This window comes from Prinia subflava, chromosome 5 (assembly GCF_021018805.1).
Source record: "Prinia subflava isolate CZ2003 ecotype Zambia chromosome 5, Cam_Psub_1.2, whole genome shotgun sequence".
Classification (NCBI taxonomy): domain Eukaryota; kingdom Metazoa; phylum Chordata; class Aves; order Passeriformes; family Cisticolidae; genus Prinia; species Prinia subflava.
The window spans coordinates 16,871,137-16,939,703 of NC_086251.1; the positions used below are offsets into that span (position 1 = coordinate 16,871,137).

Below are 68,567 nucleotides of genomic sequence, written 5' to 3' on the forward strand. Positions count from 1 at the left end.
AAGCCGACTACGCTGTAGCATCACAACCCTGCTTCCCAAGCACTCTGTGGGTCAGGAGACAGAGTCACGCTGCCAGCAAAGTACCAACTCTCATCTCCCTTCCCAGCCATGTGCTGACATCCTGGGTGACCTTACCAAAGCCCTTTCATCTCTGTTTCCCCCTCCAACACTGTCTCATGGGTAGATGGCTTCTCAGAGGAGGAACGGCAGCCTTGCTTAGAGCCACCAAGTTCTGGGACCTTGGCACTGTGTGTGCCCTGTGGTGGGTACAATTGCAGCAGTGCCCAGCTATGGTTGGCAAACAAAGGGGGAGAGCTGGACACTGATGGAGCTGCCTCTTCCCTCCTCTCCATGCCCTCACCCGTGTGCAGGTTGGACACTGAAGAGCGCCTGGCTCTGCAGGCAGACCACGGCAGTGCGCAGCCCTGCCGGGGGGAGGAGGGGGAGGCACAGATGGCAGCAGATGCTCTCATCAGTGAAAATGATTGAAGCAAAACAAAAAAACCTTAGCAACTGGTGAGCAGCCTAACAAAAAACAGCAATAGGGTACAGAGAAAGGTCTGGACCTGACAGACCCCTGCATGGAGCCTAGCTCCGTGCTGCCTTCTGGCCCAGGGTAATGTTTTTCCTATCTCCAGTTCACAGACAAAGAAGAAAGACCATGCCTTGTCCCAGAGCACTGGGCAGTGATATTTTTTTTTAAGACTTGGATAGATTAAAATGAAACCACTTGGTTTATCCCCCATTCCCTTGTTCCTGTCCTCTCTCTTGTCTTTTCCCTCTGCCTTCAGAGAAGTGAATATGACCCTGGACAGCTTCTAGGCACATCTAAGCCCCTTGCCTACCCTTACTACCCTTGGCAAGTCTTAATGTGGGCCAACACAGCACTCCATTCCAGCACTGGGGGCAAAGGAGCAGGAACGCTTCCTGCACCTGAGGGGAGCTGCTGTAAAGCCTCTGTGCAGCTTGGCTGCTGCTGCCAGCCTCACGTCCTCTGTCGTGATAGCCTCATGCCAGTGCAAAGGTCCTGCTCCTCCACCCCTCCCATCCCCTGACTTTGACCCGTAGTGCCAGCACGCAGCAGCCATGCCCCGTGTTTGGCACATCTCCATGCTCCTGCCCAGCTTTCCTCCAACATGTCCGGGGCAGAGGGAATTTATTCAGTGTATGATGGTTCACTTCTCCTTTTCCCCTTTGGCAAGAGTGCCTCACGGCACAGTCAGAGCTACAGAATGAATGCTTCTGCAGCATGTGCTGAGCTGAATGGCACAGCACGCAGCCCTCCAGCCTCCTCCTTCTGCGATTAATTGCACAGTAGCTGCTCCTGCGACGTGCACACACAGCTCAGCACGCTGCGAGGGCTGAGCCACGCTGCACACGGGCAGGTACTCCTGTCGGGAAAATGGAGACAGAGCCAGTCCTTGTGTGAGAAACACACCTGCCTGGTGATGCTGCAAGTGCCTTTTTCCTGCTCAAGCATGTCAGCTCTCTTCACTGAGTGACATCATCTTGGGCTTTGCAGGAAGAAGGTGGCGTGCACAAGGATCTGTGCATCCATCCCAGCCATGAGGTGGGAGAGATGGGGATAACGTGGGCAGGTGCCAAAGAAAGGAGCGATGCCCTTCTTAAAGCTGATACAGAGCTCACCAGTCAATACATTTCCTTACAGAACGGAACAAGGTGACACAAAACCTGACAAGGTGACACAAAGCCCCTTCCTCCAGCACCACATCATGCCCCACCCCAGGACATCGCAGCAAGGGTGACAGGCAAACACGTGGTGGAAGCAAGCAAGCCTGGAAGAGGCAGAGCCATGCCAGCCCAAGGGTTGACTCTGGCCTCAGTGATCAGCACAGTTTTGAGGTGCCAATACTCTTTGCAGTGGGAACACAGTGTTTTGTGCCACAGCCAGCCCTGCTGGGCAAGGGTGATGGGGTACTGGCTTAGCCAGCAGTGTGAGGAACTGTGTCTAAACAACTAGGATAGGTTAAAAAAACAAAGTTACTTGGCCATTTAAAGAAATTGTACGTTGACAGAAGTCTCCTTTTTGATGGATAAGAAAGTTGGTTTGGCAGCAATTCCTTTTTCCTAGTTTTCGTTTCCTTCATGTTCAGGTTCCAATTTTAATCCCTGCAGGATACATGCAGAAGGCTCTGCTGCACTCTTCTGCACTTGGCCTGCCATGGCAATTAGGGGGCCTGGAAAACGTTTTAGCAATAACTATTACATGTACAAGCGTAACGTGCATTTGAAACATATAGCTGGGAAGCAATCCATCTTTGGATGTGCCTGAAATCTGCGAAAGAGGAAAAACCAGAGCGGGGTGAATTATTTTTTAAGTGCTTTACCTGAAACAAAGTGCTTTCCTTTAGCCATAAGCAACTTGCAGTGTAATTTTTGCTTGGCTGGTGATGGCGGTGATGGAGAGGGGGGTGTGATGGCCCTGGGGCTGAGACAATAGATTCACATCTGGTAGATGGAGCTTAGAGATGAGGCTGCTTTGTTCTGCCTGCCTGACCATTACAGCATTGCCCTGGCTCTCCCAGCTTAATTTCCCCTGGGGAAAATAGGGGTAATAGGGATGATCCGAGCCCTCCAGAGCTGACCAGGTGTGCTCGCAGCGCTGCCCTCGCTCAGACTGCCTGCCCACTTCCATGCAGCCCTGGGTCCGCACCCGAACGCCAGAATATCAGGTTGAGCAGGATTGGGATCTAAATAGGGTTAGCTCCCAGCTTTGAGAGGCAGGTGAGGTGTTGCAAGGCTCAGTTAATGCCTGCTCGTGGCCCCTGTGATCCCGGGAGCAGTTTAACAGCAGTGAATCATTTGTTTTGGTTTCTCCGCACCAGGCGCTCGCTGCAGCGCCTCACGCAGAAGCCGTGGGCGTGGGAGAGACGCGGGGCTCGTGGGCTGGAGCCTCTCCCATGGCCGTGAGAACCCGTGTCCCACTGGTCCCCAGCCCTGCTGGAGCTGCTCCTCCTGTTTGCCGCCAGTGGGGCGTTTGTGTGGGTCAAATCTCCTGTGTCCTCATCATCCAGGGATGCAGCAGGGGCATCCATGGATTAGCTGAGGAGAGCTTGCCAGGGATGAAGGCTCAAGAGGGAGCTCAGCTTGGTCTCTTGCTGGAATGTACAGTTCAAGGGTGTCCCTCAGGACATTCCATCCTCTGCCTCATCCTCATCATCCCCATCCCTTGCCTGCTGCAAGCTCGACATAGTTCTCACATCTGCTTCCCACTCTCCTCCCCTGTGCCATGCCACTGGACAGACAGGCAACAATCTTCCCGACAGCTCATCTGGGATGCTCATCTGTGATGTGCCAGGTCCACTACTGGAAACATTGATTTTAATTGGAGTTTGGAAAAAAAACTGTTTAAGTCCTCTTCCTTCAGGAGGCTTTGTGAGCTCATGGCTCTCTGCCTAGATGAGGAAGCTTTGGGATTTTCAGACTCATTCCTTTCCCCCTCTTTTTTCCCGTTTTACTCCAGAAAAGGGGTGTTGGGTGGGGGAGGAAACAGTCCAAAGCTGAGGCAAGAGAAGTCTTTCTCAGGTTTTCTCCATCTGGGTGCTTTACATGGCTGCAAGGAGGGAGCTGGGCAGGAAAACCGGCAGGAAAGGCTTCATTCCAGCCATGTCGGTCATGCTGCTGCTCCAGTTCCCACCAGGACCAAGTGTTCCCATGCCACTAAAGAAGCAATTGCCCATGCTACCCCAGCATCTTGCCCCTGATTATGATAACTGGGCCAAACCCCATGAGTTTAGGCAGAATATCCCTCATTTTGTAAAAGTTTCCCCGCTGACAGCTTTGGGTGAGCTGATTTTCTGCACTAGGAGAAGGGCATGAACTCAGTATTGCTTATGCAATGGGGAGAGTGAGACTTTTTAGCATCCCAGGGTTTTATACCTCTGGTGCTTTATGAGAAATGACATTTCTGGGAAAGATTTTGCCGCCAGTTACTGTGGGAGCTCAACGTTCTTCTTGAGCAAGCTGCCGGCCGCACGTCTGGAGACACGAGAGTTAATTTTAAAACATCCGGCATCTGTATCGGCAGGGAGGAAGGTTCTCTTCACTAAGCTTCTAAACCTTAATCCCTCTCTAAGCTGGAGCTGCCAGGCCAGGGCCAAGGGCAGAGAAAAACCCCTGCCCTGTAACCAGGCCAGTTGCCCAGGTCTTTGGTGAACCCGCAGCAGGATGGGGAGCCCTAAGCTCCGGGATGGGGATGGAGCCGACCCGTGGGTCAGGCTCCTCCAGCTCTCTGAGCCAGGTTTTTGGTCACGCTTTGCCATGCCACCCTCCGAGACCGCGCTGCCCCTATGCCTGTTCTTCTGCAGCTCGGGCACCCCAGAGAGAATGAGTCCCGTGGGGCGCCCCCCAAGTCCCCGCTGCTCCAGGCTCAGCGGCAGGGCGCCGACAGGCGGCAGGGGTGGCCCCGGCTGCGGGAGAGCTCTCGGCTCAGCCTTACAACGCCGTGCAGCCCGGGGACCATCCGCGACCCAAAAATACAGGGCAGCGCGCCTTCTGCCGGAGCAGCGCTGCCCGGGGGTGCCGCAGGCTGGCGGGTCACCGCGGGAAGGGCAGGGAAGGGAAGGGCCCGGCCGTTCGGGCCGCTCTCCCCGGCCGGGGCGCAGCGCCCGCTCCCTCCGCGCCGCTCCGCGCCCGCGGGGCTGACGTCACCCTGCCCTGCGCCGCCCGCGCTGATTGGCTGCGGGTGACGTCAGCGCTGTCTTTTTTTTTCCCCTATTTTTTTTTCCCTCTCCCCCCGGCCCCCCCGCCCGCTCCCGAGGCATGACCTCATCGCCGGCGCATTCCCGGCGGCGCGGAGCGGCGCGGAGCAGCGCGGAGCAGCGCCCAGCGGCCCCCCCCGCCCGCCGCGGCATGCGGGCCCTGCGGCGCCGGCAGCGGCCGCGCCAGCGGACAGCCCGCGGAGCGGGGCGGCCGCCCGCGCCCGCCGCGCCGGGTCAGTGCGCGTCCCGCCGCGCCCGTGCGGGACGGGGCCGTGCGGGACGGGGCCGTGCGGGACGGGGCCGTGCCCCCGGGGAGGCGGGAGGGGGCGCGGGGGGCGGCGCGGGGCGCCCGCGTGTGGGAGCGGAGCCGGCATCGCGCCCTGAGGCGGCGGGAGCGCGGCAGCGTGTGCCGGTGCGTGTGCGTGTCCGTGTGCGCCCGGGCACCGCGCTCCGCGGGTGTCAGGGGGCTGAGCGGCTCCGGTGCGAGGGAGAATAATGTGCGTGAAGTGCCGGGGCTGCGGAGGGAGCAGCCCCACGGCGGGGATTGGGGAAAGAACGGGGGGGTGAGGGGGGGCTGGCGCTCCGCGGCCGCGCATGTCGGGGATGCTGCGCTTGTTTTCGGGGCGGGGGAGTGGTGGAAATCCCACCGTGCCTTGGCGGTGTGCGCTTGCCGGGCGGCCGGGGTGCAGGTGAGGAGGGGGCTTGGGAAGCTCCGGGGAATAGCCGCCGTCCTGCCGGGCCGGGGGTCGCGGGTGGAGGGGTTTTCTGGCGGGGCTGAGGGCTGGTGTTTGAGGAAGCGGTGTTAACAGCGCTGTGGTTTTGCTGATGATGAAAGAGGTTGGAGTGTCGCCCTGTGTCCTTGGCGTTTAAACGCAGCCGGCATGTGTTCAGCAGCGGGGGTTTTCATGCAACACTTCACTGCTGCGGTTCCAAAGGCGCTGCTCGCGATTAATGAGTTAAGCTGCTCGTTTAAAATAATCCTCTCCACCTTCCCTAATGTGCCTGGACCGATTGATCGCCCCCCACCCACCCTCAATCATCATATAGTGATAAATGTTGCTTTCTGTGCTGAACGTTGCTTGTTTTTAAAGATTCCTGGTTATTTCCCATATTGATAAATAAGTTCCTTCTCCTTCCTGCTCCCCCCTCCCTTTTCTCCTCCCCCAGAATTAAATTCCTGAGCAACAGCAAAAGCTGATGTCAGTGCTTCAGCTTGCATTGGGGGAGCTCTGTGCACAGGTCAGTAATTTGCGGTTTCGTTAGAAGGAAGAATGCGGTGCAGTGCTGTTCTGATAGGGATATTTGGATTTTTCTAGGCACGGATGTGTTTATCCCTCGTACTGCGGTAGCTATCGACAGGTCCCTGGTGGGAGCTGGGTGCTGCATAAGCGTATGTAGGAGACACCATCCCTGTCCTGAGCAGCTGGTGATGACAGATACGTTGGGAACGGTTGGCAGAGGTTCCATCTCGCTCTGATTTGGGGCAGTAAGGCAGACTCCTCTCCCGCAGGAAAGGCTGAAGGTATCCAAGCAGCCCGCACAGGTAGCGCTGGGGATCGCGCCTGGCGGTGCCGGGGCCATGATAACCTTGAGAGCAGCTTGCCCGTGGAGCGGTGTTTGACATTGGCTCGCATTGTCTCATCCTCCTGCGCTGAGGCGAGGGCTCGGGGCACGGCTGCCTGCGCGCCCACACGCCGCTGTGGAGAGCTTTGTTTTCGGGAGGACTCGATGCACGGGACTTGGTGCTTTGGGGTTTGGCCTTGCCTCTGTGTGCCTCTGCTCGCGCTGTCCGAGGGCGGCTGTGCCGGGAGGACTCTCTGCAGAAGAGGTTTGCTGGGGTTTGGGTCTGCATGGGGTTTCTGCACTCGCTTTGATTTTGCTTGTAACAGCTCCCAAAATGGAATAAGCTGTGGCACCAAGAAAATCCTCCTGGCCATAGTGTATTTGGGATTTTCAAACACCCTCAAGGACTCTGCAGGTGTCTTGTCCCCAGTTTTGTGTGGCACAGCCACGGTGGCAGAGCCTGGTTGTGCAGGCTTGTCTAAATGGCTGGGACAAGAGTAGAGAGGTGAGAGTGTGAGCAGTGCAGGGATGCCCAGATGCCTCTTTGCAATGGCAGTAGGCAGAAATTCCTGCCCTTGGCCTATTGGCAACACAATTGAGAGGCTCAGACCTGAGGCTGGAAGGCTTCCAAGCTGAGACGACAGCAGATCACACCAAGTCTTCTAACCCAGCAGATCGTCCTCCCATGGTTTCCAGTTGTCCCTGCTTAGACATAAGGTTAGGAAAACCTGGATCTAGCATTGCTCTTTAAAATCTAGGCTTAGCTAAGCTTGGGAGAGATGAGCGAAGTGGCCAGAGTCCTTAGGAGCATTCACTGGGGACTCTGCATGGAGATTATTCTTACAAATACTGTACTGTGTTTGTCTGCAGTGTGTTTTTGCTGGGTGCCAGGTACCTCACTGAGAAAGCCACTGAGCCTTTGGAGAGCTTATATTCACCTAAAGTTAAATGCAACGTCACTTTTACTATGAAAACACCCCTGAGGGCTGGGTAGGACTAAGCAGTAATGTCTGACCCGTGCTGCCAAATTGGATCATAAGAGATGGGAGAGAACTTGCTTCTCTCCTGTGCAACCCTCTCCTCCCCTAGGAAATCCCCAAAGGCTGGAAACTTCCCCAAAGGCTGGAAATCCATTGTGCCTCTGGATTTCTGAAGTGACTTCTCTTGGCATGAGTATGAGTGAGTCCCCATTCCATCGCTACACCTTACCTCTGCCCCAGCTGCTGTCATCTGCATGGGGGATGGAGGTTTTTCCTCTTTGGATTTGCTTCCTTGCCTTTAAACAAGGCTTTTCTTAGGGATCAGAGGTTAATTTCTCTGGTGCACAGCTCAGCTCCCAAAGCCCTGGGAACACTCAGGTGCAGAGCATGTTCATACTATCAGGAATGGAAGGAGGAAAAGGAGGTGCTCCAGTGTTTGGCAGCACTGATTTATGGTGCAGGCTCATAGGACACTGCCATCACAATGAAACAGTGCCAGCAGACTGAATCTGGAAGAGAAAGAGGTGATGAAGAGAAGGAGCTTGTGGATGCTGACCCCTCTCTCCCAGTAGGACCGCCAGGATGCTGCACTGGGAGAGTCTGTAGACCGTTTTACCCTCTGCCATGGGTTAAGGGGGAGATGGTTGCAGAAATTCCCAGGTGCCCACGGTCTCTGGGTCTCACTGCACTCTTTTCCTTGCTGCTATGCAGAGAAACTCCTGCAGCCAGAGCGGCAATGCAGTCATCCTGTGGGGAAAGCTTCGGCACTCCTCTGCATCCCCATGCCCTCTGGGTTTTAAAACCTGTTTTTCAAGCTTTATGTTTCTTCTCTGAAGATACACCTGTCCGGCCTGATGCCAGTGGGAAGGAGGCACCTGACGTAATTATGGCAGGCTCGGGGAAGGGAGGTGAGTGGCCTGGGAGCATTCATCAGATAAGGAGCTAAACAAGCTCTCTGCTCAAGATTTTCTCAAGCTTACTCAGGAGACCTGGGTGTACTTGTGTGTGCAGGATTATAACACAGCCAGGGGAGTGTGAGGGAGGGTAAAAACTGGCAACATGCTGTGCACTACTGGTGTCAGGGGTTGCTGTCAAAGCCGGGCAGAGCTTGTGGTAGTGCAGGTGCCTGCAGGGACAATGAGTGGTGTGGTGCACCCCAGCAATGGCTTTGCCTGTGATGGCTTTGCATCTGATGGAGCAGGAGACAGTGACGCGTGTCTCATGCCCATGGGACAGTTGTTTTGCCAGAAATGGGCCAGCAGCTGAGACCATGGTGGAACACACCAACCTCTGGTCATGGTCAGTGCCTTGGTCACCCTGTCTCCTCTTTAGCATGAGTTCATGGAGAAGAAAATATCTCTTTCTCTTCCAAAAGATATTTCTAGACTTTCTGCCCCAAACCTTTGGGTCCAAGCTTGTCCTTTGATTCTCAACCATCTCGACTGCAAGAAAGGAGATTAAGAGTAAAGGTGGGCCACACTGGGGGACTGTGCACAGCACAGAGCCCTGCCCGGACACTGCCATGACTCCTGTAGGATGGCTAGCTCCATTTCTCTGCTCTTTGGCTCTTACTCTGAGGTTTCCTAGACCCAGCTGGACAAGATAGTCTAGGCTGGTGTGCTGGAGGTTTCTTTCCTTGCTTTGCCCGTGGCTTCTGTGGGGTTGGTTTTGCTGCTTTGGATCTTCAGTTTCCCAAAGTGCCAGGTATTGTTTGCGTGGTGTCTTGGAAGGATCAGCATTTCAGAAGATAGGCGAAGTGCTAACCCAGGCTAGGTTCAGAGGAGAACCTGGACGTGCTCACTGAAAGATGATCCAGTACCTAGAGTCTCCTGTTGTAAACAGGGAGCAATAACAGGACAGAAATGCAGGGACTGTTGCATTGAGCTGAAACTTACTTAAGAGACTCCCAGGAACCTATCTGGGGCTGGAAATCCTTCTTTGATTTGCTTTCTTCGTGCACCTCTTATGCCTTTTTCCATGTTGTTTTGTGCGTGTAGAAAGTGTTCATGGTTCCCCGATGTTTTCATGTATGTCTTGTCTTCCTTCACTGTATTTTCTTTAAATAAAGCCTTCTCTTGGGGCAGAGACCTCGTGTTTTTCAGGAATTTCTCCAGAGTCCTTCAAGGTCCTCTAGCAATTTACAGAAGAGGCGCTCTGTGTAGGGTTTCTGCATGCTGAGTTATGGGGAGCATTGTTTCTGAGTCCACTGATGACTGGGAACCATTTGGCAACCAGAAGGGCAAGACAACCTGTTCTGGTGGTGATGCTCGTTCTCCTTTAAGGCAGAGAGGGGTTGGACCAGCTGAACTGCTGAGGTCCCTTTAAACCTAAATTATTGCATGACTAGTCCATAAACACGCACCGTCCTGCTTCTCCCAGGCTTTTGTAGGATACCTGTTATTAGGCAGTGCTGGTGAGGGGACATGAATGAGGTGGACCACTGCTTTGATGCTGTGTGGAGGTTCCAGTGACAGCATGACCCTGGCATCCTGTCCCTCACCACGTCCTCCAGCCCTGCTAATGATGCAGTGCGTCTTTCCGGTCCGTCTCTGTCAACCCACATTACTCATCCGGCACGGGGGTGCGCAGTGTGCCCGCATCCCGGCTTTTCAGCTCGCCTCTTTCCAGCTTTTTAACAGGGATTTTGTTGTCTGAGGAGCTCTGCTGTCTACAGCTAACACATGGTAATTCAGCTGATGCAGCAGAAGCTCGGGGAGAAATTTCAGTCTATTAGGGCATTGCAGATTTTTTGCGTCAAGCAAGTCAAGCCCTTCCCACACCTGTGCCTGTGTAAATCACGCGTCTCCCACTGAAATCCAGACCCTCCGGACAAAGAGGGTCCCTCCATCTCTGGGGCACGCTGCTGTGAAAAGAAGCAACCAAGAAGTGTCTACCACATGTGATTGTTTCTGCGTTGCCTCTAACAACCCTCATTTCCGAGCCTGCGATGGCAGCCTGGTCCCCCTTGAGCCGTGGCTTGAGTGCAGTTTTTCATGCCACCTTCGTCTGCCTTGGCCGGCAGCCCTGCGTGGGGAGCGCACGGGCGCAGCCGCAGCCTCGCTTGGCTTCAGGCTGTTGAGTGCAGGGCTGGTGCAGAGAGGGTGCCAGCCCTGCTGACTGGAGCTAGCCCGTGAAAAGCCACGTTAACCTCTTTGCTGCCGTCGGGGACCTCGCAGAGATGTCCCCAGCAGCTGTGCTGGCTCAGCAGGGCTGACACCCAGAAGCCAGGCAAGCCTGGAACTGTCCTTTACACCCTACCTGCTGCTCACGTGAGGTTCAGCCCTTCTGGTAGAAAGTCAGAAGGATGCAGCAGGCGAGGAAGGTGACCCAGAAGGTTGAGCCTCCAACCAAAACTGAGCCAGGGCCCTCTGAATTGCTCTGTGGGTTGGTGAAGAGACAAAATGCCTCCCACACATCAAGGGAAGTTGACTGCTGCAAAATACCCGAATGCAAATCTCTGACTGGGCAGAATCTCCCCAGACACATCCTTTTGTAAAGCACTCTCATTGTACCATTAAAAATAGATCGGTGCATTCTCCGCTTGCTTGCTGAATGCTGATGCCTGTTAATTCTGTGTCATCCTCACAATCCCTTCTGCTTTGAGCTTGGCTGCCTCTTTGTCTGGCACCTGAGCAAGGTTCATTCAGCAGTACCTGATGTGAAGATAAGAGTCAGCTCTGTTGGAGTCCAGCAGGACAGGTGGGAAGGTGAGGGTGACTGAACTGGCCTTAGCTGGGGGTCAGCCAGCCCAGAAGGAGCAAGGCTTGGTGTGATCACCCCAGCTTTCACTTGCAGGGTCAGAAGCAGGGCTGAGAGAGACCTGCTGGCCTGGAGATGAGTTGGAGGATGTTTAAGCTCTGGGTGGATGTCATGATGTATCTCTGGGGTTTTTTTTGAAGCTGGGGTTAAAGTACACATATATGTCATACTTAACACCTGCCTGGAGTTGGTGAGGGGAATGTTGCTCCCTGTTTCCTCCTGCAAATGAGTCCATGTAGTTTGCCACCCAGAGCAGCAGTGATAATATGGATTCAGTGAAAAGACCCATGTTTCAAAGTGCTGCAATACCCAACTCTCAGTCAGGAGGCCAGGCTGCAGGATTTCATACATGAAGAGCTGTGGCATCTGACCAGCAAGCCATGGCTCGACAGGGTTGTACGGATGGAGGAGGACCTGCAAATCATGTTGTTTGACCCCTGTGTCACCTCAGATTAAGAACAAAACCAGCTGGTAATGAATCATGGCCCCCAAGGGAGAAGGAGAAGAGCAGGGCAGGAGCATCAGCTTGGGCTTTGCCTGTCTTGTGTGGTTTTTTCTAGAGAAAGTAATCCTCTGAAACTCAGAGCTGGTGCCTCCTTGTTGGGGCTGTGGTAGGAAGTGAAGTCTGAGCTGACACATGCTAATTCATCTCAAACCCATGAACATCTTGGCTGTTGTGTACGTATAGAAAATTCAGCAAGCCATGAACCAGGTCAGAAAAGTCTTGTAAAATGTATTTGCTGGCCTGGGGAATGTCTCATCCCATAGAAAACCAGCATAGCCCCTTGCATTTCATTGAATTGGGTCTCTTAGGGAGATCCGCAGTTTTGTGGGCATAGGGTGGCATAACTGTGGGCATTGGCTTTTTCTGGCTGCAAACCTGTGCTGGGATCTGCACCTCAGTTTGCATTGGTACTCGCCAGAAACTGCAGACAACTTGACAGAAATGAACATCATTATCCTTCAGGGAGGCAGGGGTCCTATGTGTCATTTGAATATGGGGGCCTGATGACACTGCACTGGCCATTGCCCACTCTCATTAGTCACTGCACTGTGCAGTCACTTTAGCCTCACCTGTGACTGTCCCCAGCACTCTGCTGAGATGGACAAGTTCCTATCACTGGGGATTGAGCTTAAGAAGTGCAATGCTATATTTATCTGCAGCTTTGAAGAGCCACAGCTTAATCCTGTGCTTTCTTTCACTTGGTGTGTAGGTGTTGTGGGAAAATAGGACCCAGGTCCTGGAGACCCTTTCTCCAGGAGACTGCAAATGCACCCAGCAGGTATTTATGGTGTTTGTTGTCTCAGGATGAGAGGCAGACCCACCTGCAGACGTATCTGACTATCATACCTTTCTGGGCTGCCTCTGCTCTTGTTGCAAAAAGGCAAAGAAGCACCTTATCCCCAGGATAAACCTGCTGGGCTCATGGGGTCATGAGCAAGGATGGGGATCCCAGGCAGTGGGCAACAAGGGCCCTTGAACATCAACAGGACTGGGTTTCCCTTCTCCTTCATGACATGTCCTCTGTGATGTGTGCCAAGCTTCTCAAAGCAGAAGGTGCTTTCAGCTCTGGAATGAGAATGTGGCCAGCTCTCCGCTTGGCAGGGTGAGAATGGAAATGGGATAGCTTTGGTATTAGAAAGCAGCATGCTTGGGAGCAATATCCTCGGCATGGGCAAAGGCAGTGACTAAATGGCTGGCTGGTCATGGATAACCTTTGGTCTTGTCTTTTGTAGGCTTTGAAATGAAAGCTTGTGTTTATGCTAAAGGGGAAAACCATATAAATAATGTTAGAAGCACAAGTCTAAGAGGAGGAGATACTGCCCTTGTCATCTAGACTCCAGCTAAATTCCTTTTCCTGCTGTCCCCACTGGCTTTTCCTGACCAGATCTCCAGATTGACTACCATGACTGCAGTCAGAAATTTTTTGGGAGTGGCCAGTCTGTGAATTCTTAACTGCACTTTTTTGGTGGAAACAGTCTGGGAGGCAATTGCATTTGTAGTCATAACCCGTCCAAAGCTGCTGGCACAACATCAGGTGGTGGGAGAAGACGACAGATCCCTTTGCTTGGCTTAACTGCAGCCAGGAGAGCTGGTCTGCCTTGTGGAGTGAGGGTGCATGGCAAGGACCCCCTTGCAGCTGGATACAACTTGTCCCTTTTCCTTTCATCCCTGAGCTGTCCCATGCTGCCAGCCATGTACCCAAGGCTGAGCACCCCCACACCAGCACTGGCTCCATGCCACATCCCTTGTCCGGTGTGAATGTTCCATCTGGCACCTTGCTGAAGGACATCCTGGCCCTTCAGCCACGTCCTCTGGTGGAAAACACCTTCTGGGCCGCGGGGTGCAGGTGGAGAGGGCAGTGGGAGATGCGGGGAGGTGAGTGGGTGCTGTCTGGTTGCATGCAGCTCCTTGCAGCTCTCTGGAATGCTGCTCCCAGCCTACGGGAATTGAAAGGAGACTGCGGCATAGAAAGAGGAGAAGAAAAAAAATTAAAGAAATCATGAGATCAGCAAGCTTGAAACCCTGGCAAAAGTGCAGTGGCTGCCTCTGGGTGATGTGCTGTGGGAAAAAGAGAATGCTGCCCTTTCCCTCCTTCCTGAAGCACTCCCTGCATAGAGAGGCATGCGCAGGAGCTCTTGTCCCAGGAGGAATGTGCCTGCGTTGTGCAGGGAGCCCAGACAGGGTTGTAAGATCAGCGTGGATGAGACTATGGGCGAGTTCTCTGTCTGCCATGTGGGTGGCAGGGGTAAAGAAAGAGCAGTGGATCTTAACCTGGCTTAGCTGACACCAGGAAAGTCATTGTCATCTCCCCTACATCTTCATACTGCTGGGGCTTGGGCAATGTCGTTGCTCTCCATCCTTGAGATTCTCTAGGGAAAGGTGGACAAGCAGATTTTGTGATTTTGTGTCTGAGTTAGTGGACGTGGTTAGTGGTGTTTCCCAGCCTCCTTTTAAGGAGCAAAGGGAAAGAAAAAAAAAAAAAGCCACAAAAAACACCACCACTCCATTTTTTCATCGTCAGGCAGACAAATCTTTTGTGCTGCCTCTTAAAGGGGCCTTGAGTAACTGCTGAGAAATCGTCATCAGTTACATCACCTCCAAAACGGCTGCTGCAGGCACCTGACAGCTTTGTCCCACTGTTACTCTGGGGAATCATTATGCTCCAAATTCCTCGCCCTTGGAGAAAGCCTGCATGGCTCGCTGGGAGGGAGGAGCTGCTGCGCAGTTTGTGCTGCTGTGAGTGGCACAACAGGATCGGGAGGAAGGGCTGAGATTCCCAGCAGATGGGATCGAGCAGGGGACATCTCCTGGAGTTTCCTAACCTCATCCCAGTGTCGAGGCTGGGTCCATCCGCCCGTGCAGGACCCGAGCATCTTTCTGGGAATGAGCTGAAGGCGCTGCAGTAGCATCGCCTCGGGCCGGAGAGCTGCCGTTGCCTGGCAGCTGCGGGTTTCCAGGGAAACCAGAGGTGCTAACTTGTTAATGAGCCCCGCGTCCCTGATTGCTGCTGCAAAATAATAATAATAATTAGTAATGGTCCTGTGATTTAGGAATCCCTCAAACAGCATGAGCCAGCCGAAGGGAGTTTGCTCAGTGCTGAAGCACTTGAAAGAAATGAGGGAGGAAAAAGGGTGTGGGGTTTGGAAAAACTGCTGCAGTTTGCATCTTAAGAAGTGTCTGGAGAGCTGGGGTCCACTGGGGTCCTGCCAGCATCCCAGCAGTGAGCCTGGGGCTGGTTGCAGGGCTGACCTGGATGGATGGAGGAGCCCTGGCCAGGCAGCATCTCAGTGCAGGGCTCGCAAGGCACAGATATTTCCCCCAGCCCCCAGGGCTGGAAGGGGAAAAGCCAAATCCCTTAGGCCAGTGCCACTGGGGCCCTGGTGGAGATGGCAGTTCTTCAGGAGTGGCGGCTTTCAGATTACTGGGGACAAATAAACAAATGTTTGCCTGTGGTGCTCTTGTCCCTTGGTAAACTCAGGGTGGAGGTGCCACCAGAAGAGTGTGCTCCTGGGATGGGCATCACATGGAGTGTGCTGTAGCTCCAGTCTCCCAGGCACGACAAAATGTGTTCCTGCAGCAAGGCTGGCTTTCCTGTGGCAGTGGGGGAGCATCTCCTCGACAGGGCTACCTGTGGAGTGTAGAGCTCTGCAGGACACAACACTAGCTTGGTGCAAGGAGTGGACATGCTGGTTAGTGAGGTTTGGAGTTGCTGTAGAGACCTGCTGCCCTTCCAGCTGATGTCTCCAGTACAAGGGAAACCAGATCTGTGCCCCTCCCAAATCACACGTCCCAGCTGGAGCCTTGTGCAAGATGAGCAGTTGAGGGAAGTGGCCTCCATCGGGGTGATCCGTGTTGGGCCAGCACAGGGATGAGTTCCTGTGGTCTCTCATGCCACACGGACAGACTCAGCCTGAGGTGTCTTCTGGATTTTCTCTCTCTCTTGCCTGGGCTGCGCACAGGAAGGTCACAGCCAGCTGAACACTTGCCCTTAGCCTGGTGTGCTGTGTGCATCTCTGCCATGCATGTGACTGGTGTGGCCATCTCCCCTCACCTACACACACATTTGTGGAGGTGACACCAGGGACAGAGTCCCATTGAGTTGGCCCAGCCCTCTGCTAATCTCTCAGCCCACCTTTCTGTCCCTCTGATGTGTGGCCTCTCCTGCTGGCTGTCCCCATTCAGCTAAACCATGTGCCCATCTCCTCATTACAGGCACTCCAGGGAGAGGTGGGATTAAAGGATTATGATAATGTTCTTCAGGAACACTCAAGAAGATTAAGATGGCTTTAATAAACTGATAAGAGAGGAACACAGCTATGTTTCTGAAACCCTAATTTAGGTTCCAGGTTAACCTTTTCCCCTGGTCTCCTCTCACCGGGGTAAGAAGATCTCTTGCTTTAGCACTGCTCCATGGCTAAGCCTCTTCCTTCAGTTTTCCTTCTGAGCCATCTGAGGAGAAGCAGAAAGACATCCTCCCTCCTCTGGTCTTTCCAGGTATGGGGACATTACAGCTTGTTCTTCTCGGAGACCATCTCATACACAGCCTGCAAGGTACTGTGAAGGTCTGAAAGCCTCTTGCTGGTATCTGGGGATGAACTAACCACCCCTCAGTCTGGCTTCAAAATGTCCTGTGGTTGCTGTCGAGAAGTTGCTTCTCTGCCTTTGACCTGGCTGAACCTATGCAGAGAAGTCCCCATGTCTTGGTTCTAATGCCAAAGTTACAGCTCCCTGTGACCCCACTGAGCTGGCCAACTCCACCCCCTGTAAAGGAAAGAGGGGCAGAACGGGCTAGCCTTGCCCTGCCTTCCCCCACATCTTTTGGGTGGAGCTGGGAGTGGGACCTGTTTGATGTGTCACATGTGTCTGCAGAGGCTTATCTGGTTGTTCCGAAGGAGGAGGGGGTTATTAGCTGACTTGGGAAACCTCCTCTGTCTTCTCCAATCTCTTCCACCCGAGCTTCCGCTGATCTGCAGAACTCTGTGAAGGCCTCTTGTGCCTTGCTTTCTCTTAGAGTGATAAGGTCATCAGGATCTGTTATCTTTCCTAGACCCCTCTGCGTCTGACACCTCGAAAGTTTCTTGCTCGCTATCTGGAGATTGGATACTGTGTTATATCTGGAGGAACTCTACAATGTTGGATTACTCCTTCCTCACACTTCACTCATCCCTCTGCCAAAGTATTATTCTAGGGTTTTTGTCTGTCAATTCCTTCTACTCCCTTTTTCTTTCTCCGATGTAATTGGAAGAGCCAAAAAACATTCACGGCCTGGTGTCCTGATGGGTAAGGGAGGCAGAAAGTGATTTGGGGAGTGGGGTGTGAAAGGAAGACAAAGGGGAAAAGCTGGCTAATTTGCATCCTTTCTGAGTGCCCTGGCTCTATAGCCAAGGGACAGCAGGGGGGCTTCTGGCAAGGCGGTAGCGACGTAATGAGGTGTGTCATATCCCAGCAGGAGCCGGCCTCGCTCCCCCTCAGACCCCCTAATTAGAACTGTTTCAATTTTTAAGCCCCCCTGAGGAGAGCTGGGGGGAGCGGGGTTCCTGCGGCGGGAGCACCGCCCGCCGAGGGGCTGCTCTAATTGGAATTGCGGCGAGGAGCTGCGGAGCGCTCGGCGGGGCCGGGCACAGCCGTGCCAGAGTGCCACGGGGCTGCCAAAACGCTTTGTGCCAGGAGGGGCTGTCGCTAGCGCAGCTTTTAGGGGATTTTTCCCCCTCCCGTAATTTCTATTAACACATTGGCAGAGGCAGCAGGGGTGTGATACAAGGGCAGAGAAGTACTGCACATCCTAATGTGGCCTCCTGTTGGGAGTTTGGATCCTGAGGCTGAAGCCTGGGACATCTACTCCTGCTTCAGGAGGCAGGTCTGCTAGCACAGGGAAGTTTGGGTTGTTAGTGCTGGAGTCACGAGCCACAGCAAATGGTGGAACCCTGTCCTCATGTTCTGTGGCTTTCCATTCTTTTCCTGCAAGCTGGCAGTGTCCTCCGGGTTTGGTAGCTGGTGGCTGGGGTCCGTGTTGTGTCACGCAGTAGCGTGTCTGACTCAAGCATCATCTTTGTATCTTGCAGTAGGTGCCTGCAGGTGTACGAGCTTATGGGAGCTGCTGGCTTACTGGCATCAGTGTGACTCGTAAGGCTCTGGTCCTTACAAAATCCTGATCCTGCAGAGGTCAATGAAAATCTTGACGCTGGCCTTTTCAGGCACGTTATTCATAGTCCTAATTCAGATGCATTAAAGCTTCCATGAAGCTGCTTGTGGCTTCTCTCTAAAACACCGTCTGGCAGGAACAAGAGGAGCCTGGTAGTAGCCCAGGCTTATTTTCTGAATGACTGCAGTGGCATTAAAACCTAATGCCATTAAAACATACTTGCAGTGACGTGTTCCATTAAAACTTAAGAGGATACCCTGAGCTGAATGCTCCCTAGCCTGCCTGCTGCTCTTGCAGACCTCATGGGCTGGACATGGAGGAATCTTGTTCTCCACCTCAGAGAGCACCAGGCTCGACCTCCCTCAGCTCCTAGGATGGAAACACAGGGTGTTTGTACACCAGGTGCTGCTGTTTATGAAGCCCCTGTCTAATTCTGTGCAAGTTAGATGCTGAAAAGCAGAAGGCTCTCTGGGGCCATCTCAGTCCAAGTACAGCTTCCCAGCACCTCTGCCTTGATGCCTGGCCTGTTTCTTGAAGACAGGACTAAAAGTCAGCTTTACTTCTTGTCTACTCTTGACTTGCCAGGAGGCAAGCTGGCAAAGATACGCGTGAGCAGGCTCTGATAAGCAGACAGGTGAAGTCCAGTGTGAAGCGATGAACATGAGTGAGTGAACCTGATTTAGTGGTGTGTGTGATGGGCCCTGAACTAGCTTTTACCATGCAGCAGCAGAACCTTAGAGCTGAGATAAGCTGCTTCTGTGAAACCATTAGCTCTGGGCTTGGCAGAGATCAGAAAAAGCAAATTGAGTGCAAGGAACTGTTGGGCTGGGAACAGGGAAAGGAGGTGACATCTTGCCCCATGCAGGTCCCTGATGTGCCTGGCTCTCTAACATGGCACATTGGGGCTGGCCAGCATGGCAAAAGGTGCCTATCTCTGTAACTGGCAGCTCTGTAGATACTTTGACCTGAAAAGCTTCTTAAATTAGGTCTAAATGTGGTAAGAACTGTGGAGAAGATTAGGGAACAGGCTCATGTGTTTTTTTCTGGTGCAAGTAGTAAGGATCACCTAGAGGAGCCATCAGTTAGCAGATTTGGAGCAAACCAGGGGAAGGACTTCTTCAATGTAACTGAGAAGCCATTCTACTCCCTGCCACTGGCCACTGTGCCTGTTAAATTAAAAGCTGACATGGCTTCAAAAAGCAATTAGACAAATTCACGGAAGAAAGTTCTGCTGAGGGCTATTAAATACTAAGAGAAAACCTCTGGCTTGGACAGCTCTGGAGCCACACATGCCAGCAGGCTGGGAGAACACACCTTGAAAGTGTGGCTTGTTATACTCTTAGGTTCTTCTGAAGACATCCAGATGTCATCCTGCCTAGCTGATGGGTTGTCGTCTCCTTTCTTCTCTTTCCAGGTTCAGCACAATGACTTGGCACTCTGGGCATTAGCAGCGTGAGGAGAGAGAATAGGACGGGTGCTGCCCTGCTCACCGCTCAGCCCTCGCTCATTCCCCTTGGGGAGACGGGTGCTGGGTCCCTGCCCTGCCCTCCCACCCCTTGCTCCCCACCCGCCATAGAGGGGACTGGCCCGGTATGGCAGGGGACAGGCTCCCACGCAAGGTGATGGACCCCAAGAAGCTGGCCAGCCTCCTGAGGAACGGAGCCGAGGGCACCCTGGTCATCGACAGCCGCTCCTTCGTGGAGTACAACTCCTGGCACGTCCTCAGCTCTGTCAACATCTGCTGCTCCAAGCTCGTCAAGAGAAGGCTCCAGCAGGACAAGGTCTCCATCACGGAGCTCATCCAGCCTGCCTCCAAGATGAAGGTAAGGGATCTGACCTTCATCTTTCCTGGTGGGTGCTCACACTCTCTTGTTTTGTGGGATGCAGACTGGCTAAAGGGATGGGAATACATGGATCCTTCCCCTCCATCCCTTGACCTCGGTATCTGCCAGCATCTCTTTGACACCCTTTGGAGAGCTAAAGTGTGAGCTCATTTGGCCTCAGGGTTGTCCTCGGGGACCTGTTCATTGCCCCCACCCCACTGACGTGGCTCCCTGCTTCAGGAGCCCTCCCCAAGCAAGTCTAACAGGTATATCAGCCTTAGGACTTGTGTTACCACAGCAAACAACCCCCCAAAGCCTTCCTGGAGCTGTAAACTTAATCCCCTGCTAAAAACTCTTCCCCTCCCCTCTGTCATCTCTAACTCCATTCAGGGACATGTAATCCTCCTCCCCTGTGACGCCAGAAGCTCTTATCCGGTGTCATGGCATATTATCTCTCCCAGGCTTCTCTCTATCGCTCCTGGTTAAATAATAGAGGTGGCTCTGAGCCACGGAGCTGGGCTGGAGCCCCGGCCGGAGCAGTGCCGGGTGTCCCTGCAGAGCTCTGGGATGGGTCGTGCCCTCCGCTGGGCTGCTGCCCCAGGGCTGTGCCGGTGGGTGCCGGGCTGCTGCCCGAGGGCCGGTGGGTGCCGCAGTGGCCGCGGGACGAGCCCGAGGGTGGTTCACCGTCCGAAGGGTGGCTTGCCATCACAGCCCACCCTCCCGCCAGTTCGCTCCCACCGTTCCCCCTCTCCCGCCTTGTAATTTTATGGCAAAGCGAGGGTAATTCAGGCGATTAATCAAATGCTGGGCCCAGCTGGAGCCATCTGCGTCGTGTCCCCCCCGCCGCCACCCGGAGAAGCCACCGCTGTCCGCATTGGCTGCCGGTGACATCACCCCGCGGGATCAAGGGGACTGGCAGTGCGGGGGGGCCGCCTCTCGCCAATCTGCTTCGGTGATGCTCTGGGCTGGGCGATTTGGAGGGGATTGCAGAGACCGATTCCTGAACGGCTTTAGCTGCTCTTAAATCCCCTGGAGAATAAAGCAGAATAATCAGTTTTTCGCAAGCTCCGAGGAGAGCGGAGCGGGCGCCCTCCTCCCGGCGAGGGTCACCTCTGCAGTGGCCGCTGTCACGTGGAGCGGCAGCAGCAGCAGAACAAGCGATGCGCAAGGGGGAGGAAGAAGAGGAGGATGACAGGGAAGGGGGAAGCGCGGAAGAGTTAACATCAGCTGATGCCATCCGCCTGCAAACCTGCGGCTCGCCAGCTGCAGTGGAGCAGTGGGCTCCCAAAGGGGCCGGCTGGTCCTTCCTGGCATTCCCTGCTCTGTCCCCGTAGAAGGAGCTTAGAAGGATCGTTTTCTCCCGGCTCCTGGATCATTGCATAATAGTCCACGTACTGGCTGGGGATGTGATTGTAACCAGGGATGCTAGGGGGAGAGGAGAGAGGCGTTGCCATCGTCTTTAATTCCTTTTTCCTTTTCTTTTTGATACGGCTGAAATCCCTCCTGGCACATCCATGGGAGGAGGCTGCCTGTCCCTGCCGCTGCTGCTCTGCACAGCGCCTGCCATGCCCACCGCTTGCTGGCTGCCCTACACATGCAGCCCAGGAATTAATTAAGCTTCAGGACACCCTTGAGAGGTTAAGCCACTTGTCCTGGGAAGCTGGAGAGGAGGACTGGGAGGGGATCATTGCCATATTCTCATCTGGCATAAAGCAGGGGTGGCGGCTGTGGCTTGGGGTGTCCAAGCCTTTCTGTGCATGCACATGTGTGCTTGCATTTTGGGTTGATAAACTCTTCTCGCCCCTTCTCCCTACCTCCCATTTCAGTCAAACTATATTTTGGGACCCCCAGAAATCAATATGATCTGCTGCCTCAGATCCCCAGAAGGGGATGCTGAAAGCTGATTTAGACCTTTGGTACCCTGTGTCATTTCCATGCCTCCTCTGCCTCCACTGGTCAACACCCCCAGCCCTGCTCTGCCCCTGGCTCCCCGCACCGGGGCTGGGGGCGGGGGGCACGGCTGGCTGGGGAGCAGATGGCAGGAAGGGTGACATCAGTAGCGCGATTGTCCGGCCCCATTATTCCTCCTGACGGGCCTCCCGCCCTCCTCCTGTTTCCTGCTCCCGGCCGGCCGGGGCTGCCGAGACAAAGGCGGATGGCAGCGCCGCAGGGCTGCCCGGGCAGCCGGGGCAGTCCCAAGCCCTCACTCGTCCCACTCCTCCTCGTCTCAGCAAAGAGAGCTGAACCTGCTCATCCCAGCGATTCCAAGGGTGGGGTTCGCCTATTTGGGAAGGAGATACAGGGCAAAGCACGGGGGCAAACCTCACCTGGCCGCCAACTCCGCTCCTCCTGCCTGAGCGCTGGCAGGGGGGATGGGAGAATTTCTCTAGTTTGCTTTTCCCAGTGCTTACTTTCTTTTCCATGTTGTTGTAGAGGAAGGGTACCATTAGCAACGCTTCTGTGGGCTGCCGTTTGGAGTGATGCTGTGGGATAACAGCAGCTCCTGGCTTTTTTTGGAGCAAGGAGAGGAAAGGACTATTTGGGAGGAAAGACGAAATGGAGACATTTAAAATCCCTTTCTTTTTTTCAATGAATTGAATATGAAAATAATCTATTTTCAATGAATATAATCCTATGATTGTGGCAGCTGCCATAGCCACTGCTCCTCAAGCCCTGGTGTGGACCATCTTCCCATGGTGCCCAATCTGGGAACCTGTAGCAGCAATTCCTCTCACAGTCATTTCCCTCCACACAAAAATGGTGCCAACATAACTGCTTCTGGTTGGTTTTGAACCCCTCTTCCAGTGCTGACAATAATAAACTCTCAAAATAATAAATTCCAACAACAACTGGAATAATTCAGCTCCTCAGTGCAGTTTCGAGAGCAGAGGTTATGGGAAATTCCTTCTTGGGTTTTTCACTAGCATTTCTTTAGGGAAATGTTGAAAATTTTACTTCTTTGAGATCCCCCTGGAAAGTCCACCTCTCAACCACTTCTCGCTTCCTGAAATGGAGCAATCACCAGAGCAACTACAGCCATGCTTTGAGGCAAGACAAGGGTCTCTTCAGGTGATGGGAATATTTATTTATTTGCATTAGGAGCTTGGCTCTGCAAGCAGCTGTTTTGCTTGAGGGAAAGCCGGGGCTTATTTTTGAGTCATGTGCCTGGCTGCTCTTTATGTTGATGGAAGCCCTGTTATTTCAGTGGGGTGATTCACTGTGTTTTGAAACAATACGTGACTGAGATGTCAGTAGTAATTGGGATAATAATAATAGCTGGCTCTTATCTTAGCCTGGATCACCTGTAGAGCATCATTATCCCTGCTTGGCAGCTGGGGAGAGACAGAGCTGGGACCCAGGCTGGTTGAACCACGCAGTGCTGGGGACTGATGTCCATATAGGAGTTACCTCCAGCCAGAGCTGGGGATGGTGATGGGGGGCACAGGGCCTGGCACAAAGGCAATAAATCCATGGTCTCAGCTGGAGTTTGGTTGGAGCTGTTGGCAAGGTGGTCCTGGCTCCAGGCTGGTCATAGCCCTCCAGCCAGGATTTTAGCAGGGAGGAGGTTTGTTCTTGAGGAGTTGCTCTGAGGTGTCTCCAGCACTGGAGAGGGCCAGCAGCTTTTCAGAGGCATGCATGGGTTTGCAAGCCACACTCAACATCCACCTGGAGCTGAAAGGCTTGCTGCATCTTGGCCCTGCTGTGCCTTGCTGGATGTGGGACCCTGTATGGAGGGTAATGCCTGGGGTTACTTCAGCAGTCTTGGGGTGGCAGCAACCCCCGTGGAAGTGTTGCTTCTCAGAAGGATACCTCTGTTGTCAGCTGTGTCCCTGTCCTATGCCAGCACCTGGAAGAAGCAGGAATCTAGTATGGAGCACCTCTTCAGCTTTACCCTCCTCCTCTGCCCCAGTTAGCTTTTAGCCTCCCTAGGTTTAAGGCCAGAGATGGGGCATTTCAGGAGGGCATGAGATTAATGGGAGACACATGTGCTTGATTAAATGTCTCTGTCTTATTTCCCTTTGTGGTGAGGAGCTGGGGTGCCAGTGCAGGCTCCTTGTATGCGCCATGAGGGCTCCTCAGGACCCTCCTGCAGATATCCTCACCCCAGCAAGCCAGGTATTTATTTTCTGCAGCCAGGCCACGCGAGGCCAGCACTTATTTGGCATTTGCATCGAGTGAAACCTTATAACTTTAATAAGATGTAAACCGTGTTGCACATCTCTGCCGTCGCTCAGCAACCCTGCAGTAATGGCCCAAACAAAGCCTTCCCATGTGGAGGGAACACTAAATCCTATTGTGGGATAATGCTGCTCAGACAGAGCTGAGGTTTCTCTCCTGCAGCCTCCTCAGCCTGGACTGTGCAGCTGGAATGAGCCCCTGCCTCACCGCAGAGTGGTTCCTGCCTCACTGTGCCTTTGGGGGAAGATGTTTTTGCTGGCAGGGGGCTTCAGGGTGAGAACTGGGTCTTTGGGATGTGCTGGGAGCCTTGAAGGGCTAGGCAGCTGCTGAGGACTGGTAGGTTCCCTTTTCTTCACCGGCTTGTCAGCCACTGTGTTTCCCTCCAGCTGTGCTCAAATCACCTCCCACAAAAGTCCTGCGTCAGGATTGGCGGAGGAAAAGACGCTGGGGTAGATCCTCATCTGGCTCATCTCAGGTGGCTTCAGTCATTTCTCAGTGTCTTATTTGAGAATTCCCATGTCCTTTTCCCTCTTATCCTGGCCTTTCATGCCTCCTGTCACCCTGTTGAGCCGGGGGGCCAGTTTTGCCTCCAGTCCCTGGTGCCAGGCGGGGGCAGTGGGTGCTGTGAGCCCCTTCTCGTGCTCAGCTGCACGGGGCGCCCCGACGGGGATTTCTGTTGGTGCGGGGCCGTCCTTGCGCTGCTGTGCAGAGATGTGATGAGCTCAGCTAAATCCGTGCTCCCTGCAGTTTTATTTGGATGGTGCTCACGTTGCTGAGCAGGGAAGCACCTGCAGCAGGGTGTGAAGGCAGCATTAATAATGACGGCAACCCTGAGCGAATCTGCTCTGGTGGTGAGATAGGGCTTGGCAGTGAGACAGCAAAATGAGGCGGGTGTCCGTGAGTGGTACCTTGTTCAAGGGGTCTCCTAAAGACGTTTTGGAGAGGGCTTGGCACGGCGTGGCCAATGGGCATCTCCAGCACTAGCTGAGAAGAGAGCAGCTTGCACACATTTCCTCCTTCCCTGCGTGCTGCCCCTCCTGCCATGATGTGATGGATGTGCCTTACCCCGCCGGCTAGAAGGGCAGGTGTGTGCCATGCACCCAGCCCTTCAGCACATGAACTGAGCTATGCCTCTGTGAGGATCTTTATCTTCTTTTAGTGCATGGACCTTCAGGTAGGTGTGGGAGAGTCTGGCTGTGCCTTGAGTACTCTCATTGCAATCCAGTCATCACTGGGCGTGGGGGGACTCCTGCCTGCAGATTATCCCACCATGTCACCTGCCCCAGTTTATCCCTGCAGTGGTGGGCAGCTAGGTGCAGTTTGTGATATGTAAAATCACATGAGATCAGCCCAAGAGCTCCTTCCTCTCTTCCCAGTATATCCCTGCAGTGTGCAGGCCCCAGCACATATTACAAAAAGAAGAAAGAGCATCATGCTGTACATCCACTAAGCAAAGGAAGAGATTTTCCCTCTCCTTCAGCCCTTAGGAGTGATCTGCAGGTTTGGGGTGAGGGGTAGTGCCTACAGAGGTGTTACTGTGCTACACTTGGTGTCCCCAGGCTGAGCCCTGAAGAGCTGTTGATCCAGCCCCACTGACTCCAGCTGCAGCACAAGGGCTGTGCTAGGAGCACCCCTGCCTGCAGAACCACTCCCAAACCCCTGTGTTCTTGTCCCTGTGACACCAGCCAGGCTGAGGAAGAGTATCTGAGGGCAAAAGTTGGCTGGGGAGGAAGCGGTGGAAGAAGTCGTGGTGATTTCTGGGATGCAGTTAAATAACAGCAAGCTGAGGGTGGGCAGTGGGGAGGAGTGACCCTCTTTTGGGTAGGATGCTCAAAAGCACTTGTAATTGGTGAGAGTGTGCCAGTGGGCACCTCGACTGACACACTCACTTGTAGCTGTGGAGCAGAGTCCCAACCTGGATGGACACTCCATTTGGTGGTCAAAACCAGCTTGTGGAAATGCTGTGGAGCTGGAATTTCCTGCTTGTGTGACCACTAAATTCAGCTTTGCTTCCCATGGTGGTGTGGACAGCAGCATCCTCGGTGCTCAGCCCATTTCTCTGATGCCTGTTTTTGCCACTCCCCTGCAGGTGGAGGCGGAGGACCACCAGGACGTGGTGGTCTATGACCAGAGCACGCGGGACGTGACCGGCCTGGCTGCTGACAGCTTCCTCTCCATCCTCCTGGGCAAGCTGGACAGCTGTTTCCACAGCGTCTCCATCCTCACAGGTAGGAGCCCCGGGTTACCACTTCATCTCATGCTCCAGCCTAGGGGGCACTCATGGCCTTAGCCTGCAGTGACGGGGCTGTGGCTGTGTCCATGTCCACCCGCTTCCCCGGCCACCAGCAGCTGTGGTGGAGGAAGGCAGCCCTGCCTGCAGGCTGAGGAGGCTCAGCCCACACTGGCATCACTGGGTCCTCCCCGTGCCTTCGTTCCTTGCACTGTCTGTCTCCCCACCAGCCGGGGTGAATGAAAGAGGAGGGTACTGAGGAGTTGTGGTGGCATGGATCCAGCCATCCAAAAGCTGCCCTTTGTTCTCCTGTCCCTGCGTTGCTTCATCCCTGGTGAATGTGCCAAGGGCCAGACCTGGTTCAGGCACTCTGCTCCCTCTTGCTGCTGTTAAAGGGAGGGCAGGAGAAGAAATCCATGGATGTACTGGAAAGGAGAAGGATGGCAGGGGCAAAGGGTCACTCACTGAGTGAGTCAGGGTCTGATGGAGATGATGCTCTCCAGGCACAAATGTGCAGGCAGGAGGAGGCATGTGCTGCCCTCATTACAGCCCTTCTGCAGTGAGGCAAGTGACTGATGAATGAAGAGCTCTGACCCAGCAGAGGGGAGAAGAGAGAGGCAGGGAACTGCCTGAGGGAGAGCTGAAGATGCCTTTGATTCCCCTTGGCTGGGACAGGTGGGCATCTGCCCTGATGGCTGCCTCCCTCTGAGCTCTCTGCCCGTGTGGGTGGGCAGGCGCTGCCCCATGCAGCCCCTCGGTCCCACTGAGCTCAGCCACGCTCCTAAACACAGAGATGGGAATCACCTCTGTCCCTCAAGCCTGTCCTCATCCTGTTGTCCTCATCCTGTGGCAATGGGATACTGCTTTGGGGCAGAGGCAGAGGGTACCAACCTCTGTGCCCTGCGACACCACAGGGATGGAGGGAACTGCCACACTCGCACAGTGACAGAGCCTGGGAAAGGATAATTGTTGAGGGGGAGGGTAGCACGGGCAAGTGGCATTCAGGGAGCCCTGTCCATGCAAGGCAGGGGTAAGTGCTGTTGAATTAGAGCAGCTGCATTGTGATGAGGAGAACAGAGCAGAGAAACAGCAGGATTAAACCCCCCAGCCCCAGGTTCTAGCAACAAAAACAAGCAGGGACTACATGAAATCACATTAAAGCTAATTATTGTGGCCTGGGTTGCAGGAGCTCTGCTGGGGCCAGTGCTGGAGGATGCCTCCCTGAGCTGGCTATGGCAGGCCCTGGCCTGCCTCAGTAGCTGTGCCTGCAGTTCCAAGGTCACTGTGGCATAAACTAGGGCACAGCTTGGCATATGATGCAGGAGAAGGAAAAGGTGGATTGGGTTGCATCTGGGAAGGAACCTTCATAGTCATGGGGATGGGTCAGGAAATAGCCTTGGTGGTGTAACCCTGGCACCCCTAAGCCACTGCCGCTTTCCCAGGGCTGGGTGGAGAGCAGTGCTGTGCTCTGGCTGCAAACCCCTGCCCCCTGCACCGAGTCCTCCTGGGGAACAGAGCTGCGTGAGGTGGCCCTGAAAACCCCAGAGCCTCTTCCTCCCTGAAGGCAAGTGGAGGCCTGGGGGAGCCTCGTAGTCCCAGTGCCCCCCAGCTGCATGCACAGCACACACCAGCAGCGTGCCACCCCCTCAGCCATCAGCACGCCGCCACCAAACCCCTGCCAGCAAACCTGCTGTCCCCCACTTGGGCACACACACTCCTGCATCATCAGGACAGCCATTTCCATCCTCCTGGGCTGCAGGAGCCCAGGGCCCCAGGCAGGAGTGTGGGTGTGCTGGGCACCAAGCACAGCTCAAGCCTCCCAAATTAAAAGTGCAGCAGGGCCTCAGCCTGATGTGGAACACGGGCCACCAGCAGGTGGAAAAAACTGGAGCTGCAATGTAGAACACTGGGTCATGGTGGCGGCGTTTCACATGGAAATCATGACTGGAATGGCTGTGCAGAGCATCCAGGGGAGGCTGGGCACGCTTGCTGACAGGCACAGCTTCCTCCTGCCTGTGGGGTGGGCAGCAACGGGCTGGTGTAGAGACAACTCTGGAGTGCTTGGGAGGTCTGGGGCAGGATGTGTGAGTGGGCCTGATTCTGAACCCTTGTCCTTGTGGGCTTTAACCCCTCGGTCTGTCCCCTCCAGCCTCAAGCACTTGGTCCTGCCCCAACCCATTTGGTGTCTCAGAAGAGGTGCCTCAGTCCTCCTTGGAGGCGCCTTGTGACCCCAGTGGGTTGGCAAGGGCTGCTGAAATCTCAGCCTGTCCCTCAGGGGATGCCATTACCCCAGGGAAGCTGTCCCGAGGGTCCCCAGCTCAGTGTGGCAGCCCTACACTACCCCTCTGTGCCACCCAGCTCTCTCAGCCCCAGCAGATGCCGGGTCTGTGCCTCCGTGTCCCATCTCGTGCAAGCACCAGCCTTGGCTGTTCTTGCTCACCCCCAGGCCAGCCACCTTCTGACCCTTGAAGCAGCTGGTGGAGGCTGATGGGTGAGGACAGAGGAGCTGGGGGTGGCAGGACCGGTGCCAGGGACTCCTCAAGGGTTAACAGCCCAGAAGCAGCAAATCCAGTGGCTGGCAGGGAAGAATCTGAGTCAATTATTCCCAGTCTTGGAAATCATCAGCTTCTCTTTTTTTTTTTCAATTTTTTTTTAATTGTGTAAGTATAAATAGTGCTGCTTGCTGCCCTCCATCCGTGGGAGCAGAAAGACTGTTGATTTATATGGTTTTCCTGACATCACATGAAGTGGTGGAAAACTGAATGGAGCCAACATTTTTCCTGCATTACGTAATGCCCCCTCCCTCCCAGCTCAGCTCTGCTATTCCTGCAGGAGCCTGACTGTTCTTTAACCTTTGTTTACTTCAGCACAAACCTTTGCTTTTTGCTCTTTTTTTTTCTGCTTTTTCTTTGCCTTTTTTAAAAAAATTGCTATATTTTTCCTCCCTTATTCTTCCCCTTTGCAATCACCCACTTGGTTTTTATTGAGAGGCATTATCTGCTTACGAAGCAGCAGCAGCAGCAGTCTGGCTCCATTGCTCCCTGACAGCTCCCGTGTGCCAGCTCTGGTTTTGGAGCCTGTCCAGAGCTGTGTGTGGTGCTGAGCTGCTGGGTGCTGAGCTCCACCAGCTCCTCTCCATTTGTCCAGCTGCAGCAGGCCGTGTGGAGATTTTCCTTTACTCCTATTCAGGGGCTAAAAGCGACAGCTGAGGGCTTGGGATGCTGGTGCAGATGATGCTCAGTCGCCCATCGTGTCCCTGCCCCTGGTCCTTAGGCTCCTCTCTCCCGCGCTCGGAGCCATGTGCCAGGGAGATGAGCCCGGCATGGCAGCGCGGCCGGCAGCGGTGGCCGCAGAGCCTGGGCTGGGGGGCTTGGCACCCTTTCAAGGCTCCTTTCGCTGCGGGTCGTGCGCTGGGGGAGCCTCAGCGCTCCGACCTGCAACAGGCCCCTCCATCGCGCTCTGAGCTCCAGTCATGAGCTTTTCATCTGGCTCGGAGCGCGTGTGAGATCATCCTCAGCGCCCCCTCCCCCCACTTCTGTACCAATTCTTCAAGGAATGTTTAAATTTTCCAGTCCTGTTCTTTCTAAATTTGGAGCGTCTGTTTACTCCCAGGATTCGGAAAGAATGTAACAATATCATCAGCGACAGCTCCCTCCCAGCCCTTCACTCGCCATCCTCGGTGAGCAGGCTGGCCACAGCCCAGCTCCGCTGCAGCCCGGCCAGGCCGTGGCCGTCCGGCACGGCTGCAGAGCTGTAATTGCACTGCTGCAGTCATCTAGGGCTGAGGTTCTGGGGATTTTGGAGGCATGTACCAAAGACAGGTGACTTTGCTGCAGGCAAAAAGAAGTAGCGAAAAAGGAAAGGGGATTTCCATTGCAGGGGTTGACTTGGGCTGCCCAGGCATGAGTGGGTTTGACACTGAAGCACTGGCTGGAATTATTTTAGACACAAGAACTCAGAGATAGATAATTTTAATTAAAAAAAAAAAAAGGGAAAAAAAGAACAAAAGAAAGAAAAAATACTTTTTCTTTCCTTTTTCTCTCCTTTTTCTCTCTCTTCTTTTTTTTTTTTTTTTTTCTTTTTCCTGTATAGGGACAGTCCTAAAAAGAGGTTAAACATCAGGGCAACTGAACATGACTTTTCTCATCCTTGGCTGAAAATTCTGTAATGCTTTCTCGTGCTGTGTTGGTGAGAAGCCGCATGCCAGCCTCACATCTCCCTTGCTGCCTGCTCCTCTTGAAACATATTGGGCTGGAGCTGTTCTGGAAGAAAAGAGAAGATGAATGAAAAAAGCCAGGCTAGGCAGGTGTGAAAGCAGGGCAGAGGCAGGGCAGAGCAGAGGGGGCTTGCCTTCTGTCCGAGTCTCAGAGGCTGGGGTGATAGTATGTATGTCCAGAGCTTGTCATGGTATATGCTGAAGATAAAAGCTTAGCATGATCCAAAACCAGGATTGAGGTGTCTTTACAAACTCAATGTAAGAAAAAAACAAACAAAAAAAACCCCTAAAGCCTAAAAAAGAAAATACCCCAAATACCCACACTTGGATCACAGAATCACAGAATATTTTGAGTTGGAAGGGACCCACAAGGATCATCAAGTCCAACTCTTAAGTGAATGACCCACATGGGAATGAAACCCTCAAACCCACATCCTTGGTGTCATTAGCACAGTGCTCTAACCATGTGAGTGAATCCCAGGGTTCATCAGTCACAAGCTGTCTGATGGGAGTGGGGAGGCAGGACCTGAGTGCAGCTGGAGATTTGATGGTCACGTTCCTCATCACCCGCTCTGCACAGCATCACGATTTCACCTGTTGAGTCTGGGCTGTGAGTGTCTGCTGGAGACACAGCATGTGCAGAATGCACCAGCTGGTGGTACTGAGACTCTGCTCAGTACACGGGCCTGAAGGTGCCCTTGTAGGTCAAGCATCAGGGCTGTAATGTAACTTGGGGACTTACTGGCATGAATCCATCAGATGTACCTACAAGATCTTCCTTTAAGTCTGATTACTGTCTCTGAACCTGCTGCAAGTGCCTCTGCCCACCCGTGGCCATCTCCATCCCACAGCATAATGTGATGAACCCAAAGAAGCAGAGGCTTGGCTGGCAGGAGTATGGGGATGAATAAGGAGGGTATGAGAGTGGGACGAGAGAGGAAGAAGAGCTCCCGTAGGACTCTCAGTTTCTTGCTTTTCCTAGTTTTGGGAGTTTTGAAGAACCAGCTTTGTAAATAATGTGAATGGAGATTCTGGTTGTCCTTCATCTAAAATTGCCCACATGATGGTCAGGAATGGAAGGAGGATAAGAGGGTCTGTGCAGGGGCTTACATCCAGCTTTTCTTCAGACTGTAGGTGGTGAGGTGCATGGGGATTACCTGTGATGATGTTTTTCTTTGGACTGTCCAGAGGACTGGAGGTAGTATGCTGATACCAGCCTAGAGGGAAAGGCATTTTTTAAAAAATCTAATGGGAATACCAGAGTTTGTGATTTTTACAATCCTGGAGGTTTAGGTAACTCTCTGAAGCTCCCTTCCTTTCATGCAAAACATCTCTTGAGGAATTGCTTCCTTTCCTCCAGCAAAGCCATCTGGGACCACTTTAGCCAGGGCAGGGCTGTGTTTTCTTGCCCTCTAGCCCCTTTAGTGGGTACTGGCATCCAACTTCAGACACCCAGCCTGGCAGGTGCCCTAGGGAGTGCTCCCAGTCTCCTCAGTCCAAGGCACGGAGGTGGAGTAAGGTGCCCCCTTCTCATCCCAAACCACAACCAGGAGATGCCTGGGAGGCTTTCAGCCCTGGCAGGGCCAGTAACTGCATCCCTGGGAGGGGTTAAGCCAGGTCATGTATGTGCAAGGCTGATTGTATTCCAGACCTATGCTCTAAACCTCCCTGTTTAGCAACGCTGTCGTCAGACAACTTGTTTTCCCGATTCTATAATTACCCTCAGGAGCTTCCCCTCCCCCTCTGGCCGTGTTTTTAACCATTGGACCCAGAAAAGGCAAGCAAAAGGGTCAAAGGCAGAGTGGGACAGAGGAGAAGGGGCTTAGGGAAGAGCAGCCCTGTGGTTGCTGTGCCTTAGAAAACTGCTGTGTAATTTCATTTCTCATTTCTAGAAGGTCAACGGGAGGAAGGCAACTTCCCCAGTAAGAGATCCTGAGGGGCAGGAGCCACTGCCCAGTTACAGTTTCCTTCCTTTTGAGAAATCTGCCTCCCCTCATCCGCCTCCCCCTTTTCCCTGGGCCTGTGTGCATGCAAAAGGTCGTCACTGGCAATTATTACCAGGTCCCAGTGCTGGGTGGAGAGAGGAACTGCTGGCCCTGCCCCGCTGGGCTTGTGCCAGGCTATAGGCACTGTCCTGACAGGGTGTGTAGGTGCTGGGCAGGGCCTCATCCTGCTCCCTGCTCCTGCAGGAGGATGACATGAGTCGCTCCAGCCCATGGCAGCAGATGTTTTTCCAGTGAGTGCTGTGGTGATGAGAGTGAAATGAGGCTGACAAGGCTGGGCACCTCTCCCTGGGTGATGCACCTCTTGTCAGCTAAACAGGGGCTTGGAGACAGGATGGGTGACATCCTGGCCAGGAGGAGAACCTTGGAAAAAGGGACAAGGGGCAGCAGTTGATATGTGGAATGCATTTCTGCACTATGGATGTTGCCTTTTAAAATCTCTCTGCTTGCCAGCTGCCCCTGCCCCAGGTGCCAACGCCTATACTGGTTTTGGCAAAAGGGTGAAGAAAATGGGGAGAGAGCAGAGAGGAGGATGCTGCCTGGGGAATGGTGGCTGCAGTGGCATCTCTATTTGGCTGGACTTCACACTGGTAGAGGAAGGGGGCTGCTGGCTATCCGTGCTTGCTTGTCTTTTGCTGAGGATCAGAGGGGTGTGGGACACGGGTAAGCCTCCTGCATTGAGGTCTACTTGGTGGTGTCATGCTCAGCTTCCCACCTGGTGCTCCTAGGAGCCCTGAACTGAAATCTCAGTCCAAACACATCCTGAAGGATCCTGGCATTACCAAAATAACTTGTGCCCAGGGCTCTTGGAAGCCTGAGGGAGAAGGACAACCAGAGGGCAGTGAGGAAAGGCAAATTTTGTTTGTGCATCTCTGTGTCAGGGGCAGGTTGAGTGTTGCATCCCCTAATTCACCACATGCTTCTTGCAGCATCCCCCTTGCCCACTGCCCCTGCATGGCCCAGTGACCCCAGCAGAGTGACTAGGGCCCCCCCACGTAGAGCCACAGCCACCAGAGCAGGTCACAGCTGCATCACCCACCAGCATGGGTAGAGCACTGCTGGTGCAGTGGGACAGGGGGATCTCCATCCCTGGCAGGCGTTGGCACTGGCCACCAGCATCACGCGCCCTCCCTTGTAGCGACAGTGGTGGCAAATGTGGGGGACCACAGATCGCCCTGGGGAACTGCTGTGGTAGTGACTTCCCAAGCATGGCTTGTGGGGGAAGGCTGCTTCTCTCTTCCAGCCTAGCTGGAGCACGCTTTGAATTTTATCCAACCTCTGACCCACATCTGATAATAATCAAACCATATTTGTTACAACAACAAGGCTCGTTAGGAGGCTGGCTCCGCTCGGGGTGGGGGGGAGGAGACAGCACTTAGTTAATGCCAATGACCTCATCTCATGTGATGTCATTCAAAGGAAAAACACTGAAGTCACTCACATATGGCTCAGCCTGGGGTTTTTCAGCCCATAAAGCTTCAGATTTTCAAAGGCACAATGCATGCCCCCCCTTCTCTCCCCCGCTTACTATAATCCTGAATGATTTTCTGGAGGCCTGGGCTCAGACCAATAAACTCGTAAGGAGCTGTGTGGAGATGTATTAAGGAGTCCTGCGGGTGGGAAGCAAGGGACAAGTAATTTTCTCCCCCAGAACAAATGCAAAGAAGAAAATACATCACTCCCCAGCTGCTTCAGAGGCCGCTAGAGATGGATAGACCCCCAGTGAGACCAGGAAAGGCCATTCCTACGTGTCCCCTCTTGCTGGAGTTTTGCACGTGAGAAGGTTTTGGCAGATGTCTCCTCCAGACCATGGTCCTGCTTTGCTGGGACCAGGCAGATAACTCCATCTGACATGGCCACGCACAGGTGTGAGCAGCCCAGTGCCAGCAGCCCCTTTTCCTGCCAGCTGTTGGGACCCACTCATCTCCAGCTGTTTGGGACCACTCCAGGATGAGCATCCTCCTGTGTGGTGCTCTCAGTGGAGATATTAAGGGACAAGATGAGCTGGTCATTAGGGACCTGCTGTCCCCTGCAGAAGCCCGGGAGAAGTTATTTAATCGTTTGTAGCTCTCGGGAAACTGAGATCACGGCATTGCCTTTCCTGGTGCTGGGGTTCAGAGTTAAACATCGCCCAGGGGATGCACGTTGGTCCTGCCAGGAGCCGCTGCGGGGAGGGGGTGCAGCCGTGCGGTGCCTTCACGGTACGAGCAGCAGCAGGGAGCCGGGATGGAGGGTGGTGCTGCATCCCCGCTTCGTTGTGGGGGTTTGATCGCACACCGCCCTGGCAGGTGCTACAATGAGGTGTGGGCATGAGCTTCCTCCCACCGCCTTCCCGTGCCTGTATTAACTGCGCGGGGCCGAAGCCGGCGTGGTGCAGCCATCCATCTCCCGCCGCGGCCGCTCGCTGCGGGGGTCTTTGGTAGGCGAGAAAATCGCGGTTGCGCCTTTAAGCAGGGAGCGAAGCATATGTCAGCCCGGCGTTGTGCTGCGTGTCTGTGTGCTGAGTAAGGAATGCGGCCGCATGCCTGACCCGTTAGCTATGAGCGCGCTACGGGCGCGCAGCGAGCGCGGCGGCGGATGGGGCGGCTGCTCCCGGGCTGAGCTCACTCGGGCTGGAGCGGGCGGCCAAGAGGGGGGCGGCCGGGGAAAGGGGGCCACGCCGAGCCCCCTACCCCGCTCGGCTTTTTTTTAATGGTTTTTATTTTTTCAGCCTGAAGGCTGGAGCCGGGGGGAGGCTGGCGCTGCTCTGCCGCAGGGGCGCTTTTTTGGTTTTTTCAGTATTTTGTTTGCCCGCCAGCTGTTGTTTGGCGGCGGTGAGAGGTGCCCCCGCGAGCCGCAGCGCAGCTGCCTGGATGCCCGTGGATGTAATGATTGCTCCCTCCGAGGACCAGTTCTGGACAGACATGCGCGAAGGGCAGATGAAGCTGAAAATAAGGGTGCGGAGGATGAAGGAGAGCAGGGACAAGAGAGGTTTGTCAGCCGGCCCGGCGCCTTTCCTTCCGATGGGGACGGAGCGGGAAGAGGGGGCTGCGCCGCGGGAGCCCTGCTTTGCCCGGGGGCCGGAGATCGCCTTTGCCGAGCGGCCGGCGGGGAGCGGAGCGCGGTGCTGGCGGTACAAAGAGCGCACACGGGCAGCTGGCGAGCGGGGAGCTGGAAGCGAGCGGGGAGCGTGCGGAGGGGAGCGGAGCGGAGCGATGGCCGGTGCCCAGCTAGGGGCGATGTGCGCGGCGCTGGCGGAGGCGGCCGGGCTGGGACAGGAGCTGCACGGAAGGGCAGCTCCTTCAGGCAGGTGAGCGGCTGCCTGCAGCGGGCAGAGGCATCTGCAGCGGCCCCGGCGCTAGGCAGCCCTCCCACCCGATGCGGGATCCGGTGAGACTGGCTGGCCGCGGGGACCGCTCCGGGCTCCCCTGAACCCTTCGCCATCTAGGCAAGCTTGGCGAGGGCACGGACGGAGCCGAGGAGGAAAAGAGGAAAGCTGCGGGAGCCAGGAGGATCTGCCGCCAGCATCTCGGCGCTCTCGGACGCCGGGCTGCGGAGCCGGAGGCGGGGGGGCACCGGGCAGAGGAGAGTGCGCGGGGCAAGGACGGGCGGGGACGGCGGGGAGAACAAGGGGCCATCGGCTGAGAGCGCTGCGCTGCTGCCCGCACCCCGGCAGCTGCCCGCCGGAGCCATTTCGCTTCACCAGCGCTGCCCTGCCTGCCCATTTTGGGTGGTTTCTTTCAGAAAGGGGTTTTGCAGTGTTTCCACCCCCCAGTGTCAGGGCGAAGGGCACGCGGAGGAAGGGGATATTAAGTGGAGCAGCTTAAAAATATGCCGAGCCTGGGATGACCTAGATTACCGAAGGATTGAATCAAGCAACTTCCCCTCCATCACCACTTAAAATGGGAGGCTGCTAAAAGTGCTTGACAGGTTTTTGTGGCATGAAGCACATAACCCAGTGATGGTGTCATTAGTAATAAGTCACTCCTGGAAATGACACATTTTTCTTTACTTAGAACGAGTAAGGCTGGTCCAAAGCAGGCACAGTCACCAGAGGAAAATCAAGCTCAACAGCTCAAGGAGTGTGTCCGTGGTTGTGTAGGTGGAGGGCTTCCTTTCTTGTGCTTTTCCTTTTTTAAAAGATGTTTTCAGTTTCTTTGGGAGAATGGGAGCAGGGTCTGGGACCAGCCTGCAAGGCATGGGGGGCTGGCACAGGTTGGGAGGCAGCAGGGCACTGTAGCAGCAGATGGACAGAGGCTGTTCGGGGTGACCGTAGGGGAAACAGGGAATGCACATGCATCCAGAATAGGGCTGATTCATTGGCTTTCTCATCCCCACTGCCTGGAAAAAAAAATGAGCCAACAGTGGGGTGATGAAATTTTGTTCCAAATGAGGGGATGGTGAAACCTGGGCAGGGGAGTGGAAAAAGAGAGTGGTTGAAAACTGGACATCTCTCTCCAATGCTCTGATGTGGAAGGACATAAAAGAGCATCAGCCAGGAGAGGGCAAGCTGGGCAGGCTGCAGAGCACCAGAATTTCACCAGGCTTGTGGGAAGGATGTGCAAACAAATGGGCTGTGTCCACATCAGCCATTGCTGGGAGGGATGGGGAAAATCAAAGGGGACTACAGTACCAGGGAAACAGTGAGGGTGGAAGCAGGGGGAAATTCAGGCACATCCCAGGCAGCAGGAAATGCTGACAAAGCCCCAGAGCTCCCCGGAGCTGTGAGTAAGGATGGCAGTAAGCAGTGTTTCATCATGCTGCCCAGCTTAGCTGCCGGCACCGACAGGCTCCCACCCAGCACCAGAGTCAGGGAGATGGCGTTTTGCAAAGAGGGATTTTCCCAGCGGCTCAGGGGATTGATTTGCAGCTTGCCGGGCCCCTCCATTTTCTGTTCTTCAATTCAGCCTGCAGCAGAGAGGCTCGGCCGAGCACTCGGGCTCATTGTCATAAGAAGTCTGAGCATGATTTAGGTGAGAGCTGGGGTTTTGTAGGTACCCCCCAGCTCTTGTCATCTCCTGCTGTACCTCAGTTCAGCAAGGTGCTTTAACACTTGGGGATGATGGGTCAGGGTGCTGGGAGCAGCATGCCCCCAAGGGGCTGGGCTGATGAAGAGGGGGCATCCAAGCACCATCCTGGCCACCAAGACAAGGCAGCAGTGAGGGAGCCGTGCCGGCGTGGCGGCTGCTCCAGCAGCAAGCCGAGGCGCGTGCTCGCTTGCATGCCCCGCTGCTCCTTGCCACGTGCCGCCCTGGCAGCAGCTCTCAGCCACCACAGGCATTTTAATGAGAGCCGGGCAGAGCCCGGCCTCTCTCAGCCCCCTCAGCTTCCAGGAGCTTTAGCGGGCAGAGGGTCTCCAGCACAAGCACAGGCACAAAACTCATTGGTGGGGCTGCGGGCTGCCGCAAAACCTCTGGCAGCTGCTTGGGGAGCCTGTCTCTGAACAGCTCCGGCTGCTGCTCTCTAACTCTCATTATTGCAGCGATCAGGGTGGGCTGTAAAACACATTTTTAATACTCCTGAAGGTCTCCTTTTAGCTTCCGGTGTGAGAGCTGGGGGTGAGGAGTGGGGTGTGGCAGCTGCTGGCCCAGGGAGGATTTCCAGCTCTGGATCCCCTCGTCCTTGCTGCCACAAACTGATGGCACAGCAGTGTGACATGTTGCCTCTTCCCTGTTTCCTGGTGGGGACCTTTGAGCCTGCAATGTACAAGGGAGGTTGCTGAACAGGACATGCTGCTCAGTGTGTCTTTAGGGGAACTTCTGTGAGACTTGTGGGGCTGGGGATGTTCAAGATGCATGTGGCTCTCTTGAAGAGCAATTTTGGGGTGAGGCAGGTGCACTGGGCAGCCCTTTCGCAGCTTCTTGCAATCAGCAGGGCACAGGATCAAGGCCAGAGCTGTTGGGTTGTTTCAGAGGTCTGAAGGAAGTGGTGAGTCCATGGGGCTGGAGATGAATGTGCAGAGTGCAGCCATCAGAGCAAGGTGTGAGAGGCTTTTCAAGCCCCAGCTCCACTTTACACCTCCAGCCTAGATAGATGGCCTCAGTGCAGGGAGGGACACAGGGAACAACAGGGAGCTAGGATATCCATCCTTTGTGTATTCCACACCTTCCTTTTATCCTCAGCAGTGCCTCTGTTAACATCTCATGCAGCTTAACGGATTGTAAATCTCTAAAGCGGAGTCTTACCACCGGAAGGAAAATAATGCCAGGAAAATAATGCCGCACTACGTCCTTGTCACTAGCCAGGACTTTGTCACCTTCCATGTCACCTTCTCTGCACCACCACTGCTGCCCAGCCTTGGCGGAGAAGGGCACAGTGCAACTCTCAGGTGACACATTTTGCCTGCGATGTTGTCAGTGACCCAGCTATGACTAGGATGTCCCTAGAGACCATCTGAAGGTGACAGCCAGGGCAGTGGAGGGTTCCCCAGTTATGTCAGGGTCCCAGCTCAGCAGTGCAGTAATCTCCTTCCATGCCTGTGTTTTTGTTCATTTTGGTCTTGGCCGTAGGCAGACACTGGTGCAGGGACTGGCAAAGGGCCTCCTCACAGTGCAGTTGCTGCTGGAGGGGAGGAGTCACCCGGCTCCCAACTGCTGCAGCAGTGCAGGTACCACAGGAGCCTGCTCAAAGATGCTGCTGGCATCTTCCCCCTGGCCTGATGGACGGGCTCGAGGAAGATTCCCAGGCTGTTTGCATTCCCTCTGCAGCATCTGTTCTCACAATAAATTCAGTTTCACTGGGAGGTTATCATAGATGTTCAACTGGAAAATGCATAGAGGGGAAGGCCTGGCAAAGACGGGGATAGGGGAGAAGTTGTTGTGTTTTCCCCTCTCCTCTGTTTGACAGAAGGGCCATGCAGAGCAGGGCTGGGGCTGGCCCACGGGGGTCTCTGCAGGGCACAGCAGGAGGTGGAAGGGTGGTCAGCACCCTGTGAGTGAAACCTCGGGTGGGGGAGATACAAGGTCTCTGTTGTACTCTTCTGGCACTAAGTTGCTGCAACACCCTGTGCCTCAGTGTGATTTTCACTTCCAGGAGGGTGATTTTCACTTCCTAGGCCTCTCAGAACCTACCTGATGCTGGTTCTTGGCTACTCTTTCCTCCAATTTCAGCAGCAGCAGTGAAAGCATCCCCACATTTGTTCTGGTTCCAGTTCCCACTTCCTTTCCAGTTCCCACTTCTCTTCCTGGGTACCATCTCTGCCTCAGGTAATTGCGGTAGGCAGGCAGACAGTGTTTTTTCCAGAAAATGGTTTTGAGAGCCCTCCATGTAGAGCCACGAGCAGCTCACTGGGCCATGCCACACAAGGACCAGTTGGTTCCCAACAAGCCCTCACTAGTGTAGGGGAGCATCCAGAAGAAACCAGAGATCCCCAAACACCCACTCCATGACAGAGACAAATCCTTCCTCAGCTTAATTCCACACATGCCAAAAGAAATGGTGCTCCTGGCACCAGCTTTGCAAGTAAAAGAGGAAAGGCTAGAACTGATGGTACCCTGGCTCCTCACCTCATTGGGCTCTGCTGCTCTCTCCCAGCAAAATCAGGGATCCGTGGCCTGGGCATAGAGGGGAGGAAAGCCCAGGTATCAGCTGGAGCCCAGACAGGGACATTCCCTGCCTTTGGGATTGTTTGAAGAGCTGCTTCCCTTCTAAAAATGAAGGGCATGCTGGAGCAGCCGCTGCAGGGTGGGGTGAGCGTCGCTTCCATGTTGGGATGGTGTCAAGTACCCGGCCCCATCTGTAGGGTTTCCCCCAAGCCCAAGCTGCCCTCAGCAGCTGCAAGTATGGGGGAGATGAGGACAGGTGGGCTGGGAGCATGCCTGGACCCCCGGACACAGGGTTGAGGCTTTGCTTAGGACAAGAGAGGTGAGTTATGGGCATCATTTCAGCTGCCAGCATCCTCCAGTTGTGGTAGCCTGCCCAGGTAGGCACTGCAGCTGAGGGTGCTGCTGCCCTCTACAAACACCCCTGCCTGCTTCACAAGCCCCTCAGCTCCAGCCTGGACTTCCCCAGTCCGGGCCGGCAGAGGATCTGCTGCCGGCTGAGTGTGGTGGGGGCGGGCAATGCAGAGAGAGCAGCATGCCCTGACCTGCTTGAACTATGAGATCACCAGAAAGAGTCATACAAATCCATCCACTGCCCTGGGCAGCTCCTGATGGATGTGAGTGCAAGAGGCTGGGCACCCATAGACCAGAGCAGGCAGTGATCCCTGGGGCTGCATTTGTGTGCGCCCTGCTCCCCAAAAATGTGCCGTGTTCCTTCAGAAAAATTCTCACGTTGTTTCACACAAGCCTGGGGTCAGATCTGTGCCCTGCTCAAACTCAAGGCTTCTCTAGGGGCAACTGAAGGAAACCCATGGGGTTTCTGCACCAGCATCCCCCAAGGCATCAGCTCGGGGCAAAGCAGGGAGGTCACATGTGTCCATGCAAGAGCTCTGGCCAATGATGGACAGTCCTTGGCAATGGGGACACAGTGCAGGGATGAGCAGTAACCAGAGCTATGCTGCACCTGTGCTGGGCCTCCTGCTTTTGCTCTGATTTAATGTCCCAGTTGAGAGGTGATGTCATTTTGGAGGGAGCCAGAGAAAAGGAAGTGCTGGAAAAGATAAGGTGCTTTAACTCTACCCCTCCTGTCTTGACTGCTTGACTGGGTTTTGAAGCTGGGAGATGTGTTAGCTGCCAGACAGGAAAACAAAAGAGAGGGGAGGAAAGAGGTTTGTTGAAGGATACCTTCCCCTTAGGCCAGTGGGAGCTGACACCAGGAGGTGCTGAGGTGGATTGTGATGGAGAACCTTGGATGTTTCCAAGTGGTGTGACCATGATTTGGTGCACTGCTTTGGCTTCTCCATCACCTTCATCTCACAAATATGTCAGATGGGTTGTCTGCAGCACCAGTCGTGCCTCTCTAGAGGGTGGGTGCCACACCAGCAGCCAGAAGGGTGCTCCAAGAGGATCAGCAGAAATGTTGCCAAAGTGCTGAAGAAGGTAAATTGAGAATGTGCCAAGGCTGCCCTGCTTCCAAAGGGGAGAGGGACTGGCTCGTTAAAAGGTCTTGTTTAACTGCAGAGATGGGCCAGGGATTCTCACGGTGCTCAGTCCAGGGACTTGGGCTTTCAAAAGGATCTTGTGGGAGCATCCTGTCCCTTTGACAAAGGCAGTCAAGCCCCCAAGTCCTCTCTGCCCTTTGGGTGATGTCAAGCTGCATCTGCTCATTCGCATGACTGGGAAAACTTCAAGGGAAACTTGAGGCAGATATGACTCAAGCTCCTCTCCATTGCATGGAGTTGCCACCCAGATGTCCTCAGCTGGAGGGGAGTGAAATTAGGACACTGCTAGCCAGACCTAGCTCTACCCTAGAGTACGGGATCAGCGAGTGAGAGCAAATCAGGATCACCAGTGGTCTTATGCAACTGTGCAGGACATGCAACAGCAGGGGTTTTCCAGCTTCCCTTGCTGCCCGCGTGCAAGCAGGGCAAGGCTTGCACCCCTGCTCAAGCTTTCAGGACCGGCTCTGAGGCTTTTGACCATGCCAGACACTGTGACAATAGCTCTGGCTGTCACATACCAGCTACTGCAACCTCAGCTGGGGATTTTCTTTCAACACCGGGCTTCAAGATGCTCAAGCTGAGTGTGACTGCCCAGCAGTTTGGTGCAGTAACCTGGACACTGCTTGCTGTCACATTCAGCAAGGTCAGAGCATGAAAAACAGCAGTGGCCTGCAAGGATCATTATGCCACCATGGTGTGGCAGAAATCATGGGCTTGGCAGGGCTGGGCAGAGGAGGCATCTCTCAGAAATCATGCTGTATAAGTGTAGCCAATGCAGCAAGGTTTGGGCTGACCTCCCAGACTCAGGAGCTTTGCATCTCAGTGGGCTTGCTTGTCGTCATCCTGCCCTGATGGATTTTGCTATCAAAAGGTGACCCTGTCCTCAGAATAGTAGGGGGCCAAAAAGAGGACTGTCTCTTCCTGTTATTTGTCTGAATGAAGTTGAGAAGAGCCAACTTCATTGGAGAGGGTGTGGGATGCCTCACATGTGCATTAATATCCAGCTGTGACAGGGAAAAATCAGAGCTAGTTCTCCATTCCTTTCTCCGTGTGTGCATCACAGTGATCACAATGTATGTGCACTGGTTAGTGGTGGCTTGTTGCTCCTGGACGCTCTGTTCTCAGGGCTGCAGGGTTATCACCACTGTGTCCCCAGTGCCGGGTACTGATGACCTCAGCCTTGCTGCCCAAGCTCAATGTCCCCATTTTTTCCACAGGAGGCTTTGCCACCTTCTCATCCTGCTTCCCAGGGCTCTGCGAGGGGAAGCCCGCTGCCATCCTGCCAATGAGCATCTCCCAGCCATGCTTACCTGTGGCCAACGTTGGCCCCACGCGCATCCTGCCACATCTCTACCTGGGCTCCCAGAAGGATGTCCTGAACAAGGTACAGCCCGCTGAGGGAACACGTCTGCCCTGTCCCACTGGGGACCCCAGTCATGCAGAGGGGTGAAAGTATTAAGGATTCCTCTCCTTCCCAGTGGGAAGGCTACATAGTGCCCTTTAAAAGGTGCCAGAAAGGCTGTGCTGTGATGTCACACCAGGTAAAGAATTTTGCTTAAAGGAGAAGTAATGATGAGCAGAAAGAAAAGGAATTACAGTTAAAGTGCTGCCAAACATCTGCCTACTGCAGCCCTGAGGGAGCCAGCCAGGCATCCTCATCCATAGCAGGTGAGGAGGGAGAGGGAGCATGACAACAGACTGGAGTTGGAGACAGAAAGGAGGGAGTGGGAAATTATGTACAGGTAGTAGAAGGAAATGAAAGAAAAAAATTACAAGAATGTGAGCCTGGGAGCTGGACTGGCTCCATCAAGCCCGCTGTAAGGGCAGGAACCAGCCACTGGAGAGCTAGGGCTGAAATCCTGGGACCGAAATCCTGAGAAGCCGATGCCAGGTGGGGAAATTGATGGTTTCCTTCCCTCCCCACCTCCTTGGAGGGTATTGTGCATGTTTTGGAACTGTGTTTTCTGCCATCCCCACAATGTGGCCACGTGCTGGAGAAGAGAAACATGGCCCACGCAAGGCCTCCACCCTTGACCTCACTCTGTTGCCTATGGATAGAGCATATTCTGGCCACATTGGTTAACACAGGGTTCTACCCGTGCCTCACTTCACTCTGTTGGTGAGGTGTCTCCTTTCTCCCTCAGCTGATACTTTCACAGCTTTCAGACAGAGTTTTTGCTAATTTTCTTTCTTTAGTTGTCCTATTTCTCTAATACTGGGATTATGTTGGGTTTTCTCCTCTGGAACCCCTTTACAGGTGTCTTTGGCCTTGCTCACTTTACTTGGACCAAAACAAAGATCTGCTGAGGCTCAAACCTGTGTCATCTAAATTGACACAACCTTTTCAGCTGTCTCTGCTGTATTATCATCAACTAGGCCGAGGCAGCACTAGGAGACCCACAGGAGGAAATGCTGGGATGGGAAAAGGCAGGGAGTGTGCATGGCATGGCAGATGTTCAGTATGTGCTGTGGGCTGAACTCAGCTGATCATTTGATTGCTTCTTTCCCACCAGGACCTGATGACACAGAACGGGATAAGCTATGTCCTAAATGCCAGCAACTCCTGTCCCAAGCCAGACTTCATCTGTGATAGTCACTTCATGCGCATTCCTGTCAATGACAACTACTGTGAGAAGCTGCTTCCCTGGCTGGACAAGTCCATTGAATTCATTGGTGAGCTTTTCTTATGGTTGCAGATCCTCCGATTCTCAGCCTTCACAACCTGAACTCTTCTGTCCTCCCTGGTCTTGCTCCCAGCAGCTGTTGTCCTCTCAGACAAAGGGGCTGAGGGTTGTGGAGGGAGGCTAGAACCATGGTGCTCACCATCGTTGTTCTCTCTGTTTCCTCTGCCGTGCTCCAGACAAAGCTAAGGTGTCCAGCTGCCAGGTGATTGTGCACTGCTTGGCTGGGATCTCCCGGTCAGCCACCATTGCCATCGCCTACATCATGAAGACCATGGGTATGTCATCAGATGATGCTTACAGGTGAGTTTTCCCCTGGGAGTAGTGGGGGGTTATGCCAGGATGCTTCACTCCAGGGAGGGAAAGCAGGGTGAGCCCAGAAGGAGAGGTTCAGGCCTCCTTGATGCTCTGTCTTGCCTTGGCTGGGGCCCAGTGAAACCAAACCAAACCAAACCAAACCAAACCTGCCCTCATAAAATGCATGCAACAAGGAATGGTTGGGAGTGGTAAAACAGAGTGGGGAGGCAGTCCCATCTTTAATCCTGGGGCATCCCAGCGCCCCATGGTTCCACAAAATCCTTTTCTTTGGTCAGTCCGATCAGAAGGTTCTCAATGATGCCTCTTTTCCCTAGAGAGGCTGAGAAAGTAGGGGTGAGCCACTGAAAGACCAAGCACCAATGGGGCTGTCTCTCCCTTTCGGCAGGTTCGTTAAGGACCGTCGCCCTTCCATCTCGCCCAACTTCAACTTCCTGGGCCAGCTCCTGGAGTACGAGAGGAGCCTGAAGCTCCTCAAGGCCCTGAAGTCAAAGGGCGACTGGGGCGAGGGGGACGCCCAGCAGGACCCAGCAGAGGTGGCTGAGAGCAGCCGGCAACCCCCAACACCTACCTCAGAGAAGGCCGAGGATGTGCCGAGGAGCGCCGGCTCGGCATCCCCCACCAGTGACCCCGAGCGGCAGGGCGGGACCCCAAAGGTCCTGTCACCCACCAGCCTGCAGCAGGGGCTCAACGGCTTGCACCTCTCCTCCGAGCGCATCCAGGACACCAACCGCCTGAAACGCTCCTTCTCCCTGGACATCAAGTCCGCCTACTCCCCCGGCCTGCGGCAGGACCCCCCCGGGCCCCCTGGACCTGGGGAAGCCCCCAAACTCTGCAAGCTGGACAGCCCCTCGGGCTCGGGCAGCCTCAGCCCCTTCTCCCCAGGGCCGGACAGCCCCGACCGGCCCACGGGGCCCGAGCTCCTGCTGGAGGCCAAGGTGAGGCAGCGGCGGAAGCACCGGCACGCAGCGGGCTCGCCGGCCCACGGGCTCAGCCTCAACGTCGGCGGGACCTGCGCCACACGCAAGAGCCCCGGCGCCGAGGACGGGCTGCCGCCGCGGCTCGGCCAGGCGCCCGCCGCGCCCGGCGCCGCCACCGCCACCGCTGTCTGGAGCGGGGTGCACCTGGAGTCCCCCGGCGCTGCCCCCGGCGAGGCGGGCTGGTACTTCGGCAAGGACTCCGGCGGCGCGGGCGGCGGCGGCGGGGGCCTGTTCCCCAGCGCCGGCCCGTACCCGCCGCCCTTCGGCTGCGGCGCGGTGGCGGCGGGATGTGAGATCAGACTGAGGGACAAGGCGCGGGCCGAGCCACGGGACGGGCGGCACAGCTGGCATGAGGAGGCCGGCGCCGAGAAGCAATTCAAGCGGAGGAGCTGCCAGATGGAGTTCGAGGAGACCATGTCTGAGGGCAGGGCTCGGGAAGAGCTGGGCAAAATCAGCAAACAGTCCAGCTTTTCGGGCAGCATGGAGATCATCGAGGTGTCCTGACACTCACCCGGGGTGCCTGGAGACCCGGGGCGGGCTGGGGCGGGGGGATATTTAAGCTGGGGGGAGCGGGAAGAGGGGCGGCGGGGTCGGGGGTGTATTTATACTTGCGCGTGCATTTTCGGGGGCGCAAGCGCTGAAACCGAAGCGAAGGTGGACGAGTCTTTCCAGAGTCGGGAAACATAGCGGCGGATGCTTAGTGTCCCTCCTGCACTCCCCCTGGTCCTTTTCCGCCCGTCCTCAGGGCGCCCCAGCCCTCAGAGATCCGCACTCAAAATTTGGGCCTAAAACTCAAGTGGGAAGAGGCAGGGGTTGCAATTTTGGCTGTGGTGATGGGGCACAGCACCTGGAGGGGGGACCACAGCTGCCCCTTCCCTGCACCCTGGTGCACTAAGCATGCTCCCCTATGTTTCTCTGGCTAAGTATCCTAAAAATGCTGCACTGGAGCAGCCCTATACATATATAAATATATATTATATATAATATAAAGAAAAAACCCGAAAACACACACACAAAAGAAAAGGTAAATGGTTTTACTGCAATTTTTATTGAGACGTAAATAATATTTCAATTTTTTTGTTTTGTTTTTAATTTATTGAAGCTGTTCATTCTGGCAATGATTTGCAGACAATGTGGGGCGGTACTTTCAGCTCTATTTTTACTGTGTATGGTATTTAAATCTGAAATACGAGTTTCTAAGCAATATCTGAGGCCTGTGGCTCCTTCTATAGTTAATGTCCACAACATAGATTTCCCCCCTTCTCTCTGGGTATACCAACAAGGGGACAGGAGACTCTTCCGGGCACTTTTTCTAGAAATGAACAAGTAAACGAGCAAACCATAAAACCTTCTTATGACACAAACTGAGCCAGAAAACTCTTCTGGAAGCTGCTGCCTCTTCTTCCCACCTTGGTCTCTGTTTGTTTCTCCTCGTCTCCATCCCAGCCATTACCACCATTCCGGCCATCATCCCATCCTAGGCATTGTCCCCATCCTGGCCGTCACCCAATCCCAGCCATACCCCCTGTCCTCCCCACCCCTCCTTTTGGCTGCCCATCCTTGCTGGAGATGGAGAGGTGGCAGTCACCTGAAGTGGATGGAAGGCTGCAGGATGTCACCTCCACCTGCATGGGGAAGGCATCGGAAGCTGCCACAGCAGAGGGAGGGATGGGAGGCTGGTGGTAGTTGGGATTTCTTGTTGGGAGGTGTCTTGCCTGCCTGCCCCAGCCCTTCAGCTCTCCCTCACCTCAGCTACCTTGCTTGGGAAGTATGGGTGCCACTTTCCCATTGGGGGTGGTGGTTCTTCTGGCTTGCACATCCTTTGTTTCACATCTGAGAAGCTCAGGGGCAGCGTGTTTGCAGGTACCAGGACTCTCCCAGTCCTGTTGCCCTCCAGGCTGGCTCCCCTCCATCCAGCGGATGATAACCTGTCCAGACATGAAGCTCTGCAAGCACATGGAGGGGCACAAGAGACTTATTTTCAGAGATGGTTGGCTGCTTCCTCCCATCTGGTGGGAAGCCAAGCTCTTGCCCCCAAACCCCAATGTCAGGATTGCTGAGAAGCTGCTTTCTGAAGCTGGAGGCACTGAGCTGCCTCCACTGCAAAGCACATCTCTCCCTGCAGCTGTCTTTGCTTTCTCCCTTGTCTCGCACTAGTTTGCAAAGCTGATACCTCAGGGGTCTGTGTTCGTGCATGTCTGTGTCCTGTGTCATCCTTGGAGTGTTGTTTTTTTTTCTTTTCTGGGTCCACATGGTTTCTCTCCCTTTCCCTTGTTCCTCCTCTTGTCATTTGTTTCTATCTTTAAATCAAACTACCCGTGACAAAACCAAATGATCTCAGGTTTAAAACGGAACATGAAGCAGAGGCGTGAGGAACTGCAATCACACAAGGAGGGGCTGCTCGCTTCAGCTCGTTGCTTCCTCAGCCACCTCTGTGTTCACAGTTGAGGCAAGTCTCTCTGGAGACTCCTTGCTCTCTTTGGGCTTTAGTTTTTCTGGTTTTCCCTGGAGCTGTTTGGTGAGATGCTGGGGACCCCCACATGCTCCTGACTGGTTCCCCGTGGTGTGGCAGGGAGGGATGGGGGTGGTTGGAGAGCCAGAGACCACCTGCTCCTCTGCCCACATCACTTCTGATGAGAGTGAGAGATCTCATAGTCCTCAAAAGCCTACCACCACCCATCATTGCCTCCAGCAACCACCTCAAACCTGCTCAGTGTTGCCAACCTGAACATTGCTCTCTCTCATCATGAAGCAGTGAGTACAGTATTTTCTAAGCTCCCTTTCTAGCCTCCAGAAGGCATTTAGGTCCATCTTGTGAGCCAGACAACTGTTTGAGGAGCTCCATTTGCAGCAGGCCATCCTAAGTAGGCATCAATGTCAAGTCCAAGGAGGAAGAAGAAAAAGGCTTCATCCTCCCTCTGGTGCCTCCTCACTGGGCATAGTGTTAGTGTCACCTGCCTCACGTCCAAGGACTGCTTCTGGTCCTCCTTCGCCTTCTGCTGCCCTCAGTGGGGGCATCTCTTCCTGAGCATGCCAGTGGTGATTGTCTGCTGATCTCTGCCCCGTGGCACTCAGTCCCCATCCCACAGTCCTGCAGGGCTGGTGCCAGCACAGACTTACTGAGCCCAGGTCTGACAAGTTGCTGGCAGGAGCTGGTTAGGTGTAGCAATGGAGAGAGGCTTAAATGACTTCCCAAAGGATGTAATAGAAAGGATAACAGGTGGGCACAACCAGGCAGGGAGATGAGACGAAGCACTAGCAAGCTCCCATCTAATTCCTCCTGTTAAGTGACACAATGTGTTGCAAGCAAAAAAAAATGCAGATGAAGCAGGTCAGGAAAGGGAGGGCACGTGTTGTAAATGAGACTCTGAATGCCTGCAAAGAAGCAGATACATGGTTTGCTTTTTGTCATCTACACTCTGCCATCACCTGGATACTTCTGAGACATATTTGAGATTTTACACACTATGAACTTCTCTCTCCTCTGAAACCAGAACAAAGCGAAGTATATTTTAAGATTGGTCGATTATAGACATTCATGACCCATCTCTGCAGCCATATTTTGATGTACTTTGCATTCATCCCTCTCCTTTACATTGGGCATGTGCATCAGAAACCCTCATATATACAATATTTTAAGTCTATATCCAGAAAATAAGGCTTGATGGAGCAGCCCTGCCAAGTGTCTCATGCCCATCCTGACCCAAAGCCATCAGACTCACCAAGTGGCTTGCAATTAACTTTTTTTTTTTAAAGAAATCAAACTCTTTCTAATGAACCACTTTGTCCATGAGTCAGAGAGCTGTGAGTTGTCATGAGGACAGATGTGCCTGCCATCCTCCACATCATCTGTCAGCCAAGGCTTTTTATGGGCTCTCACAGCCAGCTGATCCATCCCAAAGCCTCAGTGGAACCAAAAATCGCCTTTCCATGCCAATCTGATGAGGGTGCATTCATTTGCGGGGACCTACAGAGGCAGAAATGTGAGCAGAGGAGAGGAAAGGTCTCTTCCTTCAATGGAGAAACCAACAAAGCTGCTGAGTGTCTGATGGCAGTGGCAATGCCTGCACTTTCCACCACATGAAGGACTGAGCAAATCACAGCTCCTTTAGACTAGGAAGGACATTTTGCTCCTTTCCCTCCAGCCTCTGCCTGTCCTTGGGGCTGAGCCTCCCGGCCACCTCCTTCCGAGCTGAGCAAAGCTGGCAGGAGGGCAGTGATCAGGTTGGCAACACTGAGCCAGAGGCTTGGGTCAGAGCAGGCTCGTCCCTGGCCTCAGCAGCAGAGTCCCCAGCCCCTGCTGCTTTCCCAGCCCTTCTCTTTGTCTGCTTGTTTCTTTGGATGTCCATCCCCGTTACATCTGCCCCTTAGGAGACAATGCCCCTCAGAAACCCCTCCTGCTGTCCCCTTTCCCCTCCCATTCTTAATACTAATGATAATAAGCTATCAGTGTTGTCATTGCAATCTATGAATGATAGATTTGAGTATTTATGATTATTATTATGATTATTATGGTTATGATTCTGTACTTTTTTGCTTCTTACTCTTTGTATGTTGCTCTTTGTTTCTCTGTTGTGAATAAAAGCAAGGCCCCATCTCACCTTCTCTCTGCTCCCCGCAGCCCGGCTGTGGCTGACTCGGCACAGCTCCCGGCTGCCCCAAGCCTCAGGAGGCAAACCCTTGTCAGAGGAGCTGGAGGGAGGTGCTTCCTAAGGATATAAAGGCACCCAAACCCGGGCAGATCCATTCTCTTAGCTCTTCCCTTCCTGCAGCTCCTCTCCCCCATATAGGTTCCTGGTCATTTTTGCAAGAGGCAGGAACCCACTGGAACCAACAACAAAGGATTAAATGGCAAAAGCTTAAAGCTTTAAGGAGCATTGGCCAGGCATCCAGTTCATGGAATCAGCTCCCTCCAGGTCGTGGTCCTCTCACCTTCTTCAGCTGGCTGCAGCTGCAGGCTGCATCTTCACCCACACGGGTTTCTTGCTCTGGCATTGCAGCTGCTTTGCAAAGCTGCCCTGCTCAGCTGAGCCCAGGGCATTGGCTGCTGCTTTAGCCACATGCCCTGGGCTTCCTGGGCTTGAGTGTCCTCCTCGTGCGGATGGTTGCCCTGCTCAGGAACAGCACAGCCTGGGGAAGACACGTAGACAGTGCTAGAGCAAGCCCAGTGGCAGAGCCAAGGGAGACGTGAGTGGCCTCCGGTACCTGGAGGGATTCAGATGGGCTGGGAATAGCTCCCAACATGAGACTTGGTATGGTCTTTATCAAACACTGATAAATCGTGGTGTCATGAGCAGACAGAGGCTGGTGCTGGTTTTTTCACCCATTGCCTGTGCTCTTTGTACAACCTGGAGGTTTCCAGATGACTGTAAGGTGTAGGAGGAGACATTAGGGGAAGGGAAGAGGACTCCCATCTGCACCGTGGTACAAAACACTCCCTGTACTGTGCCAGCCCCATGAAGAGTCATTTTATTTTGCGGGGTTTAACACTGCCCTTCTCCAAGTGGCCCAGGCACAGTTTTTTGTCTCTGTCATGACTTTGCTTTCTCATGGGTTGGGGTCCTTCTCATCATGCTGTGCTGAACATATTTCCAAGGTTGTTCTGAGACCACACTGGAGAGGAGAGAGCTCAGGTCTCACCCCTCTCTTGGGGGACCCTGGTAGATCTCTGTTGGGGTCCTGCTCCAGCATCACCCTTCCTACCTCACCTGCCTTTGGAGCAGCCGTGGACAGGGAGGGAGCAGGCAGGTTCCGACCATGCCGGGACTGAGCCTCTTCTCCCTTCCTCATCCTTGTAGGATCAGACCCTTCCTCAGCAAGCACAACACAGAGAGGGGGTCTGTACCCACCCTGGTGTACCTGGGGACTCCCAAGCATGGAAGAGAGGGTCTGGCTGCCAGCCCCACCACACTCCCTTCCTCGCTGTCCATTTGGCCAGCGCCGGCGTCGGACCCGGGGAGACGCCCTGCCCCTGCCTGGTCTTTATTTATTTATTACCAGAGGCTGTAAACAGCAGTGCTTTTCTACCCTCTACTTTCTTTTCCTTTCTTTTGTATTTTGGAACAACGTGTTGTAATAAATACCCGAATAGGTGTTTTAACAGCTGGTGTCAGCCTTGGTTTTTGAGGGTCAGACCTTCTCAGGATGGAGTTCTTTGGGAGTTTGGGGAGGGCAATGGACCTTTGGTTGCAGTGATGGGGCCTAGAGCTGGTGGAGAGCTGGACATAGAGTCAGACCTTGACACAGACAGACCTGGATGCACAGCCAGACCCATGTCTTTGTACAGGGCCCAGCAGCTGAAAGCTGCAGCTGGACTAATTCAAAGCAGAAGTAAGGCTCATGGCTGAGAGAGTAGTGGCATAAAAATTAATTGGGGCATTCCTGGGCACTCAGGCTGCAAACTGCCACTCTAGGGGCTCTGAAGCTGTAGTCAGGTGCCTAAGCATCCCCTTTCTAATGGAAGGGACTGTCCCAGTCCTGCTTCAGCTGGGGACACACAAGTGTAGGGAATGGTACAGATCGCCAAGCTAAAGAGCACAAAGACGTGGAGTGTTTGCATTGAAATACACTGTTACATAGGCAGTATAAACAACAATATAGATGTATTATTATTGTTGTTGTTGTTATTATTATTATTATTATTATTATTATTATTATTATTATTTTGCTTCCCAGCTGTGCTCTGCTCCCACCTTGCTCCCGACAGTAGCATGTAGCCACAGGCTTGCTGTGCACTACAGCTAAACCCTATAAACATTCCCTGCTCACCATGGCAAACTGAGCCATGCTATGCTGGGGGGGTAGCTGGTGTGTGCCAAGCAGCAGCCCCATTTTGGCTGGGCTGTGCTCAAGTGGAAGCTGGTGGAGGCATTTCCCTGCTCCCTCCTGCAGCAGGTTTTCTTTGGAAGGTGGAGAAGGTGTGAGCAGGCTCCCTGCAGTTCTGGCTCCAGAAAGCCTCAGCACTTATTGACGTATATGCAGTAGGGACATCCATCTTCACAACTGTTTTCCACAGGCTGGGCTAAACTCCCGTGTCTTTTATAAATTAATTCCCCTTATCCAGCTGCAATTGCTGAGTGTTTTGTAAAGCTTCATAAAACTAATGCCATCACCTGCTGCTGGGGTAGAAGCTCAGTGTGAATCTTTGGCCTCCTGTGCATCTGACACCACTAGCAGCTCCAGAGAGGTTGTTTGCATGTCCTCTTCTCTCAACCATTGTTGCCATGTGTGACATGGGAAGGGGCAATTATTTAACAGAGAAACATGAACACTGCTCCCATCTCCCTCCCAATTTACCTGCCCCTGGCTTAGTTTTTCCAAACTCACTACCCAGGGGAAGGGTAGTGCTGCAGTAGGTCCCCAGAGTTGACGTCTTGTGTCCCTACTTCCACAGGCACAATTAAATCCCCCCATGTTTCAGAGAGATGCTCCCTCTGGCCCAGGGGGCTAGCAGCAGCGCTCAGGTGGGGGGAAACCCATGTGAAGCTGCTCTTAGCTGGGCTGGGGCTGGGGCTGCAAGTATGTGGAGGCTCTGTCCCCTGGCAGGGGCACCCATGGGTGTGCAGCCAGCACAGTTCCCTCCCCCTGCCCTGATGCTGAGCCTGCCTCTCCTCTTATTCCTCGTGGTTTGCACAGCAGAAACCATTACTGCAATGAGAAACCCAGGAACGTCCCTTTTCCAGCTCTCTGGCTTTTATTGACTCAGAATGGCTGCCAAGCCTATAAATAAATGTTCCTTGAGCTAAATATAGCAGCCACTGAAATAAGCTGCTGGCTATTTATTTAGCTTGTGGCCTCTTTGAAAGCTTGCCAGTCCATACTGCCTTTACCTTCATGCTGTCCCACCCGGTGCTGTGGCCACCCACCATGGGGGCATGGCTGAGTCAGCACGGGGAGAAGGGGTCACAAAAAGTCAGCCCCAGCTCCTCAGAGCTGGAGAACCAGAGTGACAGGGTCTGGTGGCTGGAGGAACTTCAGCACCCTATACCCCTGCCCAGAGAGCTGGGGGTCCCCAGCAGGGACATTTGCAGGAAAAGTTGGGCACGGGCTGAAACAGTCCCATGCCAGTTTCCTCTCCTGTGAGGACTTGGTGACTTTTTCCAGCACCAGAGCCTGGAAAAGAGAATCTATCTATCACCTCCCTCAGGCTTTCCAGCATTAGGTGGTGTGCATTGCTTTTCCACACTTAGCAGGCAGCGTAAATACTCCTGGTGCACAGAGCTGCTGTGAGTCAGGACACATAGGACAGCCAGGGGCATGAATTGACCCCCACCCTTGCACCCCTAGTTAAGCCAGGACACTCAAACTCATAAGCTGTGCTGTGGCTCTGACCTGGTCTCTGGCCTCAGCTGCTGAGTGGTCTTCAGGCAATGCCCCAGCCTGGGTCTATCCTGTTTCACTGTGTGTCTGGGAGCAGCCTGGGAGATGCCCTTTGCCACACTGGTGAGATGAGCCCTTATTAGGACACCACACTTGGAGAGGCTCCTTGGGATGCACATTCCTCCAGAGTACTGTTAGTTGTGCATTGATGCAAGAAGGGATGGGCTTCATCTCTCCAAGACTGATGGAAAGCAAGGTGAGTACTGCACTGTGCTATAGACACTCTTCTACACCCTCAGTCTATCAGGAATAGGATGCTGCCTTCCTTGGGCCATGAGGAATTCACTGCAGCCCTGTGCCAGTCAAGGGAAAAATCCCATCAGTCCCTGGAAAGCCACATTCAATCCTGCAGCAATCCAAGAACATTAATAATGTTTAGCACTTACAGAGGGTTTTGCTAAACATGAGCTAATCCTTACAACACCCATGGGAAGGAGAAAAGTAATTATTGTTACTGGGCTTAATTTTTCCTTTTCCATGTACCCCTGCAGATGGGGATCAACTCTACCTAGTCCACAAAGCTCTGGAAATCAGAAACTCACACTCATCCCAGCTTGTACAAATAGAAAACCTGGAGCCAAGATGGCAGGATATTTGCCAAAGGCCACCCAGGAAGGCAAAGTTGGAGCCTCTGTGGAGTGGGGGAGGAGGGAAAACCTTTGCCCCATTCCTTCTCCGACACACCGGATTGTAATTCCACAACTGACAGGGTAATTCTGGTCCCCTTGCAGGTCCTCACCTGCAGGATACCCATGGGGTGCAGATACCTTCCTGTCCACAGTGCCACTCCACAAGGTGTTTAGAGATACCCTGCTCTCTGTGGCAGTAGGTGCTGACAAGGCTCATGAGCATATGGGTTTGGAGCACTACTGCAGCAAGTCACAAAGTTCCCATGCATGACACCCCACTTTTGGAATTACAGCCCCAGAGCCGCTGCCATGTGTGGTAGATCCCATAGCCCTCAGCCACTGGGTGAGCAGCCTCCACAGCTGTAGCCAGAGCACCCCAGGGCGGGAAGGAGCTGATGGGTTGGTCATGGGCTTGTCCCAACCATGTGGCATTGGAGCGAGGCTGGCTTAGAGGGCTGAGATGCTCCTGGGGTCTCTCCTGGGGCACAGAGGGTCTGGATGGAGGACGCTCCAGGTGAAAATGGAGACCAAAATGAGGGTGAGCTGCTTGCCTGGGTCTTTTGCAGAAAGAGCAGTTTTAAGAGCTTCCTTAAAGCCATCAATGCTCCCTGGCCACACTGCTCAGCTGAAACCCAGGCACTCAGTGTCTGAGTGGAAATATTGTCTGTCGGCAGTACCCAGATGATGTCATTTAGTTTTCCAGGCTTCTGGGCTGAGCCAGCAGCTCGAGCCAGTATGACTGGAGATTCTTTATTTAGAAGGAGCCCAAGTGCAACTGAGTCCAGGTCTTTGCAGTACCCCTCTGCCACCTCCCTTCCCTGCTGATGCAATCCCATCTGCAGCAGGGACATCAGGATGCCTCAGAAGAGGTGGTTCTTGGACTAAACTAAACCTAAAACTCAAAATGGGACCCTGCCAGGCAGGTGGGAAAGGGAGATGCTGTTAGGGGACAGGTGAGGGTGATGCTTAGTCTGTGCTACCAGGTGTTCCCCAGGCAGAGGAATCTCCAGTTCCCTCTGGGCAATGCAGACAGCAGAGGAGCCCTTGTCCCTCCAGGTGTCCTTTTACCTGCCTTCAGCTCCCTGAGAAATTTGTCCTGAGCTCCCTGGCACGGCAATGGTCACCCTCCTCATCCTCACACTTGTCATCTCCAACTGGGTTACCACAATCAAGTCTCCTGCTGGCTGTTGGGGGCCTTCTAGTTGGGAATCAAATGTTTTCCCTCTCTGCCACCCCTTAACCTGCCTCCTCTCCCCCAGCATCTCCTGACAAGCGAGCGGCTAAGAATAGCCCTGCCTCTGGCTCCAGGCTGGTGCTGTTTGTTCAGTGACTCAGAGCTGGCCAGGCAGGCACTTACTCAAAGGGCCCCATTACTCATCTGTCTGCATTGCCCCAAGGATGGGGTCTGTGTCTCTCGTTCGCCTCTCCTTTAAAGATCCTTTATTTATTTCTATTAAATAAAGCTGCCATGCACAAGGAGAGGTAGTTTTCCTGCTGTAGATTTACCTCTAAATATGTGTGCCCTGACCCAAAATGCTGCAACCCCTATAGATCACACTGGCAGCCCCTCAGCATTGCTCCTTCTCACTGCCTTGCCAGGAAGGAGCTGTGTCGGCAGGAACAGGGCAAATGATAATGTCTCTCAAAATCGCATTTCATGGCACCAGGGTAACAATGAAAACAAATGCAATGAAAACAAAAATTCTCTCCTGCAGAAACCATCTGTGTTGAATACCAGTGTGGATCTGACTGTACCCAAATCCAGCTGGCCCCTCAGATGCCCACAGCATGACCCAGCTGCTCCTGACTTGCCCACAGCCCACACTAATTGCAATCCTCCTTCCTCTCCACAGAGTGTGTCACTGCCCAGTGGGCAAAGCACCTCTGCAAATTAAAAAAGGCCCCGATTTTTAAAAAAGTGGCTTCATTTCCAAACAGCAAAAAGGCAGCATCTTCCTCATCTGGTTTGCTCCCCTGAGGCATTCTCTGAGTCACAGCCAGTCGTGCTGGGAACAGAGCTGCATCCTGACCAGTGCACATCTGTGCCTGCAAGGCACTGCTGTGACAGCACTGCCAGGGCAGGACACAGCTCCTCCACCTGCCCTGCTACAGCAGAGATGGTTGCTTGGGGTAAGGAAAGTGTGGCATTGGTAAAAGAATTGGAGGAGATATGTAGGAATGGTATTTTTTTCCCTTTCTGCTGCTTCAGCCCCATATTTTCCTTCTTTTGCTATTCCTCAGGTTTTTCTTCCAGTTTTTCCAATCCTGCTGCTTCATGGCATCACTCTTTAACCCTGCTGTCATCAGGGAGCCCAGCACTCTGCTCCAAGATGCTTCATGAAGCCTCAACAACACCTAGAGGGCTTCCTGAGAGCAGGCACAACCTCCTTGCAAGGCACACCTGAGTATCCCAAGCCAGGTCTGGTTTGTGTCTTGTAGAGAGGTGTGTTGGGTGTAAATAGATCCACCTTGCATGCAAGTGGCCCATTGGTCTGGATTTGGGCTGTGGCACTTCTCACCACCATGCCCTGGGTCTCCACATAACACGTGCTGAGGTTCTGATCCTGCACTGCTAACCCCAAGGGAGCCTTTCCATCCATCCAGGCTGAGTGGGCTCCCAGTGCCTCTCCCCCAAGCCCAGCACTGCAGAGCTGGGGGCTTGTGCCTCACAGGTGACGGTGTCTCCAGCTCAGGCATGGCTGGCAGCAGCCAGGGGTGCAGGACAGAAGGAAGCAGGAGCCTGGACATCCCCCATGGGCTGGAAATGGGGTCTTGCAAGTCCTGGCAAACACACACTTGTGTGCTCCCTCCATCCCAGTGACCTCCCCTCAGTCACAACCCCTGGGGCCATCTGGGGGCGTGATGTTGTAGGAGAACGAGACCAATGGTCCTTTCTTACAGACCCCGCTGGCACCCCACAGCATCTACCACACTGCCAAGGGCCGCCGGATGGCTGCTTCCAGCCCCGGGAGCTGAGGCCACCCAAAGCCAGGCCATGTCACAGGAGGCAAAGGGCCAGCTCAGAGCAAGCTCTGTGAAACAGCTTTCCCTGAGCCGTGCTCAGGAGGGGAGGGCAGTCCATCCATCTCCGAGCTGCACCATCGCAGGCGCCGGGCACCGGCCCCGCAGCCAGGCAAGCGAGCAGCCTCTGCTGGCCTCTGCCGGGAGCCTTCGCACCGCCGCAGCTCTGTCTGTGCAGCACCGGGGAAAGAAGTTTACCCTCCTTTCATATCCTTCGGGAGAGCCCGAGGTGCCACTCGGTGCCAGAAAACCCCATTCTGCAAATGTGCTGAAGCACTGCTGCAGGTGTTGCTACAAAGAGGAGGAGGAGAGGAAAGAGGGACGAAGGCAAACAGCTGCTCACACATCCTGTTGGACTGATGCAGGACAGAAGTCTGGAGAGGGAAGATGTCTGCAAGGCCACAGCCCACCATGGGCCAGGAGCGCCAGCCTGGCTCCATCCTCACCAGACTGTGTGACTTGAGGAAGGGCAGGTGCCACTCCGCACTTCAGCTTTGAAATCTCTTGCACCCTACAGGTGCAAACAGAGAGCATTAAGAGCAAGGCTATGGAGGTTCAGTGTCCCTGCAAGCAACCTGTCCCTCATCAGCACAGCTGGGAAGAACATGTCAACTCTAATGTTTGCAGTATCCAGCTCCCATCTCATCTCCAGGCTACATATGGCACTGGAGAAGGGAAGGGCTCCATGCACTCCTAAGGGCCACATGTGTCCTGCTCCATTCACTTGAACCATGTGGTTCCAGTCCTTTCTATCTCTGAACCCAGTGAGGAGCAGATTTGGGTTGCAGCCCTGATAAACTCAAGACACCAACTGTTGGGCTGTGGAGAGATGGCTGTATAAGATGCTACAGTCCACTTCTAGGAGACCCTGCTCTGCATCCCAGAACTTCTTTCTTTACTGACATCCCAGCCTGTCTTCTTTATTAGAGAAGGCTTTATTAGACTCTCTTTATTAGAGAGGTCAGTGACAAGGTTACAGGTTCCACTTGCCATCTGTGACACACGTGTGCAGTCCCCTTGAACCTCAGGAGCTGGGAAATGCTCAGCAGCAATCCTCTCTGGCTCAGCACATCATTCTGGGATGAGCAGGAGTGCTGCTGCCTTCAGCCTGTCTTCAAGGCTTGGCTTTGGCTCTGCCCTGGCCTCCCCTGAGCTCAGCACGGTGACGAAGCGTCTGCATTTGGGAACCCCCACAGCCACTGTGCAGCAGACCCGGTGGTGCCCAGGCACAGGCCAGACTGCCTTGTCTCCAGCCAGGCAGCATTAACCTTCCCCCACCAGAGACGCTCCTCAGACCTGGCTGATGCCAAACAAAAGCACATCATGAAGTGGAAGCGCTGCCAGGGCTGCGTCTCCCTGCTCTGCTTTCCCTGTTAATTGCTGACTAGACCATCCATTAGGGAGCAACAGCCAGGATGTACAGAAGATGCTCCCCACAGGCACCTGGCATGCTTGCCTCTCACTTGCTACAAACCTCTGGGACAGACTGGCACAGATCACCAGGATATTTTTGTTGTGCAGCCTCTGAGAAAACACCCAGATGCTCAGGGCTTTGTGGTGCTTAGCCCTGCTGCAGACAGCTCTGGGTTCAGCCGTGGGCATCATGCTGAGAGCAGGGCACAGAGGGTACGGAGAAGTTGGAAATGGAAGAAGCACAATTTCTGTCAGGGTGAAGGCACTGGTTGGCCAAGTGGTGCCTGTGAGGGCTGTAGCTGAGGCTGTAATGTTGCTGAGACAGCACAGTGGGATGGCATTTGGATGACTGAACTTTTTGCCCTTGCCTCTTCCCCCTTGGCCCCATAATTAGTCCTCTGGGTCACTCAGGGCTCCTGAAGTACTTTCATCCCTGAGGAGTTTGTTTAGCTGTGGAAACCTAAGGAAAGAAAGAACAAAAAAAAAAAGGAAAATTCAGTATTCCTCAGAAAATGCTATCAATCACACTACCCTGGTTCTCCATGCTGCAGCACTGGGTGCAAGGCTGGCACAGGGGAGGTAAACCCTGCCAGGCAAAGCAGGAGCAGGCAGTAAACAGGAATGATGAAGCTCAGGTGCCTGCTGCACCAGGCCCTGGACATGGACACTTGATGGTAATTGGTTTCACCACAGTTCCACGAGTGTGCACCTTGAAGGAGTTCAAAGCCAGGCAATCTGGTGCCTGGCAGAGCAGCAGTGGGAGTACGGAGACCCCTGTGCAGGGCAATCATCCTTCCTTGGGGTATTTTTATATCAGGGTGGATTAAAGGGAATACAACCAGCAAGATAACTCAGATCACAGCAGGGAGTCATCTAGTTCAGATAACCTCTGCAGTTTTGCCAGCTCTACTTTTCTTCTGATAGCACCCAGTCAAAGCCCAAGCCTTGATACCCCCTTCTCACCAAAACACACAGCCCATGCTCAGAGAAATAATGAAATCCTCCTGCTTCCTCCTGCACCAGGCAGTGCTGCTGTCAGAGGCACAGAGACAGCATCAAGACAGCATTTGCATTTTCTCCAAAGCATACAGGCTGCCCTTGGCTCTCTCACCCACCAAAGCTATTAGCAATGAGCTCAGCCTGCTATTATTGCTGATCCAGGGAGCCTGGAGGCTCTCGGAAGTGCAGCTATTGATCCATGCCTTTCACATCTCCCCCTCAGGCCTTTGGTTTCAGGAAACCTCTTTGGCTGTCCTCTCCTCGTTCTCTGCAACCTCCAGGAATGCTTTTCTGAGGGGCCTCGAAGCTGAGAGTTAAAGGAAAAGTAACAGGGACTGCAGTGAGAGGGCCAGGGACTTAGCTTGGCCAGAACTGCTTGCTTGCTTTGGCTGTGTGCTTTATTAATCATCTCCATCTTCCTCAGTGGAGACAGGGGAGGACATTCCCCCCTAGGCTGGGGTTGCAGGTCAAGGGAGGGAAAGCTCGGTGCCTTTCATGGGAACACAACCTATGTGTGTCTCTGCTCATCCATGGCATGGACTTCCTGAAGGCGCTGTGTCCATGGAAGTGTCCCCTCCACCCTCGCCATGCTTCAGGGCTGTCAGCATGACTTGCACCAGGTGGTCAACAGATGACTGCATCTCTGGGCAACCCACCCTGATGGCACGAGCAGATAGGGCTGTTAATCTGCTGGGGAACACTTACTTATGTTCACTGGAATCCTGCTACGCCTGAAGGACAATCCTACATCCCTCGGGCTGCTTCTCCCATCCCTTCAGGTTCACCTTGCCCAAGCAACCAGGTGGCAGAGTGAGGAACCATGCTGGCAGCTGGGGCATCAAAAAACCCTGCTGGAGCTACAGCCGGAAACATATCTGCTCTGGGCTGATTTCCTGGGTATGACGCAAACAACTTGCTGCCCAGCCCCTTATAAACTGTGTTGCCTCACTCTCCCCACATCCCCAGGAAGACTTTCAGGTGCCTGGGTGCGCTCCATAAATGACTAATGAGCCATCGAAAGCATTTGCACTGGTGCTGGCTGCCAGAAGCAGATTGAGATCAAGCCTTCCCTTGCCTCCACCCAGGAAGAGGACTTCCACTGACAACAGCCAGATGAGGCAACAGGCAGACAACCACTGCCCCGTGCCCTGACCAGGAGGGCTGTGTGTGGGAAGGAGTGACCATTTGCAGGAAAACACATCTTGCCACAGCTCCCGTCACAGACCAGGGAGGGGTTTGGTAGTGGCCATGTTTTACTTGCAGATGGATTAGGACTAGCAGAGAGAAGTCATTAGTTTTTGGGTGAGTTTGTGGACAACAGAGCCTTGGAGCTGTGGATGCCCTGAGGAAACCTCCACTCTCAGCCAGGTCCCCAGTGTGCCCAACACAGGGGTTTTCATCTCTTCCTTTAAAAGCTGCTCATGCAGCCCCAGTTTGCATGAGAGGCACAGGCCTGATCCCATGAAAAGACCAATGGATGTACTTCCATACTCCCATGGAGATAAACCCCAGGGAGTTGTTTCAGCTGGTTCCACGTACACGAAACATGGTGCCAAGGAAGCAAATGGTGGTATCTCTTTTAAGCAATGACTCATTCATGGCAGTGTTGTATCCCAACAAATCTGAGCAAGTTGCCCTGGGAAAAGCTTTCTTATCTGTCACCCTATCCTCCTGGATTTCATGTAGTAGCAGATTACAGTGAGCAGGGACCAAAAATTGGCTGACTCCTTGCACTTACTGCCCTTGCAGCACCAGAGTCAGGGGAGAAAGAGGACAGGTCACCTTCCAGTGCTAACGCTGCAAAGTAGACATGGAATAAACCCGACCTTCCTTTACAGCCTTTGCTGGAGAAATCCACACTTCCCATACATAGAAAAATCAATGGAGGGCACTTACCAAGCAAATCCCCATTGGTCTGAACCATCTGCATCAACAGAGCCTTGCATGGCTATCTATGCACACCAAATCCTCCCCAGCAGCTCCAGCTCAGCTTTCCCTTGCCTGGACTGCTGGGGCAGGGTTGGGGTTTTTTTTGTTTGTTTCTACTAGCACACCCATTCTGGCACAGTGCACTCTTCTCTGTGCTGACTTTGAGGAGCCTCAGCAGCATCCTATGTTTTTGTGATTGTGCCCTGCAAGCTCACTGTCACCATTTTTCACATACCTGCTCTGGAGGTGCTGCTGCTTCCCCTGTGTCAGCACTGAAGGAGCCAAGTGAGGAAGAGGGTAGCATTCACCCCATGCAGGCCAAACACTCCCACCCCTCAACACTCCCGGATCCCTCCCAAAGCCTCCTTGGAAGACCACTAACCCACCTGCACCTAGCTAGAAACCTTGTTACTGATTGGGAATAGCTTTGAATGAATGAGTATTCATGAATATGAGTATTTCCTCTCAGCCATCAGATGGTGCCATTGAGTCTTCTTAGGATGTGGAGCCCCGAGGACAGCAGGCTGCCACCAGGGATCACACTGGCTTCTTGCTTCACCTTAAAGGCAGGGAATAGCACTTTATTCCTCAGTTACAAGTACTGATGCATAAATATTCAGGTGGTCTCAAATAAATTAACAAGCATCTGTGTCACTCTTTTTTCTGGTGGGTTTTTTGTTGTTGTTGTTTGTTTGTTTGTTTGTTTGTTGATTTGTTTGGGTTTTTGGGGAAGGGGTTTCACAAGTCTTGCAAGACTGGCCGTCTTCTTGGAGCTGGACTCTAGTGACACCACTGTAGGAACAAGCACGGCAGTATAAGAGCACTTCAATTTCTGCTCCAAGAAAAAGATGCATGTTCACGTCTGGAAAGATTTAGAGAGGATGAACTGCTTTCAGGCAGCAAGGCTAGAAATTAAAGAGAGAACAGCATTAGCAAAAGCTCCTTTTCCCTCCACGACAGCAATATATGGAACACAGGACTTGCCCTCCTTGAAAAATTAGACAGCAGGCAGCAGGCTCCCCGATGCCTGGGGATGACTGTCTCATTTCTACCTCTCCCTGCCTCCACTTTTTTTTTTTTTTTTAGGCACAGAGTGTGCTGTAAAAAGAAGAGTCATCAAGGCACATTGCCTACAATATGCTCATCACATTTGACATCTCCCCTCCGTATGTGGGGCCAGGACTCCCAGGGCTTTGGTACTAATAATTCTCCTTGTGGATTTTGTAGTGACCAGAGCCTGGCACGGAGAGCCTTGCTGTCCAGCTGAGGCCTCTACCTGGCATTGCAAATATGCATGAATAACAACTGATTAGCGCTTTTCCTGGGTTGGTTTTCAGATTTAATTGTGCAAGATGAAAGAGGAGAAAAATGCTAGTAACGTGAGGAAGGAGGAAAAGGAGAAATAATTACAAGTGCATTTAGTCAGTGATAAGAATGGCTGCTGAGCTGGGCTGGGTGCTTTCCAAGCACAGTGGGAGCCAGCTTCAATTTCGCAGCATAATATTTCCTGCACCCTTAAAATAACTTCTCCCTGCCCCCAGGGTGTCACAGGAGCTGAAGAGCAGTGTGTGCACGCTGCTGGGTGCTCCGATACCATCCAGGGGCTGCTTGGAGAGCGGTCGCATCGCCGGGGTCATGCCAAGGCACCGAGACCCAGCCGAGAGGGCTGGAGCAGAACGGGGGGATGCTCTGCAGAGACCCGGAGCCGTGGTCTCCCAGGGAAGGCAGCAGGTGGGGATTGCTGGCTGTCTGAGCCCTCTTCGGTGCCCGCTGAAGAGCAGCTTCCCGAACGGCTCGGCAGAGATGGGACCTCTTTATTGTCGGGGCTAATTGCTCATGTGAGATGTATTTACAGAGGCGACTGTTTGTGCAGAGCGCAGCAGACAAACAGGCTCCTGTTCTGCCAGGCACCCTTTGTAATCGGTGGGGGCTGGGAACACTTTAATGCAGCCATCGTTTGGAGGCCTCATTTGTACTGCAGGCACCGAGCCCGCGCCGGGCTGGACGGTGCCTGCGGGACTGCGAGCCCCGGCGGCGGGGCAGAGCGCCGCTGGCTGCACCCGGGCGCTGCCCGGCCTCGCCCACCTCATCCCAGCAGCCTGAGGGCTCTCAGCTCGCCCCGAGCCAGGCTCTCAGGACCCGCAGAGCAAACCCCTGCGTGCGATCCTGGCACGGGTCTGGCCATCCTCCCGTGGCTTGCACATCCAGCTGCTCCCGTTTGGGTGTTTGGTTGTGGGGAGCACACTGTGCGCATGAGAGGAGCCCTGTGTGTGCAGGTGAGCTGCCCATCTCCTTGGTCCGCAGGAGATGTGACACAGGCTCCGAGGTGCTTCAAAGGTTATTTGGTGAACTGCTGTTCATGCAGTTGTGCCAGAGGACAAGACATGCCAGAAAGATGTTTCTCGCCTTTGTAAATAATGTCAAGGAGTGGTTAAAAGCACCCAGGACTCTAAAAAAACAGCCTTGCAGGCTTTTTGCAGCCTGCTGGCTTTTTTCAAGGAGGAGGCCTAGAGGGAGTTTTGCCATCTGTTAGAGAGATGCAGCATTAGGAAAATAATGCAAACAATTTCCGGCACTGTCTCCATCTTCCTGCAAAACCAGTGGGGATGGACAAGCCCTGGCTTCCAGTTACGTGCAACATCTTTTGCTTATGGGTAGCCTACATCCCAACCCCACAGTGAACATCCCTCTCCAAACTCAAAAATATATGTCCCACTTCTCACCCTGTGCTCTTTTCTCCACCCTGACACAGGCAGTAGATTAAGAGACGCTCAGGGAAGAGCTTATCAGTAAGGAGAAACAGCACCACAGAGCTGGCGTGTCTCTTCTGCTTCCCCTTTCCAAGGGGCCCTTCAAATTGGCTGGTATTGGCCAGGCGTAATGAGAGCGTCAGTTTGGTTACAGCCTGTCCACAATGACGCGCAATTGCCAACACTGAGACAAAAGGAAACCCACACTCATCCCCTTACAGTGCTCTCTGACACGTACATCAACCCAGGCATCCTGACCCCATGAGTGGCATTTCCCAAGCTTCCCAGCTGAAACTAAAACTCTCTCTTCTTTAAAATTTCAACTCATTTTAGCGTAGTTCTTGTATTCCACACTTGGAGGACCAGAGAAATCCACCTAATTTTTAGCACTCCTAAACACTGGAGGTTTCTGAGCATGTACACATCATCTCTCACAAGACTTGATGTAGAGGGAAGTGGGATTTTTTTTTTCATTTTCCAGATATGGAAGCTGAGGCAAAAGGCAGACGCTGCACAGTAATACCTAATTAGTGGGGGAAAGAGTAAAAGCCAGTCACCACCAGTCTCATGTTTTGAGAACCACTCATAAGTTGTCTGAAAGAGGAAATACCTAATAATTCTGCTCTTCTGTGACTTGGAGAGAGAAACTGAACCCTAGTAAACATCCCTAGAAATGCAGACCCCCAAGGACAGATTCTGCAGCCCTCTGCCCTAAAGCTTCACCCCACTCTCAGACATCAGAATAAAAGCCATATTTCCCAGACAGTTCAGGACCCAAAATGCCATTTATTGTTTCCAATCTGATCCTCAGCAGGATTGATTGTCTTGTTGCAAGACTATATGTAAAAGGTCTTACTATTACTGGCAGCAATCAATATTTATAACCACTCACTGTGTTTATTTATAAAAAAAATCAAATGTTCCAACCAAGAAGAGATGCTTTTTTAATATTTAGCGTGATTAATAATCATATTCAGAGTCACAGGCAGGCCCACGCTGTCAGACTCATGCACTTTTCTTTTTCTAATGGCTCTGCAGGAATTTGAACCGTAATATGTTTCATGCACAGGGACAAAGATGTTTTGTCTCAGGGAAGGAGTGTGTGGATGTTTTTGACTTAAAGAGGCAGCGCCACATTCAGAGCTTCACAAACAGAATCATTTTGAACCCAAGCCCATCAGCCTGCCACATCCTCTGGAGATACACTGCATAGGATGCATCTCCTCCTGTTGCCAAAGACCCAGATCAGAGCTGCAGATTTGCAACTTGCTGAAAGATGTCACACCTCTTCTGTGTCAGAGCAGCCATCACCTGCTCTGCTTCTCTGCCACCCTCAGCTCGGCAAATGGGTTCACATCTCTGCCTGCTGAGGCCTCTCAGCTCCCAGGGGAAGATGAGCTCCAGGGGAATGACACTGCTTCAGAAGGAAGGAAAACTCATACGGCCCTAAACAACGCTCCATTCCTATAGCAAGGAGAGAAGAGGGAACATGCAAGGCTGATGTTGAGGTACCAGACCTGAGGCTGCTTGGCCCCACATCAGTCCGGGGTGGTGAAGGAGGGACAGGTGTTTCTGATGCAATAAGCCAATAAAGGAGCAAAGTTCACTCCCACTCCTTAGTGCTGGCTGTGCAAGGCGGTGTTTGCACTTTTCCAACCGCAGGAGGTAATGGCAATCGAATCAGAGGCAGTAAAGGGACAGTTGCAAAGAGACCGGTGCCTTGATTACTTCCTCATAGCCACTCACCCTCTGCAGAACCACTTTATCATCAGACAGGCAGAACAAGCCGACTAAAAGGCAGCAGGAAATTCAGGTAGATATGACAGCTGTTGTCTGGACGGCTATCAAACGTCCTGTTTTGCACAGATCTAGTCTTGAGAACTGTGGGACAATAAGAAGGAAGTAAACGTTCACACTTGCTATTTCAAGGCAGTTCTCAGGCAGTGCTGAGTCACTTTGGGGACTGCAGTGTCTTTCTTCAGGGGTTATGGGACATAGCAGAGCCTTCTGACAGACAGGGACAGCCCTCAGATCCATGCTATCCTGTACCTTGGCTTTTGTACTGAGCCCTGCAGAGGTTTACACGACTGCCAAATCCTCATGTGAGATATTTTTCTTCCCCAACTCCTGTGCTCTGGTCTGCGTGGGATCCCCTCCACGTCCCATCAGTTTCTGAAAAGCTCTGGTGCTGCTGAGGAACATCTGGAAACAAAGTCACGCTATGCCTGGAGGCCAGGAGAAGCAGCAAATGCACTTTTTTTGGATTCCTGTTATGCCAGCCAGGCCAGGGAACAGAGTGGTAGAACAAGGAGAAGAGCTATTGAATGCAGTATTTCTTGCTGTCTGCCACAGGCCAAAAGCCCTGCAGTCCAGATCCCACAAGCCCACGGGGCACACGTTCTGCCCAGACTGCCTGTCAATAATCTCACATTTTAAATCCTGTTAGACATGAGTAAGCTGTGGAACAGTAATCCAGGGAAGAGTCGATGCAAAACCCTGCAACGTCAAGCATTTTAAACCTCGCGGATCCTCTGCACTCCCTGCCACATCTGTATGCCACGGACCAGCGCTTGTTAAGCACCTCGTATTCACATCCTACAGGGCCTGCAAGCCCTGAACAGGGAGTGCCCTTTCTTTGTCCATGGGCATAGGGCTTAGCACAAAGGAGCCCCACAGCTTTCCAGGCTTGCTGTTGCCAAATAAATAATCACTGCCATGCATTTTATAACAGGCTTGGAAAAGGACTTGCAGGACAACCACTGGATACTGCTCTGGGATTGGCACATCCTTTGCTCTTCAGAGCTGCTCATGGAGGGCCCTGACTGAACCGAGATGAACGTGAAATGCTCGGTCTGCCAGAGGGACTTCTGCTGTTTCCAGTAGCTGAAGGAAGAAGAAAGAAGAACAAAACCAAACAGTTATATCAGTGGAAGTGTAATGTCAAGCGAAAAAAAACCCCAAACCCACTATAAAATAATCACCTTGGGTGAGTTATAGATAAAGGCCTTGTGCCCTTGGAAGGTATGATACAAAAGATAAATGAAATAGATGTTCCTTGTCTGATATTTTTTTTCAGCAGTAATGCTCCTAGTGCCAGTTGCTGTATATTTTCCTTGGTACAATCAGGAGGAAAACAGCTAATCTGACATGACAAACTCATTGTATCAGAAGTCATCTCTGCTTTAAAACATGTGTCATATGACTAAACACCCTACTCCTGGTACAATGCATCCCACAGTAAATTTGGATGGAGCTCATCCTGCTAAAAATACCCATAACAAAGGGCAACAAGAAAACATAATTCAAATGAGGGACATCTGTTCTCAAATGTTTGCAGATAATGACTGGATCGAGTGTCTGCAAAAAGGATAATTATTTTCTGCAGATGGCTCGATCTGGTATTTTAAACACTGTAAAAAAAAAAAAATCCTTGCCCCAACTAGTCAGGAAAGTATGAGGGGTTATGCTGTAAGACCTTTTTCGTGTCCTCTGCTACATTTCCTAAATGCAAGGATAAGTAAAACTAAAATCAATTAAAAGATAAAATGTATTAAAGAAATAATTCATTGAAACACAGACATTTTCAAGTTCTGGCTTTCCATGTCTTATGCTACACTGCCATATACCCAGATAATTCTCAGGCTGAAGGAGAATGGTAAAATAAAGCAGTTATGTGCAAAGGGATCCCCAGCAGATTTCAAAGGGAAGGTCCATTCCCAAAACTATAGCACAGTATGCTTTTTAATACCAAATAACTTTCCTTAAGACAGAGAGATACAAAACAACCATGACCGAGAAACATCCTTATTAAGTCCCCCCCCCCCCGGCATCCCCTTGCAATGCAGTATTAGCCCCGAGGTAACGCTGCTTTGTTGGAATTGTCTTTGGAGTCTGTGTGGTGGCTGGGACTGACTCTCGCACCCCGAACAAGGGGGCACAGGTGGGTGTCTGTGGGATGAGGGGACCTGGGGACCCTCACCCTCAGAGCACCACAGGGCTGAGACAGCCCCCGGCACAGCACGGGGAGGGAGCAGGGTAGGGAAAGAGGGTGGTGGCTCCAACAGCCTCTGAAAAAGGCTCCTTCCCTTGGAAAACTGGCGAGTGCAGGGAGTCCAATGCCATAACCATCACTCTCCCATAACACAGGTTTTAATCAATACTCGTGTCCAAAGCACGGGATCACCTCCGGCAGCTCTGCTTGTGAACACATCCACCTGAGCAGGTGCTGATCGGGGAGGTGGGCCAAGAGGACATCACTTTCACAGAGCCTCTGGAAATGCTGTGCATCAATGAACGCATGGAAAGGATTTACATTTAAAAGTTAGGAT

The 68,567-nt window shown here is 53.4% G+C and overlaps 1 protein-coding gene across 5 annotated transcripts; it reads left to right on the top strand.

The window, feature by feature from the left end:
- Positions 1–4,798: 4,798 nt before the first annotated feature.
- Positions 4,799–45,662, top strand: DUSP8 (dual specificity phosphatase 8). 5 transcript variants are annotated; one of them, XM_063398184.1, is made up of 7 exons: positions 4,799–4,954; positions 19,085–19,493; positions 25,762–25,900; positions 42,361–42,527; positions 43,657–43,816; positions 44,004–44,127; positions 44,528–45,662. In XM_063398184.1, the coding sequence occupies exons 2-7, from the start codon at positions 19,263–19,265 to the stop codon at positions 45,621–45,623; spliced, it is 1,917 nt and encodes a 638-aa protein (XP_063254254.1). In that variant the 5' UTR covers positions 4,799–4,954; positions 19,085–19,262; the 3' UTR covers positions 45,624–45,662. The 5 variants fall into 5 exon arrangements, with proteins under 5 accessions (XP_063254254.1, XP_063254257.1, XP_063254256.1 ...); XM_063398187.1 differs by lacking the exon at positions 4,799–4,954 and adding an exon at positions 5,116–5,133; XM_063398186.1 differs by lacking the exon at positions 4,799–4,954 and adding an exon at positions 5,202–5,218.
- Positions 45,663–68,567: the final 22,905 nt, after the last annotated feature.

What these genes read in the sequence shown, in the direction of transcription:
- DUSP8 (XM_063398184.1), top strand. Translation starts at nt 19,263, where the DNA reads ATGGCAGGGGACAGGCTCCCACGCAAGGTGATGGACCCCAAGAAGCTG. An exon ending in AGCCTGCCTCCAAGATGAAG is followed by an intron (nt 19,494 to 25,761) that starts GTAAGGGATCTG and finishes ACTCCCCTGCAG; the next exon opens with GTGGAGGCGGAGGACCACCA. An exon ending in CAAGTCCATTGAATTCATTG is followed by an intron (nt 43,817 to 44,003) that starts GTGAGCTTTTCT and finishes GCCGTGCTCCAG; the next exon opens with ACAAAGCTAAGGTGTCCAGC.